We start from the raw sequence: 71750 nt of genomic DNA on the forward strand, positions 1-71750 counted from the left end.
GGGGCTATGCATTAGATTGCATGTGATCAATTAATAAAATGTTGAACCACACAACTGTTATTTTGCTTTAGCATATACTGCATATATAGGACTTACCTTTAGGTCAAAACTGGTTTACACTTTCTCCTCACTACTGACTAGACAGAAACTGAAGTCATGAGAAACTGCTTTGAGTACTGATCAAAAGTTTGGGACTGAAAATCACAAAACAGGTATTCAAAATGATCTTTTAAAAACACATACAGAAATACAGATTACAAAATATAAACAACATAACAAGGACAACAAAATATAGAATTAGTTCAAACGTCATGCATGTCCACACTTAGTAAACCTTTGGTGAAATGACATTTTTCATTGATATATTCTGCAAAATCGAGACTATGTACAGAGAAGAAATGCCTCCCACATTCAGTGTATCTTACAAAGGGGTCACATAAAAGGAGTTTCACATAGAAACAAATAATTACTTTACATCTCAGAATATGATTTACAGGACAATAGTTAAATATGTGATACCCACTTAAAGCTGACCAGGGAATTCCCTATAAGAGAGACTTTCTTTACATTATGAATTGGAAATACTTGCCAAAAGTGGCATTTTGGGTACCCAACTTCAACTGCACGGTACTACAGGAGGAAATGATTTAGATTCATATTAATCCATTTCAAATTATGGGACAGAAAATATAATTATCCCTTTCATTCACCTTTAGTTGAGAGAATGCATGGGGACAGGTACTCTGGCAGTGACAGTAAGCTTAGTGAGAATCAAGATACTGCTCACCAATTCCCACAAGGCTGAATTCCTTTCATGCTCACTTCAGTCAGTGTATTGTAATAATTACTGTCAAAACAGGAGTCCACGTCACCGTTTTTGATTGCCATTTCCCATGCATATGCAGAGCAGGATGGTATATCTATTGACAAATAAATATACATTGAGTGCTATTCCTTTTTTTTTTACATGATTGGAAAACAAGCTGCAATGGAATAAGCCCTTCCTGGTTTTGAATTACAAAATAAGGAATACACTTCCACACCGTTACAGGCTTTAAAAGAAAATATCATATTATTTCGAGGGTACAACAGTCAGCATTGACAGAACAGCCACTGTTCACATTCACAAGGCAGTTGGCCACAAATAAAGTTAAAAAGCAACAGGATAAGAACACATACAACATAAACACGTGTCATAAACCTTACTTAAAATATGTCTTATGCAGTCACAGTAACTGATATCAGTTTAGACTCGATTCGGCAGTCATGATGGCACATGCCTCAATTTAGGTTAGCTAACGAGCCATAGTTCATATTGCTGAAGTCAACAAGATCATGTTGAATCATTTGCAATAAACCAGCATCAACAATAGGGACCACTTATAACATCAGTCATGCCATGCAACTGACAGTGAGCTCTCGGCCGTCAAGTCAAGTTCTACTGCCAATACGGAGTACAGTTGCAGTCAAATATATTGGCACCCTTGCACTTTACAATGGAGCAGAAGGTTCTGTTCTCTTTTAAAAAAAAAACTGGTTGAATGTTACCTCTTTTTTACTCTGAGGCACCTGGAACTTATTACAACCTTCACAAGAATCACTTTCCTCCAAACAAACTCATTTCAATTTTAAATCATTTAGTCAAAGCCATTTTTGACATTTATGTAATAAATCTTAATTTCAGTTTGGATGTTTCGTTTCTTGGTCCCGTGCAGCTTTAAATCAAAAACACTTGTTAACGCCAACAGTTTTCTTCAATTTCAGATGATGAGAATAAATGGAATCGTTCAAGGGTGCCAATAGATTTGACCGCAGCTGTATAAGTGCCATTTTTAAGTAGCTTGTGAAACTGTTATGCCTCTTGCCAGATCATTAAAGTGTCAGTTCACTCCAAAATCAACAGATGTTTCTATATTTCAAAAATGGTCTTACGTCAAAATGAGTCCATGCCCCTGGCCTTATGTTCTGTAGATCCAGATATTCAGGGTACGCTTCAGTCTTAAATGAATGGAAACAATGCGTACTCTCTTATTCCATCATGGTTGCAGTCTTTGGCTCTCAGTTTACACTTGAAGCCCTGTAATTGGGGCTGTCATTTGATGACAGGAAGTGAATCAGTGCATCAAACTAATTACAGCATACATGCTATAATCACATCAACTATTGGGCTTTTATCCACACATATCATGTTGATGTGATCCTTCTGGAGAGCGTGACAAGGATGTGAATTTACAAGTTCAGGATATGAGTTGAGTTACCTGCAAGGAAGCCGGTTAGACTTGGAGGATTTGTTGCCATTGTTTTTTAGATTAGGCTACAACTCTTTCTGGATCAGGAAATTTCGATTCCGACTTTGACGGAAGTTCTCAAACTCATGAGCCCGCTTTAAAAAAAGAAGAAGATTAATCTCAACGTTAGACAACTTTGAGGTCTGAAATCTTCAGACAGAGTCTACAGATCAATTGGCATCTGATGTGTTATGAAAACGGGATTATCAATGGGTTCGCATTATAGGAACAACTGACAATTTGACTCACACATAGTGAGGTGCTACAGTGAAGAACTAGACGCTAAAGCAAGTAACAGCCAATTCAACTGAATAAGAAGTAGATGGTGAAAAAAGGAACTCAATGAAAATGCTTTTGGTTCATGTCAATCAGTGAAACAGACACATTCCAAGACTAACTATGTTACACAAATACATTCTTATTTCAGCAATGAGCTAGCATTATGCAGAAATGGAGGTAACACAGTCCTCTGAAAAGTAAATTGTTTAAGTGAATCATTAGGAACAATTGACATACATCCTTTTTGACTGGACATGTCACTGTTTTACATTGTTGAGCATGATTTAAATCATCCTGCTTAGCAAATTAAGGCCTTTTTCTCTTTCATTTTTGTCATGCAGTCAATTTGTTTCAGCTATAGCCTATGTACAGTACAGGATGTACATTTTTTTTTGTCTTGACAAGGAAAAATGAACAAGCATTTGTTTGCAGATAATCTGAATGGCACTGTAAGTATCATACATGCGTATTGCAGTTTGGCCCAAAGTGAAGTTTTTTGTGTGTGTGAGAGATATATATATATATACACACACACACACCTCACACACACATCTCACACACACACACACACCTATATCTATTTCCTATTCTAATGCAATGGTCAGATGTTTTATTCTGATTTGCATAGGAATCACAAATCTTATTAAAGCCAAACAGTCTGTGATTAATAAACAAGTCAACAGGCAATGAAGAATAAAATGAACATGAACCCTTAAAATCGTGTCTGCAAGAACAATATTTCTTTGAGGTATGAAGTAAACCAACTGTTTCCCTTTTACTTAATTCATTTTTTTGTTATATTTACATTATATTTGGGGCAATATGCCTCTTCCCACATTGGTAAATTAAATTAACATATTTATGTTTTCTGTATACACACACACACACACACACAATACATTGTACAATAGAAACATGATCCCACACAGCTATCAACATTTCAAAGGTGAACTGAAAAATAAGTTTGCTAGTGTTCTTCAAACAAATAAACAGTTGACACGACACCTTGAGTATGAAAACGATCTCAGCCCAGAGCGTCCAATTGAACCAACTTCCAATCTAGTGACTTACTTCCAACCACTATATTAGTTTTCAAAACAAAAATGTTTGAATTTCAATCGGAGGGAAAGATACAGAGTCAAATAAAAAGAAGCATTTCAGCTCTACAAATTGGTGTATGGACAAGATCTCTTCGTCAATTTTAACCACTTTTGTGAAGTTCTACATGTCTTTTGGGACTAATTTCACTGGGTGCATAAAACTGAATGTTCATCTGGTTTTCTACCAGCCCTAATCTGGAGGGAATAACCAAATATAATATATAAGTAATATTGTAATTGTTTCATACAATTTTCTACCAAAATCTGGGTTAAGGAGCACAAAATGATTGTGCATTTTTGTCAGTTTCCCTTTAAAGAAGCAGAAACCCTACCCATATTTGCACTCTCCATCACAAATTTGAATCCAGCGTTTGATTTTCTTTTTACAAAATCATCAAGAATTTGGCTAGAAAGTGTACCAGTAAAAAATACAGTACAGTGATTTGTCAAACTTTACACTACATAACAAATATGGTCACTGACTAGGAGTTAAAAGCCCTCTCAAGTACAAGAAAATCTTACGAGAAGTTAAGAAAATACATTGTCACATTAGTTAAGACTTAAACAGTATAACACTCAATATGTAAGGCAAAATCAGGTGATCTCACAGTGACAAGTTCAATAGGTTTCTGAGGAGTTTGTATCCTTCAGATTTTCAGGAGGCATTCAATCTGGATATCCATTCTCAACACGCAAAGGAAAAATATGGCCATCTTGTTTTGGGAATTTGCCTTTACAGTGTTTTCATTGTCACATTTGCCTCACCTTATCAGCTGCTAAATGCAAGGATCTGTTGTGCATGTTTCCCATTAATTATGACAAACTTAAAAAACAACAGAGTTGGCACAAGACAAAACCCAACCATTTCTGGCCCATGTAAGTGATAAAAAGACCTGCAGACCCTATGCTATATTGTGAGAGGCCGCAGCTAATTCTATCTAGCAAGCGGTCTTAGCAACTGGCACTCGTTAGAGCTTATGAGCAAATATGGGGAGGATTTGTACTCCTTAAGTTAACCGAGTAGCTTAATAAATACAGTATGTAGGTTAAAATGAATAAATTACATCAGTGCAGTATGTACAACATGAACACAACAGAGCAATGTTGGTATCGAACTCAAAACACATTTTGAATATGAAACCATTTTTAAAAAGACATTAAACTAAATGAATAAACATTTCAATAAATACATATTTCAAGATACAACATACATGAACGCAAATATTAACATTCGGTTGTCAATAAAAATAAAGCTTTGAGTGTGAAGTATAAAGCTGTTATAGTGGGTAGGAAAATAATCCATTTCAATAATAGGGTAAAAATAACTTGGATGTTGCACATAATATTGTACACAGTATTCATGAAAGACGCGGTGCACCTCACCTTCCTAGTGGCTTTTTGCTTTTCAAATCACAAAATGTATTTGTAAAAAATAAAAAAATAAAAATGAAAATGTAATAAAATCAGAAGGAGATCAAATCTGTTCAACTGTGACACGGTGGGATATAAGTAATAAGATATGTACAGTTGAAGTGGGAAGTTTACATACACCTTAGCCAAATACATTTAAACTCAGTTTTTCACAATTCCTGACATTTAATGCTAGTAAAAATTCCCTGTTTTAGGTCAGTTAGGATTACCACTTTATTTAAGAATGTGAAATGTCAGAATAATAGTAGAGAGAATGATTGATTTCAGCTTTTATTTCTTTCATCACATTCCCAGTGGGTCAGAAGTTTACATACACTCAATTAGCACTTGGTAGCATTGCCATTAAATTGTTTAACTTGGGTCAAACGTTCAGAGTACCCTTCCACAAGCTTTCCACAATAAGTTGGGTGAATTTTGGCCCATTCCTCCTGACAGAGTTGGTGTAACTGAGTCAGGTTTGTTGCCTTCCTTGCTCGCACACGCTTTTTCAGTTCTGCCCACACATTTTCTATGGGATTGAGGTCAGGGCTTTGTGATGGCCACTCCAAAATCTTGACTTTGTTGTCATAAGTGATTTTGGAAGTATGCATGGGGTCATTGTCCATTTGGAAGACCCATCTGCGACCAAGCTTTAACTTCCTGACTGATGTCTTGAGATGTTGCTTCCATATATCCACATAATTGTCCTCCTCATGTGCCATCTATTTTGTGAAGTGCACCATACCCTCCTGCAGCAAAGCACCGCCACAACATGCCGCTGCCTCCCCATGTGCTTCACGGTTGGGTTTGTGTACTTCGGCTTGCAAGCCTCCCCCTTTTCCCTCCAAACATAACGATGGTCATTATGGCCAAACAGTTCAATTTTTCTTTCATCAGACCAGAGGATATTTCTCCACAAAGTACAATCTCTGTCCCCATGTGCAGTTGCAAACCGTAGTCTGGCTTTTTAATGGCAGTTTGAGCAGTGGCTTCTTCCTTGCTGAGCGGCCTTTCAGGTTATGTGGATATAGGACTCGTTTTACTGTGGATTTAGATACTTTGTACCTGTTTCCTCCAGCATCTTCACAGGGTCCTTTGCTGTTGTTCTGGGATTGATTTGCACTTTTCGCACCAAAGTACGTTCATCTCTAGGAGACAGAATGAGTCTCCTTCCTGAGCAGTATGACAGCTGCGTGGTTCCATTTTGTTTATACTTGCGTACTTTTGTTTGTACAGATGAACGTAGTACCTTCAGGCGCTTGGAAATCGCTCCCAAGGACGAACCAGACATGTGGAGGTCTACAATTTTATTTCTGAGGTCTTGGCTGATTTCTTTTGATTTGCCCATGATGTCAAGCAAAGATGCACTGAGTTTGAAGGTAGGCCTTGAAATACATCCACAGGTACACCTCCAATTGACTCAAATGATGTCGATTAGCCTATCAGAAGCTTCTAAAACCATGACATAATTTTCTGGAATTTTCCAAGCCGTTTAAAGCCACAGTCAAATTAGTGTATGTAAACTTCTGACCCACTGGAATTGTGATACAGTGAATTATTTTAAAAAAATGTGTCATGCACAAAGTAGATGTCCTAACCGACTTGCCAAAACTATAGTTTGTTAACAAGAAATTTGTGGAATGGTTGAAAAACGAGTTTTAATGACTCCAACCCAAGTGTATGTAAACTTCCGACTTCCAACTATATGTGTGTATGTATATATATATATATATATATAAATAAAACGCAGCAGGCTAGCAAAGCTCTGACCAACCAACAATCTCATTGGAAATGACAGCAATGCCCTTCCCAAACCCAACAAGTCATTGCATGTCCTTCTCTACAATGGTTTTTGATGGCATATTATTTTAAAGGACTTGAGGGTGAGATCAGATAGCTGAATGGCCATGAAACTGGGGAGATGATTCACCCCCACCATGCCTCGTTTCCCTTTCTTACCAGGGTTATTTTTTGTTGTTGGCCACAGCCAGTATTCTGCATTACAACCTGTCCATCCTGAACGTGTCCTCAGTGGCAGGGTCAGCCAGAACCATGTCGGGGTCATTGAGCATGTGCAGTCCGTCCAGGGTGAGAGGGTCGATCTTCAGCTCGTCCAATGGGAAGGGAGAGTCCGCATCGAAGCTGACATCTCCAACACCAGCCAGTGAGTTGGTTAACTCCTTAGAGAGGCTGGGTGGAGACTCACCTGTGACTAAAATGCAGCATTTGGGAAAACATTTGACATTTGTAAATGAAATCAGCTGCTAGATATCTACCAATATTATTTAAGTAATAGTCTTCACTCAAAGAATCTATAACAAGAGAAAAACAAAATACAATTCACTTAAACAAAATACTTGTTTTCCTTATACTGGCCAACCTTCATAAAACAATTGACTATAATCAAGCCAGGATGAATTAATCCCTTTATTAGGTGTGTACAGAGCCTAGACTAAGTTAAATTACATGACAGGCTTGCTAATTGGCTCAGCTGCTGCTCAGTACCTGTGAGAATGATGTTAGGGATGTTGCCATGGCTACTGTAGCCCAACTGCTGGGAGTCATGCAGGCTGCTCCCTGTAAGACCCATCATAGCTGCTTGTGTGTAGTTGAGGGTGGAGCACTGGCTGTATAGGCTATTGGAGCTGATGGGGTTTTCAATCATATTGAACTGCTCGAGCTAGGCAAGTGAAAAAATACACATTTAATAAGTAAAGTTGGGTAATAGAATACAGAGATCAGGCACAAATTCTAATATGGATACATTTAGGGGGAAAAGAGTTGCAGTGAAAATAGAGACAGTGAAATTCATGTCCTAGTTTGATGTGGGTTAAGTCACCTGGTGGGAGAGAGCATTGGTCTGCCGAGATGCTAGCTGCGGATCGTAGAACGAATCCCCAAATATACTGCCCACCACCGGAATATGCTGAAAGAGACATTTGACCACTGATTAGAGTAAAAATAAATGGGTTATGGAAACTAATAGGCCTACAAGCTAATCAGTACAGCCTTCTTCTTGGGTATCTGAGGGGTATAAGGGAACAGTAGTCATGAAACATCACAAAAAAGCACAAGCATGAGGCAATCCACAAGCTAGTCAATTCAAGCACCGTTAACAAATGGCTGTTAATGAATGCACAGACACTAGCATCTGACAACACTTTATTATGCCTATTCAGACCATGTTTTAAAAATTAACCATAGAATGCATGATTCATAAGAGCCACATCCACATAAATGTTTCAGCAGTAAGATTTGATACAGCTGAACAATAACATTATACAAATCAGGAGCAATAGGCCTTGTTTAGAAAAGAGAAATATCACAATATAACTGCAGAATGAGCCATCTTGTCATTTTTAGAGGGATGAGCTAGCAAAACAGTGCTGGAGCGGTAGCTATTAGCAAACTGACTGCAAATAAATGCAAGTGACTTTTGCTAGCTAGCTAGGCTAACTTTGGGGTGAAGTTCATTCGTTTCTGCAGCTTCTCTCTGCTAGTAACATGGTTTCATGCCTTTAAAACGGACTGGTGCCAGTAATACTTACATTTGACAAAAGTTATGACGTATCCACTTTTTAAGCATAATTACTTGCTAAAGTTTGGCAATATAACAAAACAAATTTTGGAATTCAGAAAAAAAAGAAAAAAAAACAATAAGTAGAACATACAGTATATAAAGCTACTTTCCCAAGGAAGATCACTTTACTGTAGCCAGCTGTAATATATGTAAAGGTAGGATCTTTCACAGGAGCAGCAGCAAACAGAACAAAAATATAAAACACAATATGCAACAATTAACTATTTACTGAGTGACAGATCATAAGGAAATCAGTCAATTGAAATACATAAATTAGGCACTAATATAATAGATTTCACATGACTGGGCAGGGGCACAGCCATGGGTGAGCCTGGGAGAGCATAGGCCCACCCACTGGGGAGCCAGGCCCAGCCAATAAGGACTTCAAAGGGACTTCATTACAGACAAAACGGAGGATTATTTCTATCAGCTATTTGGGTGGCTGGTCTCAGATAATGCCACAGGTGAAGAAGCCAGATGTGGAGGTCCTGGGCGAGCATGGTTACACGTGGTCTGTAGTTGTGATGCCGGTTGAACGTACTGCCAAATTCTCTAAAACGACATTGGAGGCGGCTTATGGTAGAGAAATTAACATTCCATTCTCTGGCAACAGCTTTGGTGGACATTCCTGCAGTCAGCATGCCAATTGCACACTCCCTCAAAATTTGAGACATCTGTGGCATTGTGTTGTGTGACAAAACTGCACATTTTGGATTGGCCCTTTGTCCCCAACACAAGTTGCACCTGTGAAACGATCATGCTGTTTAATCAGCTTCTTGATATGCCACACCTGTCAGATGGATGGATCATCTTGACAAAGGAGAAATGCACACTAACAGGGATATAAAACAAATTTGTGCACAAAATTTGAGAGAAAAGCTTTTTGTGCCTATGGAACATATCTGGCATCTTATTTCAGTTCATGAAACATGACCAACACTTTACATGTTGCGTTGATATTTTTGTTCAGTATAGAAAGAGTTAAACCCATTTCTCACACCTGAAACAGCCTTGTTAACAGGATATTTCCCCAAAAATGAATCATGTCAACAGGAGACAACCAAAGCTGCTACAAACAGGTTGGACTATCCAAAACTAAAATTAATCATAATTAAGGTTCCAGGTAGGTGCTACATATTCACAAGACATACACTACATGGCTAAAAGTATGTGCACAGCTGTTCGTCGAACATCTCATTCCAAAAATCAATGGGCATTAATATGGAGTTGCCCCCCCCCACCTTGATGCTATAACAGCCTCCACTCTTCTGGGAAGGATTTCCACTAGATGTTGGAACATTGATGCGGGGACTTGCTTCCATTCAGCCGAAAGAGCAGTAGTGAGGTCGGGCACCGATGTTGAGCGATTAGGCCAGGCTCGCAGTCGGCGTTCCAATTCATCCCAAAGGTGTTCGATGGGGTTGAAGTCAGGGCTCTGTGCAAGCCAGTCAAGTTCTTCCACACCGATCTCAACAAACCATTTCTGTATGGACCTCGCTTTGAGCACGGGGGCATTTTCATGCTGAAACATGAAAGGACCTTCCCCAAACTGTTGCCACACATTTTGAAGCACAGAATGTCACTGTTTGCTGTAGCGTTAAGATTTCCCGACACTGGAACTAAGGGGCCTAGCCTGAACAATTAAAAACAGCCACAGACCATTATTCTTCCTCCGCCAAACTTTACAGTTGGAACTATGCATTCGGGGAGGTAGCGTTCTCATGGCATCTGCGAAATGCAGATTTGTCCGTCGGACTGCCAAATGGTAAAGTGTGACAGCTGAGCAGTTGTTGCTCATAGACATTTCCACTTCACAATAAAAGCACTTGCAGTTGACTGGGGCAGCTCTAGCAGGGTAGAATGTTGATGAACTGACTTGTTAGAAAGGTGGGATCCTATGACGGTGCCACGTTGAAAAGTCACTGAGCTCTTCAGTAAGGCCATTTTACCTGCAATGTTTGTCTATGGAGATTGCATGGCGGTGTGCTCAATATTATACACTCGGTAGCAACGAATGTGCCCGAAATAGCCCGAATCGACTAATTTGAAGGGGTGTCCACATACTTTTGGCCATGTTGTGTACATTTGGTTCAAGCAAAAACACAAAAGGATGCTATGCGACAACACTCAAAGACCTGAGCCAATATGATAAGCAGACATCGAGCAGTGGTCTGGAGGAGAGGAAATGGGGGTGGGATTGCTGACAATGGGAGCGAGAGGCTGGGATGAGTAGCAGCTGGACCAATTACAGCCAATTCCAGGCAAAAAACCCTCCCCCAACAAGGCAGCTCGGTGGTTTCGCCCTTACTTGAGGCGAGCCGCCAGGGGAGAAGCCTGGGGAGAAGCCTTGATTGGAGACTGGGGAGGTTGGAGACTGATTGGCCGGAGAGCCTGTCTGATTGCGGTACTGTTGGAGGGAAGAGTGTTAACCGGTGCAGAATTTCTAAACACTAGCAAGAGCACACAGAGAAAGTCCCAAGGACAGTCTGAGGTAGGCTCAGTCTTAAGCAACTACTACTACACCATCTATCCACAGACCAGTTCACTCCCAATGAAAAAAACACAAAAACTAAAAGCAAATCAGCCATTACTGAAGCGAAACAAACTTTGTAGAAGCTAGAATTTCACTGGGTAAGGAAGTTATCAACAGTCAAGGTACTGACAAGCAGGAAACTCAATTCAACAGACTCACCGAGTTGACGTTGATGCTTGCGGGCGTCTGGATCTGGCTGTCCGGGGAGGACTGGGTGGCTGTTGGGGCAGTGGTGGTGGCCAGGGTGATCAGCCTGATGCCCTGGGGCAGGGCCTGCTGCTGCAGGTCATTGAGCACTTGAGCCTGGGCCTGAACTGTCAGCTGGCTAAAGAAAGCATACTGGGATAGCTGTTGCTCCAGAGTCAAGGCCTCCATCGCCACTGCCTGATAAATGATACAGAAAAACAAAAACAACTTTAACAGGCTAAAGAGGCCAAGATTTTGGGGCGGAAAAATTAAAACAAGGTATCTGACAGTGTTAGGACAGGGTTACAGTATCTAGCAAAATAGTGTAGGAGCAGTTGATAAATTAAAATGCAATTCGTTTTAGTAAGCTAGCTAACTAACAGGTGAAACAATTAACTTATTTACAGTTAGTTACCTAACGCACCGCTGTTTGTTAGCAGTGTTTTCCACTAACGGCGGCTATACACACATTTTCAGCCGCATACTTTTTCACACTTAAAAAGGTGCACTAAGCAGAAATCGCTCCCCCATTTCCAGGTTGCAAAAATGCTAATAGTTCACCTTATTTCAGTTTATGTGTGACAACAAAAAAGCGAGTATAGCGCAGAGAATTATTGTACCATCTAAACCGTTGTGAAATATATTTTCCATAACCAAAAATATTATATTTTCAGCTGTTTGACACTGGTGTTAAAAACCGAAAGACGCAAAAACAAAACTTAAAAACGGGATGCACAGAACTAGCGCACATAGAAAATATCTACCACTTCTTAGACTTGCTTTCAATAAGAATGAGAGTTTTATATTTTACACATTTCTATGTGAATTCTATGTGAATTTGGTCAGGTCGCCCAAAAATGTACACACACTTACAATGGAGTAGTCAACTACTGCTTTCTGTGTAGCCAAGTCCATGATTAACACCTGCTTAATTCACTCCTACCTGTATTGCAGATAGCTGAGAAAATGGAAGCATGTGGAAGTCAGCAGACTCTTACAAGATTCTTTAAGAAGAATTGTGGGTCAGTTGTTAAACAAGTATTTTTTTAGAATGAATGACATACTGTAATTCACAAAGAGAGTTGCAAACACTTGCAGAAATTATTTCACGGATGTCGATCTCTCTTCTCTTAACATGTATGGACCCAGAACTTAATTGAGCATCTCTTCTATTTATTTTAGAGATACATTTTGTCAGAGGATCCTGGCTGGCTACTTTTTCTATAGGGGCTACTCCGTGTGCGCTTGTGGAAAACACTGCACTAAAAAAATATATTAGACATTTTTGACAGTCTTCCAAAGTGTATTAGTAAAAACAAACTGGTTTAACATACAAGTGACTGCCAAAAATAAAGGAAACACCAACATAAAGTGTCTTAGGCCATTGGGGCACCACGAGCCAGAACAACTTCAATGCACCATGGCATAGATTCTACAAGTGTCTGGAACTCTATTCGAGGGATGCAACACCATTCTTCCACAAGAAATTCCATCACTTGGTGTTTTGTTGATGGTAGTGGAAAACGCAGTCTCGGGCGTCGCTCCAGAATCTTCCATAAATGTTCAATTGGGTTTAATGCTAATCAAACTATTCAGTGACCACTCGTGCCCTGTGAATGGAGGATTGATCACCATCAATGCCATGGGAGCCAAATATAATAATCTTCCCAGCATTTTTACACATGACCCTAAGTATGATGGGATGTTAATTGCTTAAATAACTCAGGAACCACACCTGTGCAGAAACACCTGCTTTCAATATACTTCCCTCAATTACTCGTGTTTCCATTATTTTGGCAGTTACCTGTACATGACCTACAGTATATCTTCATGCAGTATATAGCACCCAGATGAAGACTTAAAAATAAAGCAAATATGAATCACCTTTTGCTGTGCTTACATTTTCCTCCAATATACACTGAGTGTACAAAACATTAGAGGAAACCGGCTATTTCCATGATATACACAGACCAGGTGAAAGCTATAATCCCTTATTGGATGTCACTTGTCAAATCCAATCAAAATCAGTGTAGATGAAGGGAAGGAGACAGGTTAAAGAAGGGTTTAAGTCTTGGGATAATTGAGACATGGATTGCGCATGTGTGCCATTCAGCAGGTGAATAGGCAAGAAAAATATTTGAAGTGCCTTTGAATGGGTTATGGTAGTAGTTTGTGCCAAGAACTGCAACGCTGCTGGGTTTTTCCACACAACAGTTTCCCGAGTGTATCAAGAATGGTCCACCACCCAAAGGACATCCAGCCGACTTGACAACTGTAGGAAGAATTGTAGTCAACACAGGCCAGCATCCTGTGGAAAGCATTCAACACCTTGTAGAATTGAGGCTGTTCTGAGGGTGGGTGGGGGTGAAACTAGGGCTGTTATGGTGACCGTACTATCGCATCACTGGCGGTCATTAGTCATGACGGCAGTCAAAATCCACATGACCGTTTAGTCACGGTAATTAGGTGACTCCAAGCTCTGATGCTGCTGATGGTCACTAGTAGCCTACCAAACGTGCTAACTGCCTGGTACTCAACACTATTGTCCCTCTAATCACTCTGACATCAATGCAATGTTATTGAAAATCTAATCAAACACTTAATGAGAGCCCGTGAGCTCATGTTGCGCAACATTTCTTTAGGCTATGCAATTGCATGAGAAAACAGTGATGGCCTCTACTAAAAAGAGGATCCCATCAGCTTTCTATAGGCTAAGCCTACTATATATCTTTCTCAACTTCCCCAATATTAAGCACATTGCTTCTCTTTACAACAGGAGTATAGCCTACCAGGCTGGCATGAAAATGGACCACAGGAAAAGCGTCCAATATTTTTTTTTTCTCGCTGCCCGTTTTCAAGACTGTGCATGATAATGGTCCATTCTAAATAAAAATACATTTCAAACACATGCTAAATAATATATGTAAAGGCAAGATTAAATCAAGAATATTGTGATGGTGACAATATTAGCCCATCACTTGTGAATGATGCTCAGTTTAAGGTAAGAAACATGCATGTTTTTTTGGGGGGGGCAAATTTTTCAAATCACACCTCATGTAGCCTAGCCCATAAGCCTATAAGATTTGTATCACATTAAATCACCATTAAATCAAATATGGTCCTTCTGTAGCTCAGTTGGTAGAGCATGGCGCTTGTAACGCCAGGGTAGTGGGTTCGATTCCCGGGACCACCCATACGTAGAATGTATGCACACATGACTGTAAGTCGCTTTGGATAAAAGCGTCTGCTAAATGGCATATATTATTATTATTATATTATTATTACAAATAACCTCTTAAAATGAATCACATTACTCCGCTTTGGAACGGGTGTAGAGCCTAACTGGCATACACACAACATCGCGTGCGTTTCATGTTTGGGGGGAGATCATTTTCACCATAAAAATGTACCTTTATAATAAAAGCACTACATGCATAATGGCATTTGTGGAATAAGTTCTGCCCAGAAATTTGCTATAGGATTGAGGTCAGGGCTTTGTGATGGCCACTCCAATACCTTGACTTTGTTGTCCTTAAGCAATTTTGCCACAACTTTGGAAGTATGCTTGGAGTCATTGTCCATTTGGAAGACCAATTTGCGATCAAGATTAAACTTCCTGACTGATGTCTTGAGATGTTGCTTCAATACATCCACATAATTTTCATTCCTCATGTCACCATCTATTTTGTCAAGTGCACCTCCTGCAGCAAAGCACCCCCACAACATGATGCTGCCACCCAGTGCTTCACGGTTGGGATTGTGTTCTTCGGCTTGCAAGACTCCCACTTTTTCCTCCAAACATAACAATGGTCATAATGGCCAAGCAGTTCCATTTTTCTTTTCATCAGATCAAAGGACATTTTTCCAAAAAGTACAATCTTCATCCCCATGTGCAGTTGCAAACCATAATCTGGCTTTTTTTTGGCAGTTTTGGAGCAGTGGCTTCTTCCTTGCTGAGCGGCCTTTCAGGGTATGTCCAAATAGGACTTGTCTTACTGTGGATATAGATACTTTTGTACCCGTTTCCTCCAGCATCTTCACAAGGTCCTTTGCTGTTGTTCTGGGATTGATTTGCACAAAAGCACCTTCATCTCTAGGTGACAGAAAGCATTTCCTTCCTGAGCAGTATGACGGCTGCGTGGTGCCATGATGTTTATAATTGCGTACTATTGTTTGTACATATGAATGTGGTACCTTCAGGCATTTGGAAATTGCTCCCAAGGATAAACCAGACTGAGGTCTTGGCTGATTTCTTTTGATTTTCCCATGATGTCAAGCAAAGAGGCACTGAGTTTGAAGGTAGGCCTTGAAATACATCCACAGGTACACCTCCAATTGACTCAAATTTTGTCAATTATCCTATCAGAAGCTTCTGAAGCCATGACATAATTTTCTGGAATTTTCCAAGCTGTTTAAAGGCACACTGAACTTAGTGTATGTGAACTTCTGACCCACTGGAATTGTGATACAGTGAATTATAAGTGAAATAATCTGTCTGTAAACAATTGTTGAAAAAATGACTTGTGTCATGCACAGAGTAGATGTCCTAACAGACTTTCCAAATCTATAATTCGTTAACAAGAAAGTTGTGGAGTGGTTGAAAAACTAGTTTTAATGACTCCAACTTAAGTGTATGTAAACGTCCGACTTCCAACTGTAGTAATTTCTTTATTAACCGCTCAACACAGAATAGCCTCATGTTTGCACTCCCTCAAATCGTTTAGAGATAATAATATTTTGTATTTAATTCAACGATGTTTAATTGTATTCTTTACTTTAAAATAATGCCACAGAATTCTAAGCAAATCTTGTCTGCTAATTAAACTAGTGTAGCCCACAGCCATATGGCATAGCCAGATCAGGATCTAACATAAGGACAACTCAGAATATTCGATTCTGTTCTTCTGAAAAAGACTATATTTTCTTCATATCATGCTTCTTTAGACCCGTCAAATTTTTTTTTTTTTTATTTTAATTATTGTGAAGTTGTAGGCTATATTACATGGATTTAATAGACTTTTTAAAATGTACATGTTCCAAAGTCTACACCAGTGGCTAGTAGGCTATGCGTGGAAGCCAGGAGATGCTACATTTGTTTATGTTAATTAAGGGTCAATTATCGTGAGACCGGCAGTTATTTGATTGACAATCACCGGATGACAGAATTTCATGACCGCCACAGCCCTAGGTTCCAAGCAATATCCGGAAGGTGTCCTTAATGTTTTGTACACTCAGTATTACAAGAGTGGCTGAATATCTTGTGAGGATCTAGGTTTTGCCCAGTATGTTGTATAAAGATTTTCTTAGGTCATGGTCAGAACAGGTAACAGTCGAGACTGGATTATTGTTTTCCATTTGAAAGTAGCTCACACTCGGAGCATTGTGATCGAATGCCTACTTTGAGCAATTGAAAGCACCAAATTACTTGAGGGATATTTGCTAGCCGAGTCATTCCAGGAAACAAGGCCAAACTACATCTGCCAGGAAGTGCTTGCTCACCTCCAAATTGGGATTTAGCCATGTAAGAGAAAAATACTTCCACCAGTGCTCCTTTTGAAGTTAAGGTTGAGTTCAAATTTAATTTCTGTCTACATAGTTGTTTAGCCAACTCCATTATAAAATGTGCCCTATATAAAAAAGCCAACCCCACGGACAATCGGTAGAGCAAAGTTAAAATATAATTGTATTCAACAAGGGACGTTTAGGTTTTTGTCCATGTAATAATGCTTAGCCCTGCTGTCCAGGGATTGGAGAGCATGGTAACGTTGGGTCTACTCACCTGGATGTTGAGAGGGGGGCGACAGCGTGGGGGGAGAGCTGCTGCGGGGACTGCTGTGGCTGGGGGTCTGCATTGAGGGTTAGGGGGATCAGGGTGGGCTGCCTACGCTGGGCCGCCACAGTCATGGTAGGCTGAGAGGTGGTAGTGATCCCTGCCAAGACACAACAGGACAGGCACAAGTGACTTCTCTGAACTTCTCTGAAGTACAGCATTGCAGTGCAACATAACATTTCCGCAATGTACATTTCTGCAATGCTACGCAACATTTTTCACAACTACATTGAACAGATTTTCTGACTTTGGCAATCGTCTAATTATGCCAATCACTATGTAATAAAGTACCCACCCATCTAGCGTTCCTAAGCTTGGAAAATGCAGTTTCTGTAACTTGTTGCATAATCATTCTGTGAAATCTTTTCAGTATTGAATGAATGGTTCTTCCTCAAATACACTACATGTAATAATTTATAATATTTTACTGAGTTACACGTGGTCTCTCTCTCCAAATTCTCTTATCTGGAAACAGCTCTGGTGGACATTCCTGCAGTCAGCATGCCAATTGCATGCTCCCTCAAAACTTGAGACATCTGAGGCATTGTGTTGTGTGACAAAACTGCACATTTATTGGTCCCCAGCACAAGGTGCACTTGTGTAATGATCATGCTGTTTAAGCAGCTTCTTGAAATGCTGAACCTGTCACTTAGATGGATTAGCTTGGCAAAAGATAAATACTCCCTTACAAATCAAATCTTATTTGTCACATACAGGTGTAAACCTTACCGTGAAATGCTTACTTACAAGCCCACAAACAACAATGCAGAACAAGAAATAGAGCTAAGAGATGATTTACTAAATAAACTAAAGTGAAAAAAATTAATAAAATAACAATAACGAGGCTATATACAGGGGGTATCGGTACAGAGTCAATGTGCGGGGGTAGAGGTTAGTCGAGGTAATTGGGGGGGGGGGGTCAATGTAAATAGTACGGGTGGCCATTTGATTAATTGTTCAGCAATCTTATAGCTTGGGGGTAGAAGCTGTTAAGGAGCCGTTTGGTCCTAGACTTGGCACTCCGGTACCGCTTGCCGTGTGAACAGTCTATGACTTGGGTGACTGGAGTCTTTGACAGTTTCTTGGGCCCTCCTCCGACACCGCATAGTATGTAGGTTCTGGATGTCAGGAAGCTTGACCCCAGTGATGTACTGGGCCGTATACGGTCAGATGCAATACCAGGTGGTTACAGAACTTGCTTGGTGCTTTTATAAAAATCCGTAGAGTATCCTTGGTTACATTTGTATCTGAATATCATATACACCTTTAAAATCTGCCACATTCATTTCGCCATCGATGACTTACCGTGGCTGGCTGCACTGATGCCGAGGTGGGTGAGGTTGGTGGTCAGGTTGCCTGTGCTGTTGGATGAGCTAAGGGAAGGAAACGCCACAGTGTCGTCTGGATCCAGCGGAGTGGGCAGCGGTGGGGGGAACTGGATGTTGGTCAGATCAGGCAGGGAGCCTCCCGTATTGAGCGTGGCCGGGATCAATGACGTGTTCACTTCCTGATCTGGTGATGGAAATATACTAGAGGGGAGAAAGAAAAAAGGTATACATATTTCCTAAAACAGCACTAGGCAAAAGAAAATCCATTATAAAATTAATTATATTGGTTGGTTTTTATGAATGATGACTTTTCTCATTGTTGTGTGTGTTGAAATAACAGCTGCTAGTCATATGGTGTCATAGGTCCTCTCTCACACTGACCCATGTTCTCTCCATCTTTGGACATAATTCATTCTAATCATGCCCTTTCTCACAAAGCACCTTTCTAAATGGTACGGTCCTGCCGGAGCACCATATTCAGATGAATGATGCAGCAATGACTCACTTGATCCCAGGGACTTCGCAGGACTTGGTTCTTGATGAGTCATTCTAGAGTGAAAGTACACTCAGTAAAAAATAAAATAACGGTGAGCAAGCACTGATACAACTAGGCTACATGTCCGCTCCTTTACCTTTTTGTTATCCCACTGTGTATCCTTGTCTGCATCTGATTCAGACTCCTCAGTCCCAGGCACTGTAAGCAGCAGCACTAAATGGGGAAAAGAGTCAAATAAATGACAATTGAAGGTACGAAGCTCAATTCAAATCAACCCACATTGCAGTATTTTCAGTGTAGCATTCTTCCTGTAGTGAAACGAAACTGCATAATCGTTTTGGGGACAGTAAAAACAACAGGTAGATCTCCATGACAGGTATCTAGATACTTTTCAGAAGACCATATTATAGGTCTATTTTCACGTGTCATCTTGAGGAATTTCAATTGAGACCATTCCCAGAGGAGATAAGTTCCCTTCAAGAAAATGACTTTGTTTAGCACAATATAATTCAAGATACTACAACAATCTTTCTCTCATCAGTAAGCAGTGGTTGGTTGAACACAAATCAAAATTTGATCGCTTCACCGAAAGAGAAGAGCTGCTCCAACATGGACAAAAACTGTTAGTGGAACACAACACCTTCGTGTTATAAATTATCCAGACGATTTCACAGTGGGCTTATCCTTTCATGGACATGTGGATTCAAACATGAATAAATTGAATCAGGCATGAATAAATAGAAGCTGTTCCTTGTCCATGTAACTGAATCCTCCATTACCTCGTTTAGGCTGTAGCTCTTGTGATCCCCCTGCAAACGCATCCTGGGGCACAGGGTTCATGGTGTTCTGGTGTAGTGCTGAGTCAGAGTTTGTCCTGTGGCATTAGAACAAAGGAAGGTCAACAAAATGTCTCTGTGACCCCTATTCCTCAACCTCATATCTGGCATGCTATGTCAGATTCTGGTTAATAAAAATAAAAATAAAAAAAATCAGTTCAATTGAGCATGCCATTTCTATTTGAAAAATTGCAATTTACAAAAGACATTGCATGTACTGTTTTTTCCTGAATGTAGATGAAATTGCAAAAAAAATAAACATTTTTTTAATAGGAGGACATTAATGACATACCTCCTCCAACTGGTATCCGGTGGGGGTGAGAGGTACACGGAGCTATAGGGGCAGCTGTCAATGTGGACCTCAGTTAAGGACGAAAATGGTGGTGCAATATAAAATCAAACCTATATAATTGAATGGTCAAGTTAACGATCAGCATTCATCTACTGAAGTGTAAAGTCTTAACTAAGCATGATCTGACAATGACACATGGCATTTTAAAACAAGTACTAATTAAGTCAAAAAGTTTTGTAAAAGACCATTCTGTTCGAATCCAAAATAAGCTGAGTGCAGACAAAGGATATCTGGCGGCCATGTTTGTCCACAGAGAGGGGCCGGCGATGGGGCGAGGTTATACGGTTCCGATCGCGGTAAACACGGTCCACCAGCCCGTGATGCCTGGTCGACCGACTGGTGTCCAAAGCGGAATTCTGGACAGGATTAGCCAAAATCAACCATACAAAGAAAAATTGGGCATTTGAAAACACACAAAAAAATGTAAATTAAAAATGTCTTGATATAATATGGTGCAAATGTATTCATTTCAAAATGGGTCAAGCTATGGGCCCTCATACTCAAGTTAACAAAAATGTTTAAAATAAATGGAAAGTCATGATATAGAAAGCAATGACAAAGGCTCCTTGTATGTGTTTTTTAGGAATCTTTTTAAACATTTCAAGATGGGGTGAGAGTGTCTGAAGCTCAAATTTAGCTTTCTTCTGAGACTTGGTTTTCCAGACAAATTCAGTGGATCAATACTGATACGGCAGGACGAGTCTTCAAAATTGTAAACTACTAAAGAAGTTCTTTGAATTGGATTCTTGTTAACAATATAGGGTAACGCAAGGGTGAATCTTAGCCTTTCATGGAAGCTCTGAAAGATAAAATTTCCCTCAGGTGAGATTTAATTGTTGTATCACGCAAATTAAAAACAACATTTTACCAACTGATAGAGAAGCTGTGAGCTCACCTGAAAAGGCAGGTCAATGTTGCTATTTCCAATCTGATTGACATTGGGCAGTGAGCCTCCATAGTACTGTCCACGATTCTGCCCTAGTTGCAAATACTGGGTCTTCTGTAACTGCAACTGTGCAACGTAAAATCGTATGAAAGCATGAATGGATGTGTAAACTGATACATGAAGGATTACACACAAAATATTGATAGAAAACGTTCCACAGTGCTAAAGATAGAATAGACCACATCTAAAAGGCCAGATGAGATAAGACATAGGTTAATATGGGCCCATAAACTGTTCATATCTTAATTGATTTGAGGCAGTATCAAGTTTGTGCAATGTCAGCACTGCATGGACAAAGTCCATAGGCCTAAGCCAAATAGCTGGAGGGTGTCAATCTCATAAGGAAAGACATCACTGTGTAATGATGGATACTAGGATTTGTCAAATGGTGTTTCTATTTTTTCAATTAGATTTGTAAAAAATAATAACTAATAATAATAAATAGCCATGTTGTAAAACCACAACATAAATCCATTCTGTACTCCTAAACCATTCCTTTATGATATTCATCATGAGTAGGTTCACCACCAAACACCTGTCAATAACTACTAAATGTTTAAGATCACCAATTGCTTTAATGAATTGCATGAATGATGGATTAAACAAAGGCCTGATTTTATGGGGATGAATAAACAGACTAACATGGACATTGGCTTTTTTTTATTTTATCAGGCAGACAATAATGATTTCCAGCAACCAACCAAAACGAGTCAATTATTTGCATTGCACGTATTACTAAAAGGTCTACAAGAGGATAGTTGATCCCATGTTATCAGTATCTGCCATCAAAGTTCAAACCTTGCAAATCTGTCAAAACTCAGCGCGCACGCACGCACACACACACACACACACACACACACACACACACACACACACACACACACACACACACACACACACACACACTAGGTGCTGGGGAGGGGGGTTTCTTAGGTGCTGTCAAAGCAGCTATTAAAAATACAGCAGAGTCCTACTGTTATTACTGTTCCAGATGGCTGATAGGAGTTATTAGGTAGGTAAAGTTAAGCATAGCAGAGAATTTGACCAAATTCCAGACTTGGAAGACAATGTGTCTTCTAAACTTCCACGTCTAGTTGCAGGGGATTCGTTTGAATTTAGAAAATGCTCAGTTAATTTTTTTTTTACAAATGTTTTACTACATGAAGTAACCTGAAAATGTGTATGCCGCCATCTTGTCCATTTCAAATCTTCTCTCACTGATCGAGACGAGTATCATCATGATATGAAGCACTATTTTAATTTAACCTTTAACTAGGCAAGTCAGTTAAGAACAAATTCTTATTTTACACTGGCCTACCCCGGCCAAAACCTCCCCTAACCAGGACGATGCTGGGCCAATTGTGCGCCGTCCTATGAGTCTCCCGATCACGGCCAGTTGCGATACACCCCGGGATCGAACCAGGGTCTGTAATGACACTTCTAGCACTGAGATGCAGTGCCTTAGACCGCTGTGTGCAAAGTTGTCATCAAGGCAAAGGGTGGCTACTTGGAAGAATCTCAAATATGTCTTGATTTGTTTAATCATTTTTTTGGTTACTACGTGATTCCATAGTTTTGATGTCTTCACTATTATTCTACACTACAGAAAATAGTAAAAATAAAGAAAAACACATGAATGAGTAGGTGTGTCCAAACTTTTGACTGATACTGTATGCATGTATATATACAGGACCAGTCAAAAGTTCACACCTTCTCATTCAAGGGTTTTTCTTTATAATTTTCTACATTGTTGAATAATAGGGCAGACATCAAAACTATGGAATCACGTAGTAACCAAAAAAGGATGAAATAAGTCAAAATATATACAGTGGGGCAAAAAAGTATTTAGTCAGCCACCAATTGTGCAAGTTCTCCCACTTAAAAAGATGATGAAAATTACAGGCCTCTCTCATAGGTATACTTCAACTTTGACAGACAAAATGAGAAGGAAAAAAATCCAGAAAATCACATTGTAGGATTTTTAATGAATTTATTTGCAAATTATGGTGGAAAATAAGTATTTGGTCAATAACAAAAGTTTCACAATACTTTGTTATATATCCTTTGTTGGCAATGCCAGAGGTCAAACGTTTTCTGTAAGTCTTCACAAGGTTTTCACACACTGTTGCTGGTATTTTGGCCCATTCCTCCATGCAGATCTCCTCTAGAGCAGTGATGTTTTAGGGCTGTTGCTGGGCAACATGGACTTTCAACTCCAAGCCAAGTCAACAAACAGGTCACTGACCATCTCGAATCCCACCGTACCTTCTCCGCTGTGCAATCTGGTTTCCGAGCCGGTCACGGGTGCACCTCAGCCACACTCAAGGTACTAAACGATATCATAACCACCATCGATAAAAGACAGTACTGTGCAGCCGTCTTCATCGACCTCGCCAAGGCTTTCGACTCTGTCAATCACCATATTCTTATCGGCAGACTCAACAGGTTTTTCGGATGACTGCCTTGCCTGGTTCACCAATTACTTTGCAGACAGAGTTCAGTGTGTCAAATCGGAGGGCATGCTGTCCGGTCCTCTGGCAGTCTCTATGGGGGTGCCACAGGGTTCAATTCTCGGGCCGACTCTTTTCTCTGTGTATATCAATGATGTTGCTCTTGCTGCGAGCGATTCCCTGATCCACCTCTACGCAGACGACACCATTCTATATACTTTCGGCCCGTCATTGGACACTGTGCTATCTAACCTCCAAACGAGCTTCAATGCCATACAGCACTCCTGCCGTGGCCTCCAACTGCTCTTAAACGCGAGTAAAACCAAATGCATGCTTTTCAACCGATCGCTGCCTGCACCCGCATGCCCGACTAGCATCACCACCCTGGATGGTTCCGACCTTGAATATGTGGACATCTATAAGTACCTAGGTGTCTGGCTAGACTGCAAACTCTCCTTCCAGACCCACATCAAACATCTCCAATCGAAAATCAAATCAAGAGTCGGCTTTCTATTCCGCAACAAAGCCTCCTTCACTCACGCTGCCAAGCTTACCCTAGTAAAACTGACTATCCTACCGATCCTCGACTTCGGCGATGTCATCTACAAAATGGCTTCCAACAGTCTACTCAGCAAACTGGATGCAGTCTATCACAGTGCCATCCGTTTTGTCACTAAAGCACCTTATACCACCCACCACTGTGACTTGTATGCTCTAGTCGGCTGGCCCTCACTACATATTCGTCGCCAGACCCACTGGCTCCAGGTCATCTACAAGTCCATGCTAGGTAAAGCTCCGCCTTATCTCAGTTCACTGGTCACGATGGCAACACCCATCCGTAGCACGCGCTCCAGCAGGTGTATCTCACTGATCATCCCTAAAGCCAACACATCATTTGGCCGCCTTTCGTTCCAGTACTCTGCTGCCTGTGACTGGAACGAATTGCAAAAATCGCTGAAGTTGGAGACTTTTATCTCCCTCACCAACTTCAAACATCAGCTATCCGAGCGCTGCAGCTGTACATAGTCTATAGGAAAATAGCCCACCCATTTTCACCTACCTCATTCCCATACTGTTTTTTATACTGTTTTTGTTTATTTATTTTTCTGCTCTTTTGCACACCAATATCTCTACCTGTACATGACCATCTGATCATTTATCACTCCAGTATTAATCTGCAAAACTGTATTATTCGCCTACCTCCTCATGCCTTTTGCACACATTGTATATAGACTGCCCATTTTTTTCTACTGTGTTATTGACTTGTTAATTGTTTATTCCATGTGTAACTCTGTTTTGTCTGTTCACACTGCTATGCTTTATCTTGGCCAGGTCGCAGTTGCAAATGAGAACTTGTTCTCAACTAGCCTACCTGGTTAAATAAAGGTGAAATAAAAAAAATAAAAAAATAAAAAAACTCCCTCCAAAGATTTTCTATGGGGTTGAGATCTGGAGACTGGCTAGGCCACTCCAGGACCTTGAAATGCTTCTTAAGAAGCCACTCCTTCGTTGCCATTGTCATGCTGAAAGACCCAGCTACGTTTCATCTTCAATGCCCTTGCTGATGGAAGGAGGTTTTCACTCAAAATCTCACGATACATGGCCCCATTCATTCTTTCCTTTACACGGATCAGTCGTCCTGGTCCCTTTGCAGAAAAACAGCCCCAAAGCATGATGTTTCCACCCCCATGCTTCACAGTAGGTATGGTGTTCTTTGGATGCAACTCAGCATTCTTTGTCCTCCAAACACGACGAGTTGAGTGTTTACCAAAAAGTTATATTTTGGTTTCATCTGACCATATGACATTCTCCCAATCTTCTTCTGGATCATCCAAATGTTCTCTAGCAAACTTCAGATGGGCCTGGACATGTACTGGCCTAAGCAGGGGGACACGTCTGGCACTGCAGGATGAGTCCCTGGCGGCGTAGTGTGTTACTGATGGTAGGCTTTGTTACTTTGGCCCCAGCTCTCTGCAGGTCATTCACTAGGTCCCCCCATGTGGTTCTTGTGATCATTTTGACCCCACAGGGTGAGATATTGTGTGGAGCCCCAGATCGAGGGAGATTATCAGTGGTCTTGTATGTCTTCTATTTCCTAATAATTGCTCCCACAGTTGATTTCTTCAACCAAGCTGCTTACCTATTGCAGACTCAGTCTTCCCAGCCTGGTGCAGGTCTACAATTTTGTTTCTGGTGTCCTTTGACAGCTCTTTGGTCTTGGCCATAGTGGAGTGTGACTGTTTGAGGTTGAGGACAGGTGTATTTTATACTGATAACAAGTTCAAACAGGTGCCATTAATACAGGTAACGAGTGGAGGACAGAGGAGCCTCTTAAAGAAGAAGTTACAGGTCTGGGAGAGCCAGAAATCGTGCTTGTTTGTAGGTGACCAAATACTTATTTTCCATCATAATTTGCAAATAAATTAATTAAAAATCCTACAATGTGATTTTCTGGATTTTTTTTCTCATTTTGTCTGTCATACTTGAAGTGTACCTATGATAAAAAGATGAGGCCTGTAATTTAAGTGGGAGAACTTGCACAATTGGTGGCTGACTAAACACTTTTTTGCCCCACTGTAATATTTGAGATTCTTCAAAGAAGCCACCCTTTGCCTTGACTGCTTTGCACTCTAAACCAGCTTCATGAGGTATTCATTCATGAACAGGTGTGCCTTGTTAAAAGTTAATTTGTGGAATTTCTGTCCTTCTTAATGTGTTTGAGCCAATCAGTTGTGTTGTGACAAGGGAGGGGAGGCAGGGTAGGCAGGGTAATCCCTGCACTGACAAGGTAAAAATCTTACGTTCTGCTCCTGAACAGGCATTTAACCCACTAGGCCGTCATAGAAATTTGTTCTTAACTGTTTTGCCTAGTAAAATAAAAATACAGAAGATAGCCCTATTTGGTAAAAGACCAAGTCCATATTATGGCAAGAACGAGAGTCCGTCATTACTTAAACATTTCAAGAACTTTGAAGGTTTCTTCAAGTGCAGTCACAAAAACCATCAAGCGCTATGATGAAGCTGGCTCTCATGAGGATCGCCACAGTAAAGGAAGCTGCTGCAGAGGATAAGTTAATTAGAGTTACCAGCCTCAGATTACAGCCCTCAAATATTTAACAGACATCTCAACATCAACTATTCAGAGGAGACTGCGTGAATCAGGCCTTCATGGTCGAATTGCTGCAAAGAAACGACTACTAAAAAGGCCACCATAAGAAGAAGAGACTTGCTTGGGCCAAGAAACACGAGCAATGAACAATCGGTGGAAATCTGTCCTTTGGTCTGATGAATTCAAATTTTTGGTTCCTGCTGTGTCTTTGTGAGATGCAGAGTAGGTGAACGGATGATCTCAGCATGTGTGGTTCCCACTGTGAAGCATGGAGGAGAAGGTGTGATGGTGCTTTGCTGGTAACACTGTCAGTAATTCATTTAGAATTCAAGGCATACTTAACCAGCATGGCAACCACAGCATTCTGCAACATCCCATCTGGTCTGGGCTTAGTGGGACTATCATTTTTCAACAGGACAATGACCCAACACATCTCCAGGCTGTGCAAGGGATATTCGACCAAGAAGGAGAGTGCTGCATCAGATGAACTGGTCTCCACAATCACCCGACCACAACCCAATTGAGATGGTTTGGGATGAGTTGTGCCACAGAGTGAAGGAAAGTGCTCAGCATGTGGGAACTCCTTCAAGACTGTTGGAAAAGTATTCCAGGTGAAGCTGGTGGAGAGAATGCCAAGAGTGTGCAAAGTTGTCATTAAGGCAAATATATTTAGATTTGTTGAACACTTCTTGGTACGACATTTTCCCATATGTTTTATTTCATAGTTGATGTCTTCACTATTATTCTACAATGTAGATAATAGTAGAAATAAAGAAACCCTTGAATGAGTAGGTGTGTCCAAACTTTTGACTGGTACTGTATATATTTATACATGAACTGTGTACAAAACATTATGAACACCTGCTTTTTTCATGACAGCTGTGACCCGTTATTTATGTCACTTGTTAAATCCACTTCAATCCGTATAGAATAAGGGGAGGAGACCAGTTAAATAATGATTTTTAAGCCTTGAGTGCATGTACTGACATGTACAGTCGTGGCCAAAAGTGTTGAAAATGACACAAATATTATGGCAAGGTGCGCCATCATGCTGGAAAAGGCATTGTTCATCATCAAACTGTTCCTGGATGGCTGGGAGAAGTTGATCTCGGAGGATGTGTTGGTACCATTCTTTATTTATGGCTGTGTTCTTAGGCAAAATTGTGAGTGAGCCCACTCCCTTGGCTGAGAAGCAACCCCACACATGAATGGTCTCAGGATGCTTTACTGTTGGCATGACACAGGACTGATGGTAGCGCTCACATTGTCTTCTCCGGACAAGCTTTTTTCCGGATGCCCCAAACAATCGGAAAGGGGATTCATTAGAGAAAATGACTTTACCCCAGTCCCCAGCAGTCCAATCCCTGTACCGTTTGTAGAATATCAGTCTGTCCCTGATGTTTTTCCTGGAGAGAAATGGCTTCTTTGCTGCCCTTCGACACCAGGCCATCCTCCAAAAGTCTTTGCCTCACTGTGCATGCAGATGCATTCACAACTGCCTGCTGCCATTCCTGAGCAAGCTCTGAACTGGTGTTGCCCCGATCCCGCAGCTGAATCAACTTTAGGAGATGGTCCTGGCGCTTGCTGGACTTTCTTGGGCGCCCTGAAGCCTTCTTCACTACAATTGAACCGCTCTCCATGAAGTTCTTGATGATCCAATAAATGGTTGATTTAGGTGAAATCTTACTTACTGTTGTTACTTTTGTGAACACTCAGTCTGTGTGTGTAATATACACACACACACAGCAAAAAAAAAATAAACATCCTCATGGTCAACTGCGTTTATTTTCAGCAAACTTAACATGTATAAATATTTGTATGAACATAACATGGTGTGGCCACCAGCTGCATTAAGTACTGCAGTGCATCTCCTCCTCATGGACTGCACCAGATTTGCCAGTTCTTGCTGTGAGATGTTACCCCACTCTTCCACCAAGGCACCTGCAAGTTCCCAGACATTTCTGGGGGGATGGCCCAAGCCCTCACCCTCCAATCCAACAGGTCCCAGACATGCTCAGTGGGATTGAGATCCGGGCTTTTCGCTGACCATGGCAGAACACTGACATTCCGGTCTTTCGGGAAATCACACACAGAATGAGCAGTATGGCTGGTGGCATTGTCATGCTGGAGGGTCATGTCAGGATGAGCCTGCAGGAAGGGTACCACATGAGGGAGGATGTCTTCCCTGTAACGCACAGCGTTGAGATTGCCTGCAATGACAACAAGCTCAGTCCGATGATGCTGTGGCACACCGCCCCAGACCATGACGGACCCTCCACCTCCAAATCCATCCCGTTCCGGGGTACAGGCCTTGGTGTAACGCTCATTCCTTTGATGATAAACGTGAATCCGACCATCACCCCTGGTGAAACAAATCCGCGACTCGTCCGTGAAGAGCACTCTTTGCCAGTCCTGTCTAGTCCAGCGATGGTGGGTTTGTGCCCATAGGCGACATTGTTGCTAGTGATGACTGGTGAGGACCTGCATTACTCCAGGCCTACAAGCCCTCAGTCCAGCCTCTCTAAGTCTATTGCGGATAGTCTGAGCACTGATGGAGGGATTATGCGTTCCTGGTGTAACTCGAGCAGTTGTTGTTGCCATCCTGTACCTGTCCCGCAGGTGTGATGTTCGGCTGTACCGATCCTGTGCAGGTGTTGTTACACGTGGTCTGCCACCGCGAGGACGATCAGTTGTCCGTCCTGTCTCCCTGTAGTGATGTCTTAGGCATCTCACAGTACAGACATTGCAATTTATTGCCCTGGCCACATCTGCAGTCCTCATGCCTCCTCCTTGCAGCATGCCTAAGGCACGGTTATGCAGATGAGCAGGGACCCTGGGCATCTTTCTTTTAGTGTTTTTCAGAGTCAGTAGAAAGGCCTCTAGTGTCCTAAGTTGTCATAACTGTAAACAGGAGGTGATGGCACGACATTGGGCCTCAGGATCTCATCCCGGTCTCTCTTTGCATTCAAATTGCCATCGTTAAAATGCATGTCTGTTCATTGTCCGTAGCTTATGCCTGTCCAAACCATAACACAACTGGACAATGAACACAATTACATTTTATCGATGGCAATTTGAATGCACACAGAGCCCGTGATGAAATCCTGAGGCACATTGTTGAGGTGATTGCACTTTTCAGCATGATAATACATGGCCCCATGTCACAAGGATCTGTACACAGTTCCTGGAAGCTGAAAAAGTCCCAGTTCTTCCATGGCCTGCATAGTCACCAGACATGTCACCCATTGAGAATGTCTGGGATGGTCTGGATCAACGTGTACGACAGTGTTCCAGTTCCTGCCAATATCCAGCGACTTGAAGAGTGGGACAACATTCCACAATTAACAGCCAGATCAACTCTATGCAAAGGAGATGTGTCATGCTGCATGAGGCAAATGGTGGTCACACCAGATACTGACTGGTTTTGTTTTTTAAGATATGCATCTGTAGGTCACAGACATCTGTATTCCCAGTCATGCAAAATCCATAGATTAGTGCCTAATGAATTTATTTCAATTGACCGATTTCCTCATATGTTCTGTAACTCAGTAAAATCTTTTACAATTGTTGTTTGTTGCGTTTATATTTTTTGTTTAGTGTATTCTAAAGATCAGTCCTTTCAGCAGCCCAGATGATTTATTTATAAATACAATCATTGGACGGTTTGGCAGTAGGGTTTAGGCCATAGGCCAGCATATTGAAAATATAGAAAAAGATATTTGCCTGGTAATGTGTATATGTCTTAGCATTTTCTAAATTCAAACGAACCCCCTGGAACTAGACATGGAAGTTTAGAAGACACGTTTTCCAAGTCGGGAATTGAGGGATTATCCCAGTTAACGGTTGGTAGAAAATTATCTGTGCTACACTTAACATTCCCTACCTACAATAACGCCTACCAGCCAGCTGGAACAGTAATAATGCTACTTTTTTATAGCTACTGTCAAAGCAGGGTTGGTACTTTGCAAACATGCAAACCCATTGCCTGACAAGCATGGGGAAACAATTGACTGGGGAATTATGTCAAAATGGCTTGTGGTGATCTAGCTATGGTGGATGTAACTCCATTGCGTTGTCAACATTGGAGTTAGCGAGATGTATCCTCCTAGCTACTGCGGTGTTCTGTCAGTGTCAAATACACACCAGTTTGACTGAGTCAGTCGAACTGTGCTAGCGAAGCATGTTCAGTTTTCATTGCAAATTGTAGATGGTAACGAGCTAGCTAGCTAGATAGTATCGATATCTAGCTTGATACTCTGAACCTTTTGATGTTCATGATGCATGGCAATTTGACTATGTATGAGCAGGTGCTTGCTAACTATAGAGCCTAGTTAGCTAGCCTACCTGGCTGCTCACCATACCTAGCAAACGTCAACAAAGACAGCTCACTACACTAGCTGGCGAGCTAAGTTAAAACGTTTGCAAAATAACGCCCCAATATATAATGGTTATCAGAATATAGCTATTTAACTGCAAATGCAGTAAATCGGCTACTTTTGCTTGCCACTGCCAGCTGGCTAAAAACAACTCGTCATAAAAACGTGCTAACATTACTGGCTAACTAGCCAAGCTGCATACAGTAATTAATCAACAAAACAAGGCACTTACCCGTGCAGCTCTAGTGATGTTTAGGTCTTTCATCACTTCTTCGAAAGCCGCAGTCTCCTCCGCCTGTTTCTGATTATGTAAAGCGATTTTCTCGCTAAATTTACGTGGATTGTTTGAGCTCGCCATCTTCTGCTGTTCTTCTCAATGGGACATTACGCACAACGCTTGGATACGATGGTTACGATGGTTTGTCGTCATTACGCGCGTACTGTAAATGATGCTATGAAGCTACATAAACATATCGCATACTACATGCCATTTTCTATTTTCTGGAAATCTAATAATGAGTATTATCACATCATTAAATCAGGACTTACCGTGTGTATTTGATTAGTTTGTTGGGTTCTGTGGGCTTTCACAGCAAATTAGTTTGGAGCGGTTCGGTTCGTTTGGACTGGTCTGAACACCAACCGCACTCGAGCGCACCGTGGTTGGTCTCAGTCAGATTCCGTTCGTACCTTGGTGCGGTTCACTGCAGATGAGAACGCAGTCCGGACCAAATACCAGAAAATAACCAGAGGCGTGCAGTATTGATTGTTTGACTGCAAGCATTTGATGACATGCAAACAGTACCATAACTTGATATCTGTTGAACATTATGTGGGTAGCAGCGAATTTATGGATGTAAATTGTGGGGAGACAAGGCTATACCAGGATAGGCAATGTGAAACCACCTGGACCAAATTAAGAAAATAAATTAAGAAAACACATTTAACAAATAATCGAACTATAGCTCAGAACTACGCGTGGGAACGCACTAAAATATGTCACAGGACATTTATGTTTAAAAGGATAGTTCACTTAAAACTATATTTTAGTATATTGTTCATTAGTACAATCCAAAAAAACAAAACATGTAATGTCAGCAGTCAAGTTTTCAAGAAGATAGAGCACTTTCAGTAAGCAAAAACTGTGACGACGATGATGATGCTTTGCATCATATGACGATTTATAGGAATGGTTAGGTTGACAAATTTTTTTAAAACTGGAAAACAATCTATTTCTTGAAGTTTTATTAAAAGCCACTCAATATCCGAACTACAAAAACCGAGTGAACAAGTTATCACCAGAGGGGGACCCCACACATGTTCTGTCAAAACCATGGATGGCAAATTCACAGACACACAATACGATGACAAATTCGCCACAGTATCCTTTGAAGTAGATTACAGAAAGTATGAAGGACACGTGGCAGATTTGTGCATGCTACTTTTTCGAATATTTACTAATCATACATTTTTTTTGGTACAAATAAAGATATTGCTCTACCAAAGTTGAAATACCAGTAATGGATCAATCAAATCCTTGGAATTGTATCAGGGTCATGATGAACAGAGATAAACTGTAATGGCCTTTACCAAATTGATCAGTTGTCCAGATACAGTAGGCCTATAATTGACTGACAGGAAATATTGGGATTCATGTCTTTGTGACATTTACAGTGATGTTGGAGTTTAAATGCAGAGTATTTAGCTAAATACAGGGTATGGTCAAGTATAGAAAGGCAAAAATAGCACCTCATATAAACCATACATTAATTATGAATAATCTCATAAGTGCATGTTGTCCTCTGACACACATTTAAAGCATGAATCTCTGGAGCAAGGGCATTTCTCAACATCTTATTCAATAAGATTTTCTGTAAAAAACACTTACACAAATGACAAAAGGATTAGTATGCTGATCACAAAAAAAATTGTACAATCTACATATCACATCTGTATTACAGTACTGTATAAGAAAGAGGAAGAGCTCATAAGATTAAACACATTCTGGTACGGTCTTGTATTTCACAGTTTCACTGACGGGTCAAGTAGAATTTTCTACGATTGGGAATAAGGTTTCACTTGTCTTCAATTTACATTAAACTGCCATCCCACAAAGATTTTTGTTGTTCTTTGAAAAATGATACATTCATTTACAACACCTGAATGCTGTTTTCAGTTCATGTAACACCTTTAATTAAAGCTGGAATCCATAGCGGTGAAATTGAACACATCAGTTTGCGATATTACAACAGACATTACTTCAAACAACAGACACTGATAACAAATGCATCTAGGGGCGGCTGCTTCGCCTATCGTGGATCTCAGCTTTAAGGTTTTTTTTTTTTTAAAGGGGGCTTAGGTGGTGTAGAGGCCTTTTTAAACCAATTTCTCCACAGAGAAATGTATCTCTGCGATTCTACATATTATGCCATGGAGGGAGTGACAATTTAGCCATTTTAATGCACATTTCCTGCAATTCTATGCATTTTGCCATGGATAATGCTGTGTTCTTTTGCACAAACATATTAACAAAATCAATACGGATAGATGAATTGTTTTTAGAATTTCCAATTATCCCTGACTGTCTAGGTTTTATTTTGGTGATTGTTAGTTTTCAAATATGATATTATTGAAAAATATATAGGTCCATTATCTTTCTACATAACTTATCTGGTTTTAATCGTTTAAGTTTAGACTGAAAGCTTTTTTCCATTCTGAAAATAAATGTTTTAAAAAATAGATAAAATGCTTTTTTTTTATACCCCGTTTAATTTTTTCATTTTTTTACTTAGGAGTCCCGGAAAAAACACTTAGGTGGCCCACCCAAGGATTTTAATGGCAGAAGAACAGTGGACTCCACTTAGTTAGCTTTTAAGTGCTTTATATGTGCTTTTGAGTTGGACATACAAAACATCAGAACAGGTGAGGCAAACAGGTGACATTTTCAAAACCAAAACATATTTCAATGAGGGCCACATTGTGCTTCCAAATAAGATGTTGCATTATAAGCTTGTCTCATCACTGTCAACATAGTCTAAAGGAGTAAAATACATTAACAAACAGTTGTGCATACAATACTGAAAGTCTCACAAATAGGCTACTCACATTAAACTAACGTTTTACCATATGCACTATACTAAAGGGAGAAATACACAGGACAATAATCACATATCCTCACTGCTTGTGTGCTGTGCTTGTTCTTTCCATCAGGAGGTCCCCCTTACATGAATTTCAGCCCCTTGCCTTTAGCTCTTTGGGCTTCACAGTTCTGGCAGGACTGCATAGGTGAAAGCAGTTGGCATATGTCTATTTGAAGATAAGTGAAGGCATCACCCTATTTCTCACACCATAGGAGTCCTTTTGTGTAGGAGCTAGAAGGGGGTGACACCAATGTAACTTGGCCTTCGAATCTGGCCACTTGACCAGAACCCTCCCACCCCCACTTGTTCATCACAACCAAACACTGCAAGAGTTGGACGAGACAAAATCACTTCATTCTGATCTACAGTATTAATTATACACAGTATAACATTTTAGAGAAAATGCAAGAAGCCTACAGAATTCCTACATAAGGAGCACTAACCACGGATGTTCTCATGCACTTTCACAGGACTTCAAAAACGACTGAGTTGCCATAAGATAGAGTTTGGAATACGTGTTTCATAAGATAGCTTGGACTAGACCCACACCTGCTCCATTGACTCCAGACATTGTCAGTGGTATAGGCTGATTGTTGGTGGTGCTCGTGCTTCCTCACGCCTCGATCACACCGACAGTGTCATTGCATTTTGGTACACAAGAAGTACAGTACCAGTCAAAAGTTTGGAGACACCTACTCATTCCAGTTATTTTTTTATTATATATTTTGTTTTACTATTTTCTACATTGTAGAATAAGTGAAGACATCAAAACTATGAAATAACACATATGGAATCATGTAGTAACCAAATAAGTGTTCAACAAATCAAAATATGTGTGATTTTTCAAAGTAGCCACCATTTGCCTTGATGACAACTTTGCACAATCTTGACATTCTCTCAACCAGCTTCATCACCTGGAATGAATTTCAATTAACAAGTGTGCCATGTTAAAAGTTCATTTGTGGATTTTCTTTCCTTCTTAATGTGTCTGAGCCAATCAGTTGTGTTGTGACAAGGTAGGGGTGATATATAGAAGATAGCCATATTTGGTAAAAGACCAAGTCCATATTATGGCAAGAACATCTCAAATAAGCAAAGAGAAACGACAGTCCATCGTTACTTTAAGACATGAAGGTCAGTCAATTCGGAACATTTAAAGAACTTTTAAAGTTTATTCAAGTGCAGTTGCAAAAACCATCAAGCTCTATGATGAAACTGGCACTCATGAGGATCGCCACAGGAAAGGAAGACCCAGAGTTACCTCTACTGCAGAGGATAAGTTCATTACAGTTACCAGCCTCAGAAATTGTAGCCCAAATAAATGTTCCCCGAAGTTTAAGTAACAGACACATCTCAACATCAACTGTTCGGGGGAGACTGCGTGAATCAGGCCTTCAGGCTTTAATTGCTGCAAAGAAACCACTACTAAAGGACACCTATAACAAGAAGAGACTTGCTTGGACCAAGAAACACAAGCAATGGACATTAGACCAGTGGAAATCTGTCCTTTGGTCTGATGGTTCCAACCACTGTGTCTTTGTGAGACATGGAGGAGCTTTGCTGGTGACACTCTCGGTGACTTATTTAGAATTCAAGGAACACAATTCAAGGAACACTTAACTAGCATGGCTACCACAGCATTGTGCAGTGATACACAATCCCATCTGGTTTACGCTTAGTCTGACTATCATTTGTTTTTCAACAGGACATTGACCCAACACACCTCCAGGCTGTGTAAGGGCTATTTGACCAAGAAGGAGAGTGACGGAGTGCTGCATCAGATGACCTGGCCTCCACAATCACCCGACCTCAACCCAATGGAGATGGTTTGGGATGAGTTGGACCGCAGAGTGAAGCAAAAGCAGCCAACAAGTGCTCAGCATATGTAGGAACTCCTTCAAGACAGTTGGAAAAGCATTCCAGGTAAAGCTGGTTGAGGGAATACCAAGAGTGTGCAAAGCTGCCATCAAGGCAAAGGGCGGCTACTTTGTAGAATCTAAAATCTAAAATATATTTTGATTTGTTTAACACTTTTTTGGTTACTACACGATTCCATATGTGTTTTTTCCTAGTTTTGATTTCTTCACTATTATTCCACAATGTAGAAAATAGTAAAAATAAAGAAAAACCCTTGAATGAGTAGGTGTGTCCAAACATTTGATCAGTACTGTACATTCATTTCCAATGGAACGCTGCGTTTGCCTTGCAGCATTGCGTTGCAGAAGCAGTTGCAGTGCATTCTGTGTGGTGGACACTTTGGATTTATCAAACGTAATGCATCAAATTGTATGCGTAGACGGCTAGACAGAAATGGTATCAGATCGTAGCATCAGAAGTTATGTAGCAAGCTAAGGTGACAACAATGCCTCCCATGGACGTTTCCCAGTTGATTTGAATGTTCAACATCATAGTGTAAGAACACTTTTTAAGCCTCAAAGGTTAAGACAAGTAGTTTGAAAAAAAGTCATTTTTGGCTAGCCACAGCAGTCAAATAGCTAGCTAGGTATCTGTTTAGCTTTCTAGCACATTCACTAATTTGTTTGTAAACAATTAACAAGCTAGTTAGATACCACATGTTATTGTCAAACTGTCAACAGAGTAGCTAGCAAGCAACAATATATGCCAAATAACTGTCTAAAAACCACACAAGGGCAAATCAGATTTGACGGTTCAGACAAGACGCGTGGCCAGGAATAAGATTTGTATCTGACTTCAAAAGAACTACAAAGGTGGTTTGAAATGTGTCTTGAAATACCAAATTTCATGTGCTTTTTGGCTGTTCAGACTGCAGGAAAAAGAACAGATTCTAATCCGCTATATGCAATAAAATTGAATTTGAGTAACTTCAATGTGAACAATTCTTACGGGTACCATGCAGTCTAATCTGTCATCAAATCTGTTGTAATTTTAGTTTTGTTTTAAGTTAAACACTGCAAATGGACTATTTCAATGTATTTACCCAACCAATTAATAGAAACATGCTTCCTTGATGCAGGGCACAAATGTAGAAATGTTATCCTGCAAATCTGTTAATAGGTTTTTGATTGTGGGTATTGCTTTAAGTATTTTTTTTAAACACCCCTAACTACATTGAAATGTCAATAATGTATCTATCTATTTAAAAGCAAGTCTGTCCTTAGAGCTAACACGTATTTTCCATTAAAAGGCCACTAATACATTTACACTAGCTCTGGCCTTCACATCATTTCAACCACAGTTCATTATAAGGCAGCACATGGACCTCAACCATAGGATGGAAGCTGAAGTAATACACTGTAGCCTATATTATAGCAACATCTTAACAGATCTTAACAGATTAAACATTATGGAGTCTTAAAGGAGGCATAGTCAAGGCGAAAATGTGACAAATATTCCAACTTCAATTCATTATTTCTCAATTATGCGTTAAGATACAAATGTCAAATACAGAAACAGAAACTATTCATACCCCTTGACTTATTCCACATTTTGTTGTGTTACTGCCTGAATTTTAAAATGTATTACATTTGTTTTTAAACTCTCACCCATCTACACACAATAACCCATAATGACAAATTGAAAACATATTTTGGGATTTTTTTTGGCACATTTATTGAAAATGAAATATCAAATATACTTAAGTATTCACACCCCTGACTCAATACATGTTAGAATCACCTTTGGTAGTGATTACAGCTGTGAGTCTTTCTGGGTAAGTCTCTAAGAGGTTTGCACACCTGGATTGTAAGAACATTTGAACATGATTATTTTTCTTCCTCTAGCTGTCAAGTTGGTTGTTGACCATTGTTAGACAGCTATTTTCAACTCTTGCCATATATTTTCAAGTCAATTTAAGTCAAAACTGTATCTAGGCTACTCAGGAACATTCAATATTGTCTTGTATTCAAGACATAAAGTTAATTTATTTGCCAATTGTTTAGGGCAGTTTTACTTTAGTGCCTTATTGCAAACAGGATCTATGTTTTGGAATATTTTTAGTCTGTGCAGACTTCCTTCTTCTCACTCTGTCATTTAGGTTAGTATTATGGAGTAACTACAATGCTGTTGATCCATCCTCAGTTTTCTCCATTAAACTCTGTAAGTGTTTTAAAGTCACCATTCACCATCATGGTGAAAACCCTTCCTCTCCAGCAACTGAGTTACGAAGGACCCCTGTATCTTTGTAGTGACTGGGTGTATTAATACACCATCCAAAATGTAATTAATAACTCGACCATGTTCAAAGGGATATTCAATGTCTGCTTTAAAAAAAATCAATCTACCAATAGGTGCCCTTCTTTGCAAGGCATTGGAAAACCTCCCTGGTATTTGTGGTTGAATCTCTGTTTGAAATTCACTGCTCAACTGAAGAACCTTATGGATAATTGTATGTGTGGGGTACAGAGATGAAGTAGTCATTCGAAAATCATGATAAACACTGTTATCGCACACATAAGTACATGCAACTTATTATGTGACTTGTTAAGCAAATTTACTACTGAAATTATTTAGGCTTGTCATAGCAAAGGGGTTGAATACTTATTGACTCAAGACATTTCAGGTTTTGTTCATTTGTAAAAATGAAAAAAAAAAAACACAATTCCACTTTAACATTATAGGGTATTGTGTGTAGGCCAGTGACACAAAATCCAAATGTAATCCATTTTAAATTCAGGCTGTAACACAACAAGTTGTGGAAAAAGTCAAGGGGTGTGAATACTTTCTGAAGGCACTGTATGTGTCATCCATCCTTCTTCCAAAGGACCCTTCTGTGGATTAAATTGCCTGAAAATCCCCCAAATCATGGTATTTATTTTGTTTTCAGTTTTGTGAGGAATCGCCCATGGAATCAAATTGTCACAGTCACTTTGGGCGGAGGGATTACCGTTGCGTGGTGGTTTGTGGAAGTATGATCGGCGTACACGCAATTCCTGCAAAAGACTCAGGGAAGTGCAAGTCCCTCTCCCACTCATCAGCCTCTGTGTTGTACACTTGCACGATGCTTGTGACATTGTTTAGATGCCAATTGTACCCGCCAACGATATAGATCTTTTTGTCCAACAAGCAGCAGCCTGCCTCAGATTGCCCTGTTCGCATGGGGCTAACAGTGGTCCACTGGTCATTCTCTGGAATATAATACTCTACCACCAGGACGTCAAAGCAGCGGTCCACGTGGTCCATGCGACCGCCCAGGCAGTAAACACGGTCTTTGGCGCTGATCATAGCATGAAGCACTCTGGGCTCGTTCATGGGCGATTTGAAGTCCCATTGGTCAGATGTGGGATCATAACAGTGCAGGGCTTTCTTATCGTCCACCGAGACACCGTAACCCCCTGAGATGTAGAGCTTGTCACCACAGGGAGTTCCTGCATGGCCCCAGATTCTGCGTTTCAGTGGTTCCACGTAGGTCCACTCATTTTTCTTGGGACAGTAGCACTCTACGGACGACAGACTTCCAGATCGGTTGCGCCCCCCAGTGGCGTAGAGTTGTCCTTGAAGAACGTTGAGCTGGAACTGAATGCGCACCTCCTGCATCTGCTGGATGCGCAGCCATTGGCTCAGGTGCGGGTCATAGCGGAAGCAGACGTTTACCGCCCCTTCACCGCTGCGGTACTGCAGGTGCTGCCCGCCTACTACATAAACAAAGTTGTCCAGCACCGATACACAGGCGTGGCTGGAACCTGTCTCCGCCTCCGTTAGTTCCTTGAACTGACGTGCGGCAATGTCTGGAAGATAGAACACCTTACTGCTCACAGTGCGATCATTGTCAGTGTAGGGTGTCCCACCAAAGGTAATGAGCGAAACTACTTCGGAGCGGATCACGGTCCGAGGGGACTGCATCTCGTGCTGACGAAAGGGAAGGATCTGGAAGTTGAAGGCCTCCAGGAGGTACTGCCTGCACAGCACGTCCTCTACCATGATGTCCACCGTCTGCACGCTGTCCACCAGCTCCGAGGAGCGCATGAGGGGGAATCGTACGTGGCAGAGCACTTTGTCTGCTCCGGCCCGGCGAGCGTCGTCGTGCTGCAGCCAGCGGATGGCAGCATGGAACAGGTCGATCTCGCTGCAGTTCTTCAGCTTATTGCTCTGCAGGAAGAAGACCAGGCGCTCCATGGGAATGTGCAGGAAGTCCTCCTCCTCAGCGATTAGCAGGAAGTTGCGGAAGGTAAAGGTGTCCACAGACTCCTTGAGGGAGGACAGGTTGAAGGTGGTGGCCATCTGGCCAATGTTCAGGCAGGTCTCTACGCTCATGGCTGACTTGAGGAACTCCTCGCAGAGCTCCACGACTGGGACCATCTGGAGAAAGACAGCTGCTCCCAGTACATCCTGAATGCAGTCCAGGTCAAGTGTGACGTCTGCGCTGTAAGCAAAGTCAATTATATGTTTCAGGCCGCGGGCGGACAAGCCTTTCAGCTCAATGGTATCCTTGTTTGACTCCCTCATGCCTCCGGTGAACATGGCTCTGCAAGGTAAGTGAGAAAGCCATTTAAATAACTGTCTTTATGTTAAACTTGTTTTATTGATTTCCCCCCATTCTAAACAACATATTAATCTGAGGTAAAGTAAACATGGAACCACTCCCCTACTTGCCATGCAACATCAGGACAAGAACATCAGATTATTCATTTAAATATATTCACATTGCACATTGTACACCTGTAATGCTATTATATCCCTCCTATCAGTCCCACATATTGTACCAATTCCTCTTCCTTTCTCTATACTACGCCTCTCATCTGACTCAGCTCTTGATGCATCATCATTTCACACCAAAGCCAAATTCACCAACACAATCACACTCTTCCCCTCACCTCTACATCTGTATCATGATTTGATTTGTATGTCTCTTTACCCGGGTCTCTCTTTTACCAGTCAGTGTATCACTATAGTCAGAGAATACATCCAGTGTCCAGTTCTCTCAAATCAGTGCAGATGAAAGGAAAGGAGACGAGTAGCAGAAGCCATTTTGGAGACACAGCGTCAGTCTCACCTGAAGTAGTCACTGCAGGAGGCCAGCACTGCCTTGTGAACCTGGAAGCGCTCCTCATTGATGGCCAGCACCACATCCAGGAGCTGCCCCTGGACTCGCAGGACCGACAAGCCCTGCAGGAGAGTGGCGCTATGGCTTGGGGCTGAGAACGTGCAACGCAGGGTGCTATTCTGGTTAGCCATACTGGAAGAGAAAAGGCCTATCACTGTCAGTTTATCGGAATAGGGTATTTTAAAAAGTATTTCCACGTATCTTCTGCCAATTAAGCTTCTAGGATACTTGTCAGAGTTGACTGATCCTGTTGTAGCATCAGTGACAGTGCTGAGCTCTTGCTCTCCTGCACTTTGTCCATCCGTTTTCCCAGCAGCTGCATCATCACCCTCATCTCAACTCCCTTTTCTTTTGAATTATTCAGCTGCTTCCTTTGAAGAAATGCCTTCTTTTGTATTCAGAGAACAAAGCCTGTGTTAATGGGTGATATATTTATCCATTAAACACTAGAGAATATCTTGAATTGTTCACCACTTTCAGGACAATTTAATCTCACTAGATATTGAGTGAGGATATGACCGTCTCAATGTATAATAGTACTATAGGCTGCCCATCTATGATACCTGGGGGGAAATTATAACTGTCACTCACAATTTATGTTGAAACATTATATTTTGTTAAATAGTATGAAGTTGCCTACATATTTATCCAATATATAGCCTACATGCGGGAAGTGGTGTGTCAATTATTGTGGTGACTTACAGTATGACTGACTGTGCCTCTGGTAACTGGCAGAAGGCTAGTCAGTTTCATGTTTCAAGCTTATCAATTAAAACTAATGAAATCAAATAATTATGACTGCTTGGCTGTTTTGAGACAAATTCTTGATTGGGTTTGGTTGACAAAACACAACTTAAAAGTTCTATATTTTTATTTTAATTTTGTTTTGTTTTTAAAGTCAAACTAAAAACAAGCTATAGGCTACATTATCATCAATAAGTGGCGGATTCAATTCAGTAGGCCATAACATTTTTCATTTGATGCTGAAGAAATAGGGACTTTGCAATGTGTTGCGGTGCTGCACCTGCTAGAGGAAATTTGCTTATCCAGATGCATGAGGGGGCTAAAGTGGGGGCTAAAGTAGTTGTATGTCCCTATATAAAAATAGCTAAAAAGTTCAGATGATTGAGTGACAGGTTGGCACATAAAAAAAATGGGTATCTCCGCTGCGTCAGCACAATGGGCAGAGTACACTGCGGAGTGTGTAGGGGGGCTATGGAAAGCCACGGGGGCAGTTAGGTGTGAATCCTTTGGGTTTCTATAGAAAGTGGGAAAAACACTTCTCATCTTTGTGATACACTAAGTGAATAACGTAATAACTGTAACATTTGATTTACAAGGGCGGGGTTAAGGTTACCAGTCAGGCCCTGTTGAGGATGCAGTGTTGGAGGCCTGTCTCTCTCCTTCCTGCTCCTCTGCTGTTCCTATGGGGGGCGCTCTGCAGGAGTGTCTGCCCTGTGATGGGGTGTATGAGGTTTTCATCCGGACATTGACTGACACTGATTATGACTGAGCTCTCTCCGCAACCTGGAGAGGAGAGGGTGTGCTCTGACCCTTTCCCCGGGCTTGGAGAGAAAATGACCACACCGCAAAATGTTCCTGGGTGTGACATGGACGTCTGGAGACAACCCCAGTGGGAGGTCTGGTGTATCGTTCTGGAGAGAATTCTCCCTTACCTGCATCAAAAAAAGGTCAATGCGGAGAAGTTTGTGCCCCCGCATCGCCAAAATGTTTGTGGACAGCTGAACGTTCGATTTCATTGTTTGTCAATGTTTATCAATGCCCCATGAAATATATATTCATCAGTGAAGTTACTGTTAATCACAACATAGTCCCCCATTAATTTAGAATGTGTGGTTACAGAAATGTGTGTAATTCATTAAATATTGCCTAATACCATTCTCATTCTCCAAGTGGAAAAGTTGTTTGGAGAGCACACAAACTGCGCAACACTTGTGATTTATTTCATTGCGTGTACCAGTTAACTGTCAATTTCTTAATTGTCTTTGTTTGGAGAGCATGTGTCCGTTTTCTCCGTCATGTTTAATGGTGTGAATGCGCGCACTTTAGCGTGCATAGATATACCTGGCCTGCGCGCCAAGAATAGTTCACTTTTGGGTACCTCAAGCGTAGCCTGTATCCAAACCTGTGCTTTACTGGTTAAGGCAGGTTTTGCCTGATGAGAGGCTTTTTATTTTGCATGCTGACATTTTTATATATTTGTAAATATCACCGTCACCTTTGAAACACCAGCGCTGTGTCAATAAACCCAACACGAATTTGCACCTCTACCTGCCTCCTGCTGAATATTCGTCTTTACGACTGCTAGAAGGCCAATATTTTATGCTGATACGCGCAGCGGATATAGGTTACAGATTTTGCGCCAACCTGTCACTTTAAAAGCACTCAATGATCTCAGAGTCTCTGCATTTGAACTGTGTTTATTGTGGTGTAACGTAATATAAGCAGAATGCAACATAATTCCAATACAAGAACCGCCCCAAAAAAATAGCCCTTCGCCGATTTCAACTGCCCCCTTAAATCCCTTTATCCTGGAGCGGTGTCTGTAACTATGAACGTAACAATGTTACGACAGAATTCCAAACAGGTAGCCTAACATTCTTTCTTACTCATACCTTATCACTGGCAATATTTAGCCTGATGTAGCCTACCATGGATACAATGTACAATAAATGAATCAATCTGCAAAGATATGACAATTCATGCAAAAACAAAAAAGGCCAGTATCCTCGGGAATTTCTTGAAAATCCACCCGAATGTCCTCTCGCCAAATGTTTCACATTTATAATTTTTTTAATTCCTTACCCGGTAAGTTCTCCTGGGTGTCACGTAGGCCTATCACATGCCCATTTATCTCTGGCTGACTTTTGGTCTACATACAGTTTTCCCATATTGATTTCACCACGAGTGTCATCCTCACCTGTTCTGCGGACGATTCGAGGCGAAATCCCCACCATCCGACTCCGCCATTTTCTAACGTAGCAGTAGGTCAAAGGCATAACAAAATAAACGCATCAAGCCTATCGATAAGCCAATTATCTTACTTTCCCCTGTGCTAAAATATGGTGATCTCTGCACCAGATGTAAATGTCCTGTTGTGGTGGGAGTTTTTTCGGGTTTGTACTGAGCGCGCGCGCAACTTTACTTTTGTGAATGCAAGGACGTCTAGGTCTGGGAAAACCACTGCACAGATATAACAAGGAGCAGAAGTGTAATCAGCTAGCTAGACGGATTCCACAGCGATTTGCATTTGCCTGTGCATTTCATAATATATATATATATATATATTTATATATATATATATTTAAACAGGCGTATATGTAGTTTTGGACTTCTGTTTAAGGCATTTGTTAAGATTACACTCGGCTGTTATTGCTGATGTAGTAGTCGGGCTAGCTAGTATGCTAGATAACCATCATAATGGTTTGGTTAGCTAGCCAATTTAGCTAGCTAGTGTCGTCAACCATATTGGCATCTGAATTCGAATTATTTAAAGTGTAATGCAGTTGATTGATAACAATGGTATGACTGAACATATATTCAGCATTAGATGAGCATTATAACATGATTACTACCCAAAATAAATGTGGAATGGCATGTACAGTGAACACCTAAAGTGTTGATCCCATGTTTCATGATCTGAAATAAAAGATCCCAGAAATGTACGATATGCACCAAAAGCTTATTTCTCTCAAATGGTAGTGAGCATATCTGGTATGACAAGATAATCCATCCACCGGACAGGTGTGGCATATCAAGAAGCTGATTAAACAGCATGAACATTACACAGGTGAACCTTGTGCTGGGGACAATAAAAGGCCACTCTATAATGTGCAGCTTTGTCACACAATGCCACAGATGTCTTAACTTTTGAAGGAGTGTGCAATTGGCATGCTGACTGCAGGAATGTCCACTAGCGCTGTTGCCAGAGAATTGAATGTTAATTTCTCTACCATATGCCGCCCCCAATGTCATTTAAGAGAATTTGGCTGTATGTTCAACCGGCCTCACAGTTTGCGGATGCCAACTTTGTGAACAGACTGCCCCATGGTGGCGTTGGGGTTATGGTATGGGCAGGCATAAGCTACGGACAATGAACACAATAACATTTTATTGATGGTAATTTGAATGCACAGAGATACCGTGATGAGATCCTGAGGCCCATTGTCATGCCACTCATACACCTCCATCACCTCAAGTTTCAGCATGATAATGCAATACCCCATGTTGCAAGGATCTATACACAATTCCTGGAAGCTGGAAATGTCCCAGTTCTTTCATGGCCTGCGTATTCACCAGACCAGAAATGTCACCCATTGAGCATTTTTGGGATGATCGACGTGTACGACAGCATGCTCCAGTTCCCGCCAATATCCAGCAACTTCAGACAGCCATTGAAGTGGAATGAGACAACATTTCACAGGCCACAATCAACAGCCTGATCAACTCTAGGTGACGGAGATGTGTCACGCTGCATTAGGCAAATGGTGGTCGCACCAGATACTGACTGGTTTTCTGATCCACTCCCCTACCTTTTTTAAGGTATCTGTGACCAACAGATGCATATCTTAATTCCCAGTCATGTAAAATCCATAGATTAGGGTCTAATTCATTTATTTCAATTGACTGATTTCCTTATATGAACTGTATTTTACATGACTGTATTTTTTTATAACCTTTATTTAACTAGGAAAGTCAGTTAAGAACAAATTATTATTTACAATGACGACCTACCAAAAGGCAAAAGGACCAAACACACATCACGACAAAAGAGACACCACACCATTGCATAAAGAGAGACCGAAGACAACAATATAGCATGGCAGCAGCACATGACAACACAGCATGGTAGCAACACACATGACAACAACATGGTGGCAGCACAAACCATGGTGCAAACATTATTGGGCACAGACAACAGTGCAAAGGGCAAAGAAGGTAGAGACAACAGATTGTTCCAGTCTCTAGCTGCAGCGAACTGAAAAGAGGAGGGACCCAGGGATGTGTGTGCTTTGGGGACCTTTAACAGAATGGGACTGGCAGAACAGGTGTTGTATGTGGAGGATGAGGACTCCAATAGGTATCTCAGATAGGGGGGAGTGATGCCTAAGAGGGTTTTATAAATAAGCATCAACAAGTGGGTCTTGCAACGGGTATACAGAGATGACCAGTTTACAGAGTACAGAGTGCAATGATGTGTCGCTCTGGATAAGAGCGTCTGCTAAATGACTTAAATGTAAATGTAATGTAAATGTGTCCTATAATGAGCATTGGTAGCAAATCTGGTGGCCGAATGGTAAAGAACATCTATCTGCTCGAGAGCACCCTTACCTGCAGATCTATGAATTACGTCTCCATAATCTAGCATGGGTAGGATGTCATTGTCGGTGATCAGACCTACCACTGTTGTGTCATCTGTAAACTTAATGATGGCGTCGTGTCTGGCCATGCAGTCGTTGGTGAACAGGGAGTGCAGGAGGAGACTGAGCACGCACCCCTGGGGGGCTCCAGTGTTGAGGATCAGCGTGGCAGATGTGTTGCTACCTACCCTCACCACCTGGGAGCGGCCCGTCAGGAAGTCCAGGATCCAGTTGCAGAGGGAGATGTTTGGTCCCAGGATCCTTAGCTTAGTGATGAGCTTTGAGGGTACTATGGTGTTGAACACTGAGCTTTAGTCAATTAATAGCATTCTCACATAGGTGTTCCTTTTGTCCAGGTGGGAAAGGGCAGTGTGGAGTGCAATAGAGATTGCATCATCTGTGGACCTGTTTTGGCGGTATGCAAATTGGAGTGGGTCTTGGGTTTCTGGGATAATGGTGTTGATGTGAGCCATTACCAGCCTTTCAAAGCACTTCATGGCTACGGACATGAGTGCTACGGGTCTGTAGTCATTTAGGCAGGTTGCCTTCGTGTTCTTGGGCAGAGGGACTATGGTGGTCCGCTTGAAACATGTTGGCATTACAGACTCAATCAGGGACATGTTGAAAATGTCAGTGAAAACACCTGCCAGTTGGTCAGTACAGGGACTAATCTAAAGCACCACTAGGTGGCAGTAGTAACACATGAACGGCTAGGGCATTGCTACCTAACTGAATTGTGGAATCTCACTGAATCCCGGTCACTCTTTGGCAAGAAAGGAGAGTTCACGTCAAGTAAAGGTAAGGATGGCTCACCTAGGGAGCTCTACACTCACAATTCCACTTAGTTCAGGAACTGTAACTCTAAGCCAGATGCCGGATGTAACTATGAGCCGGATGCTGGATGTAATGCTGTGGTGGATGCTGGATGTAACTCTGAGCCGGATGCTGGATGTAACTCTAAGCCAGATGCCGGATGTAACTATGAGCCGGATGCTGGATGTAACTATGAGCCGGATGCCGGATGTAACTCTGTGCCAGATGCTGGATGTAACTCTAAGCCAGATGCCAGATGTAACTATGAGCCGGATGCTGGATGTAACTCTGTGCCAGATGCCGGATGTAACTATGAGCCGGATGCTGGATGTAACTATGAGCCGGATGCCGGATGTAACTCTGTGCCAGATGCTGGATGTAACTCTAAGCCAGATGCCAGATGTAACTATGAGCCGGATGCTGGATGTAACTCTGTGCCAGATGCTGGATGTAACTCTAAGCCAGATGCCGAATGTAACTATGAGCCGGATTCTGGATGTAATGCTGTGCCGGATGCTGGATGTAACTCTGTGCCAGATGCTGGATGTAACTCTAAGCCAGATGCCGGATGTAACTATGAGCCGGATGCTGGATGTAACTATGAGCCGGATGCCGGATGTAACTATGAGCCGGATGCTGGATGTAACTATGAGCCGGATGCTGGATGTAACTCTGAGCCGGATGCTGGATGTAACTCTGAGCCGGATGCTGGATGTAACTCTGAGCCGGATGCTGGATGTAACTCTAAGCCGGATGCCGGATGTAAGGCTGTGGTGGATGCTGGATGTAACTCTGAGGCAGATACTTGATGCTGGATGTAAGTCTGAGCCGGATTCTGGACGTAACTCTGAGCCGGATGCTGGATGTAACTCTGAGCCGGATGCTGGATGTAATTCTGAGCCGGATGCTGGATATAACTCTGTGCAGGATGCAACTCTGTGCAGGATGCTGGATGTAACTCTGAGCCAGATGCTGATCCAGCATCTAGCTCAGAGTTACAGCCCCTACTGTTAATAGGCTCACCAGACTTGTAGAAACTTACACAATATATACAAAAGTATGTTGACACACTTTCTCTCAAATTAGTGGATTTGGCTATTTCAACCTCACCCTTTGCAGACATGTGTATAAAATCGAGCACACAGCCATGCAATCTCCATAGACAAACATTGGCCTTAGAATGGCCTTACGGAAGAGTTCAGTGACTTTCAACGTGGCACCGTCATAGGATACCACCTTTCTAATAGGTCAGTTAGTCAAATTTCTGCCTTGCTAGAGCTGCTCCGTACAACTGTAAGGGCTGTTATTGTGAAGTGGAAACGCCAAGGAGCAACAACGACTCAGCCGCGAAGTGGCAGGCCACACAAGCTCACAGAACGGGACCGGCGAGCGCTAAAGAATGTAGCGCATAACATTTGTCTGTACTGCCTCCCGAGCGGGACAGTGATCTAAGGCACTGCATCGCAGTGCTAGAGGCGTCAATACAGACCTGGGTTCGATCCCAGGCTGTATCACAACTGGCTGTGATTGGGAATCACATAGGGTGGCACACGCGGTATTGTTCATCAGGAGCTTCATAAAATGTGTTTCCATGGCCAAGCAGCAGCACACAAGTCTAAGATCACCAAGTGCAATGCCAAGCATTGGCTGGAGTGGTGTAAAGCTCACTGGTATTGGAGTTTTTTTATTTTATTTTTTATTTCACCTTTATTTAACCAGGTAGGCATTTGCAACTGCGACCTGGCCAAGATAAAGCAAAGCAGTGTGACACAGACAACAACACAGAGTTACACATGGAGTGAACAATAAACAAGTCAATGACACAGTAGAAAAAAAGAAAGTCTATATACAGTGTGTGCAAAAGGCATGAGGAGGTAGGCAATAAATAGGCCATAGGAGCGAATAATAACAATTTAGCAGGTTAACACTGGAGTGATAAATGAGTAGATGATGATGTGCAAGTAGAGATACTGGTGTACAAAAGAGCAGAAAAGTAAATAAAATAAAAACAGTATGGGGATGAGGTAGGTAAATTGGGTGGGCTATTTACCGATGGACTATGTACAGCTGCAGCGATCGGTTAGCTGCTCAGATATTTGATGTTTAAAGTTGGTGAGGGAGATAAAAGTCTCCAACTTCAGCGATTTTTGCAATTCGTTCCAGTCACTGGCAGCAGAGAACTGGAAGGAAAGGCGGCCGAATGAGGTGTTGGCTTTGGGGATGATAAGTGAGATATATCTGCTGGAACATGTGCTATGAGTGGGTGCTGTTATCGTGACCAGTGAACTGAGATAAGGCGGAGCTTTACCTAGCATAGACTTATAGATGACCTGGAGCCAGTGGGTCTGGCGACGAATATGTAGCGAGGGCCAGCCGACTAGAGCATACAGGTCGCAGTGGTGGGTGGCATAAGGTGATTTGGTAACAAAACGGATGGCACTGTGATAGACTACATCCAGTTTGCTGATTAGAGTGTTGGAAGCTATTTTGACATCGCCAAAGTCGAGGATCGGTAGGATAGTCTGTTTTACTAGGGTAAGTTTGGCGGCGTGAGTGAAGGAGGCTTTGCTGCTAAATAGAAAGCCGATTCTAGATTTGATTTTGGATTGGAGATGTTTAATATGTTTAATATGAGTCTGGAAGGAGAGTTTACAGTCTAGCCAGACACCTAGGTATTTATAGTTGTCCACATATTCTAGATCGGAACCGTCCAGGTTGGTAATGCTATTCGGGCGGGCGGGTGCGGGCAGCGAACGGTTGAAAAGCATGCATTTGGTTTTACTAGCGTTTAAGAGCAGTTGGAGGCCACAGACGGAGTGTTGTATGGCATTGAAGCTCGTTTGGAGGTTAGTTAGCACAGTGTCCAAGGAAGAGCCAGAAGTATACAGAAGTATACAGGAGTGATGAAGCACGCATCTGTTATGCTGGTGAATGAGGACCCAAAAGCGACTTAGCGAAAACAGAGTCTTTATTCCAGTAAATGGCAAAAGTAATAATCCTGGAACACTAAAGAAGAAAACAAAACAGGAAAAAACTTAAATCCACTCGTAGTAACGAGGACAGACTGGAGACTCGACCATTGACTGCAGGTTGCTTCGGGAAGGCACCGACCGTAGCAGACTAAGACACCTGCTCACACGCAGCATCTGAAGGAGACAAGACACGACAGGGCGAGACAAGGACACAGCACAGCGAACATCATACAAGGATCCGACAAGGACAGAAGCGGAAAACAAGGGGAGAAATAGGGACTCTAATCAGAGGCAAAATAGGGGACAGGTGTGAAAAGACTAAATGAGTGAGTTAGGAGAATGAGGAACAGCTGGGAGCAGGAACGGGACGATAGAGAGAAGAGAGAGAGGGAGGGGGAGAGAGAGGGATAGAAAAAGGGAACGAACCTAATAAGACCAGCAGGGGGAAACGAACAGAAGGGAAAGCACCAGGACAAGACAATATAAGACAAAACATGACAGCATCACTGTCTGGCAGTTCGACAGATTAATTGAGGTTTGGCTGATGCCAGGAGAACGCTACCTGCCAGTGAGGGGAAATCTTAATGCTACAGCATACAATGACATTCTAGACGATTCTGTGCTTCCAACTTTGGGGAAGGCCTTTTCCTGTTTCAGCATGACAATGCCCCCATGCACAAGGCGAGGTCCATACAGAAATGTTTTTTAATTGTAATATTTGTATTTAACCTTTATTTAACTAGGCAAGTCAGTTAAGAACAAATTCTTATTTACAATGATGGCCTACACCAGCCAAACCCGGACAACGCTGGGCCAATTGTGCGCCGCACTATGGGACTCCCAATCACGGCCGGTTGTGATACAGCCTGGATACAAAAAAGGGTATGTATGTTTTAATGGAAGAGAAGGAAATTTGTAAGTGACCCCAAACTTTTGAATGGTAGTGTATATAATTTATGTGAGAGACAAGATTCACAAATTCTACAGCACAACAGCAGAGTCATGTCTTCAGTGTAAAACTAACAATAACTCAATAATTTATGCTTTCTGGGAGTGCTATAAAGTCCAGAAATTATGGGCAGAGTTAGAAAGCTGGCTGACAGAAGTTTTACAATGTAAAAGTATTTTAACCAGTCTATGTGCATATTTCAAGACACGGCATATTGGGTGTGCAGTGAGATACCCAATGGGCTAGACAATATTATTTTTGGCAATTATATTGAAGAAGTTAGGGACGCAACTTTGGTTTTAGAAGTGGGGTGGGGGACATAACCTGGCAGGGGGTCCTCCCTCATAATTATTTCTGGCATCTAAACTAATTTCCTGCCTTTCTACTTGGGCTGTCTCCGACCAAAAACATCTTGGTCCACCAAGAGTAGTCTTTTCTTTCGACCAATCGATTGGTTGTGTATAGACACACCCTATGTGTTTTAATAAAATCAACAAGGCTATATGTCCTGAACTCATCTGATGCTTTAAGCTTGCTGTTTGATTCAATAATGAAGACACAAAAATGATTCAAGAGGTAGCCAGAGATGAAGATATCCTAACCAGAAGAAAAATAAACTGTTCTCGGCCCTCCTTATGCTCCTGAAGTTGCCGGTAATAGGCTACACCAGTGGTCGGCAACCTTTTTCATTTGGAGTGACAATTTATCTTACCATTTCTATCAATCTGTGTGCCAGCGGTAGGCTATTTGTGTAAGCGATAAGAAGTAATAAGGCATTTTATGACATTTCCACTGGATTAGAGTATTACATTTTTCCCTTTCATGCTGAGTGGTTATCGAAAGGGAGAGAACGGCTAATATTGTTCAAATACTTTGAGGAACTGATTTTGATTTTAAAAACAAAAGACAAGTGTAGCATAGGTTGAGTTCTGTAAAACACATGTCCACTCCAACAACGAGAAAGGTAAATGACTAATAATAATATATTGAATGCATTAACAGAAATTACCATAACCAAACAAACATTGACGGTAAATGTAGGCTACTACTAGTGATGTATGTAATGGGGAAATAATAGGCACAGCAAACAATGCACACAATTAAGTTATTATGAAAAAATGAATAACCCCAAAATGGCGGGAGTGTAACGATTTTCGTGGGGTGAAAGAGGAGGACCAAAGTGCAGCGTGGTATGTATCCATAATACTTTAAATTCAGAATGAATACACGAACAAAAACAACAAAACGATAACCGAACAGTTCTGACAGGTGCAACAAACACTATCCAAAAAAATAATCACCCACAACTCAAAATGGGAAAACAGGCTACCTAAATATGGCTCTCAATCAGAGACAACGATAGACAGCTGCCTCTGATTGAGAACCATACCAGGCCAAACACATAGAAAAAGAAAACCTAGAGCATACAACATAGAATACCCACCCACATCACACCCTGACCAAACTAAAAATAGAAACATACAAAGTAATCTATGGTCAGGGTGAGACAGTACCCCCCCCCCAAAAGGTGTGGACCCCGGCCGCAAAACCTAAACCCATAGGGAGGATCTGGGTGGGCATCTGTCCACGGTGGCGGCTCTGGCGCGGGACCCCGCTCCACAATAGTCTTGGTCCACTTACGTGGCGCCTTTGGAGCGGCGGGCCCCAAATAGACGGGAGACTCCGCCAGCGCCGGACTCTGGCAGCCCCTGACAGACGGGCGGCTCTGGCAGCTACTGACTGACGGGAGGCTCTGGCAGCTCCTGACAGACGGGCGGCTCTGGCAGCTCCGGACAGACGGGAGAACCTGGAGAGAGGAGACGGAGAGACAGCCTGGTGCGTGGGGCTGCCACAGGGCTCACCAGGCTGGGGAGACCTACAGGATGCCTGATGCGTGGAGGAGGCACCGGATAGACCGGGCTGTGGGGGAGCACTGGGGCTCTGGTGCGCAGCCTTGGCACCACTCCTCCAGGCTGGATGACCCCTTTAGCCCGGACCCTCCAGAGTGCAAGCACAGGTTGAACCGGGCTGTGGGTGAGCACTGAAGATCTGGTGCATACTACTCGCACCTCTCCCTTAGGCTCAATACCCACATTCACCCGGCACGGGCGGAGTGCAGGCATATGTTCCCATCTGTGTTTTTAAAATTTTTAAATAAAGATAAATCTTTTCTTCCCAATTTTGTGGTATACAATTGTTAGTAATTACTATCTTGTCTCATTGCTACAACTCCCGTATGGGCTCGGGAGAGACGAAGGTCGAAAGCCATGCGTCCCCCAAAACACAACCCAACCAGGCCGCACTGCTTCTTAACATGTATCCAACCCGGAAGCCAGCCGCGCCAATGTGTCGGAGGAGCGTGCACTGTGCCCGGCCTGCCACAGGAGTCACTGGTGCATGATGAGACAAGGATATCCCTACTGGCCAAACCCTCCCTAACCCGGACGACGCTAGGCCAATTGTGCGTCGCCCCATGGACTGCTGGCTGCGACGGAGCCTGGGCGCAAACCCAGGGTCTCTGGTGGCACAGCTAGTGCAGCGATGCAGTGCCCTAGACCACTGCGCCACCCGGGAGGCCCCCCTTCTGTATTTTACACCTCCAGCAGAGGAAATACATTTCTGAGTGCATGTTATTCAGTTTCACTGGCATATAGTACGATCTATGGATGGTCTTAAACTGCAGTAATTTACGTCTGAGATTATATGAACATAATCAATAACGTTACATTGCTATACTGACTCTAATAAAAACTCACATTGCGCTGTCAAGAAACGTTTGGCCGCTAGTTTCATCATTTAATTCAGGTCTAGTGTGAGTGAGGCAAAAATAATACCTACAGTTAGTGAGCTAGCTAGCTAATGTTAGCCAAACAGCCTACCCGACCACATGACCGCATGGTCATAAAGCACACCGATGACCCTTTTTTTCTATCACAGTGCAATGATAATGTCACGCCCTGACCATAGAGAGCCCTTGGTTCTCTATGGTGTTGTAGGTCAGGGCGTGACTAGGGGGGTGTTGGTACTTGGTATGGTTCCCAATTAGAGGCAGCTGATGATCGTTGTCTCTAATTGGGGATCCTACTTGGGGATCCTCCATTGTTCCCACCTGGGTTGTGGGATATTGTTTATGTTTGTGCTGGTTGCACCACGTAAGTCACATTTTGTTGCTTGTTTATTGGTTTTGTTTGAAAGTTTCACTTAAATAAAAGATGTGGATCTCCGAACACACACTGCTGCGCCTTGGTCTGCCTATTATCAGCACGGTGACAGGTAAAACTGGGGGGAGGGCAACATTGCAATTTTAGAATGTGGGGGGTCATATCCCACCGTCCCCAGTCAAATGATACTCCATCTTTAAGAGAATGGAATAATCAAATGCTTTATTATTTAAATATGGGGAAAAAATCTGTCTACAGACAGAAACAACATAACACAATTTGAAGTCACATGGGGCAGAGCATTAGAAGGCACTAAAGCCAAAACGTCTGATGCAGTGAAAATAATGACAAACATTGAATAATGAAGTACTGTACGCTTTATGCGACATCTTTTTGAGTGCCAACCCATTACACCTCTTTGTTTGTGTGGGAACATGTGGGTCTGGGCAAGTGTGATGCCACTAATGTTTGTGGAAATGTATGTAAATCAAGTTGTCTGTTTTTGCCCATGTTTTTGCTTATTGTCAAGAAAATTAGTTTAATCAAATATTTTAAAGAAATACATCAATGCAAACTTTTTCAGTATTATTTATATCCACAGTGTTTAAACATATTTTAATGTCCACAATAATATAATAATTACCTGTTAATGAACTAGCCTGAATATTTGAACAGACAAAGTGCTAAACGGCCCAGCCAGGCCACTGTCACCACTCTCTCGCAGTGTTGCCTAACACTTTACTTAAAGGATGCAGATGCGCTTTATAACTTGTTAGAAACAAGAATAAGCCTTTATAATGTATTATTATAAGGCTTATAATATGTCAATTCTCTCAACTGACTCAAGATGGCTGTTATTTAGTCAGGACCAATAGAAAGTGACAATACACCATAATAAGGGGGTCATATATTATAATTACAGGCTTCGAGCGAGTGCTACAGCAGTGATGTCTAAAGTGGGATCCCGACATCCTCGGTGGAGTATGCTTTCATATCAAAGACCAGACCGTTCCTGTACATCAACATGGTGACCAAACAGTCAATCTCTCCTTAGCTTGAATCAGGGGTTTCTAGACATAGCACCTGGGCCCTGTAATCAGGGCTCCGCGGGTCACTAACTGGTGTGCTGGAGTCTCCCAGGCACTTCTCGTCCGTGTCTTCACACTCGTATGTCTCAGACACTTCCAGGACTGTGGCTTCCTCGGGGTTGGGGCCTTGGCTGCAGTTGTCATATAGCTGCAGCTCATGCACCTCCTCCTTCTCATGCATACTCTGTTGAGACAAAGGGATACCCATTCAGGATCAAATCATGCCAATGTCTCAATGATGTTAGCATCAACACATGACTTGGACAAATGTTCAAGTTAAGCACACACATAAAGTTGTGCACCAGATATTTTTGCTTTGCACCTATAACACATCAGTTTCACATGTTTTGTAAAAGGTTGAGTTGATAAACCAGCTATTTAATAAGTTTGGCGTGCATTATTGTTTGTGGAATGTATGGAAGGTTTGTGGCTACTGAGTGCCAAGGGAAGATTCTTCTCACCATGTTTGTGCTTTCCTTGCTCAGCAGGTGCTTTCCTCCCACCAGTGTATTCATATAGACCTGAGCACCTCTGTAGACACAATAACTAACCCTACCTTTTATGATGGCAGCCTGACAGGGCTCAATCATGACTATGGTACTTTTATAATTTGTGATTTAGTGTAAAAGATCAAATCATGTCACATGATGTCTACTTTCAATTTTGTTTCAGTTCAATCATGTGCTGCGTGCATTCTGACTTACAAAGCAGGACATTTAGGGAAAATGCAGAGTTCTGCACAGTAAAGTCTGAACACAATCCTAAATATGTCAATTGTTAAAAGGATTTTACCTGATTCCTCGCTCGATAATTCACCGACTCTACGACCACAGGACGTGGTATTGGTGGGAAGATTTTTTTTTTTATGTCTTAGAATTAGAACAAAAGTTATAGATGCTGTTTAGAATGATGTGTGAAATGTTTTTGAAGTCATTGAAAAATGAACAATATTCATCCCTGAAAGACTAGGCTTTCTTGTTAATCCTGAAGATCGGATGTTATTAAAAAGTATATATTTTCAGCTTACCTCTTGATGATGAACAAGCATACTGTTATTAATATTGCAATTATGCCAGCTATGATCCAACCTTATTGGAAAAGATAAAGGAGATAATTGTCATGTTTGTCATTTATTATCTTGTCTTGTCCCTGTGCTTCCCATTCTATTCGTTTCCCTCTGCTGGTCTTATTTGGTTCTTTCCCTCCTTCTAGCCCTCTCTCTCCCCCTCCCTCTCTCACTCTCTCGCTCTCTCTTCTCTCTGTCGTTCCGTTCCTGCTCCCAGCTGTTCCTATTCCCCTAATCATCATTTAGTCTTCCCACACCTGTTCCCGATCCTTTCCCCTGATTAGACTCCCTATTTATTCCTTTGTGATCCGTTCCTGTTCCGTCGGTTCCTTGTTTTGTATTCCATGCTGTGATTGCGTTTCGCCCTGTCCTGTCGTGTTTTTTGCCGTGATTGTGTATCACCCTGTCCTGTCGTGTTTTGTGCCTTCTTCAGACGCTGCGTGTGAGCAGGTGTCTCAGTTGACTACGGCCTGCGCCTACCCGAAAAGCGACCTGCAGTCTGTGGCCGCTTCTCCAGTTGTTTTTCCCCTCTACTAATCTAGAGGATTTCAGTTATTCGGTTTTGAACATTAATAAACTCTGTTTCTGTTAAGTCGCGTTTGGGTCCTCCTTCACCTGCATGACAGAAGGAACCGACCAAGGAATGGACCCAGCGACTTCAGACGCTCGTTACACTGCCGTCGAGATCCAAGGAGCCATGCTCAGCAGACACGAGCAGGAATTATCCGCTGCTCGCCAGGCCGTGGAAAACCTGGCTGCTCAGGTTTCCGACCTCTCTGGACAGTTCCAGAGTCTACGTCTCGTGCCACCTGTTACTTCCTGGCCTGCCGAGCCTCCAGAACCTAGGGTTAATAACCCACCTTGCTACTCCGGGCAGCCCACTGAGTGCCGCTCCTTTCTCACGCAGTGTGAGATTGTGTTCTCTCTCCAACCCAACACATACTCTAGAGAGAGAGCTCGGGTTGCTTACGTCATTTCACTCCTTACTGGCCGGGCTCGAGAATGGGGCACAGCTATCTGGGAGGCAAGGGCTGTTTGCTCTAACGATTTCCAGAACTTTAAAGAGGAGATGATTCGGGTTTTTGACCGTTCAGTTTTTGGTGGGGAGGCTTCTAGGGCCCTGGCTTCCTTATGCCAAGGTGAACGGTCCATAACGGATTATTCCATTGAGTTTCGCACTCTTGCTGCCTCTAGTGAGTGGAACGAGCCGGCGCTGCTCGCTCGTTTTCTGGAGGGACTCCACGCTGTGGTTAAGGATGAGATTCTCTCCCGGGAGGTTCCTTCAGATGTGGACTCTTTGATTGCTCTCGCCATCCGCATAGAACGACGGGTAGATCTTCGTCACCGGGCTCGTGGAAGAGAGCTCGCATCAACGGTGTTTCCCTGCTCCGCATCGCAACCATCTCCCCCCTCTGGCTTTGAGACTGAGCCCATGCAGCTGGGAGGGATTCGCATCTCGAATAAGGAGAGGGAACGGAGGATCACCAACCGCCTGTGCCTCTATTGTGGAGTTGCTGGACATTTCGTTAATTCATGTCCAGTAAGAGGCCAGAGCCCATCAGTAAGCGGAGGGCTACTGGTGAGCGCTACTACTCAGGTCCCTTCATCTAGATCTTGTACTACTATGTCGGTCCATCTACGCTGGACCGGTTCGGGTGCTACATGCAGTGCCTTGATTGACTCTGGGGCTGAGGGTTGTTTCATGGACGAAGCATGGGTTCGGAAACATAACATTCCTTTCAGACCGTTAGACAAGCCTACGCCCATGTTTGCCTTAGATGGTAGTCATCTTCCCAGTATCAAATTTGAGACACTACCTTTAACTCTCACAGTATCTGGTAACCACAGTGAGACTATTTCTTTTTGATTTTCCGTTCACCGTTTACACCTGTTGTTTTGGGTCATCCCTGGCTAGTATGTCATAATCCTTCTATTAATTGGTCTAGTAATTCTATCCTATCCTGGAACGTTTCTTGTCATGTGAAGTGTTTAATGTCTGCCATCCCTCCCGTTTCTTCTCTCCCTACTTCTCAGGAGGAACCTGGCGATTTGACAGAAGTGCCGGAGGAATATCATGATCTGCGCACGGTCTTCAGTCGGTCCCGAGCCAACTCCCTTCCTCCTCACCGGTCGTATGATTGTAGTATTGTTCTCCTTCCAGGGACCACGCCTCCTCGAGGTAGACTATACTCTCTGTCGGCTCCCGAACGTAAGGCTCTCGAGGATTATTTGTCTGTGTCTCTTGACGCCGGTACCATAGTGCCTTCTTCTTCTCCGGCCGGGGCGGGGTTCTTTTTGTTAAGAAGAAGGACGGTACTCTGCGCCCTGCGTGGATTATCGAGGGCTGAATGACATAACGGTTAAGAATCGTTATCCGCTTCCCCTTATGTCATCAGCCTTCGAGATTCTGCAGGGAGCCAGGTGCTTTACTAAGTTGGACCTTCGTAACGCTTACCATCTCGTGCGCATCAGAGAGGGGGACGAGTGGAAAACGGCGTTTAACACTCCGTTAGGGCATTTTGAGTACCGGGTTCTGCCGTTCGGTCTCGCCAATGCGCCAGCTGTTTTTCAGGCATTAGTTAATGATGTTCTGAGAGACATGCTGAACAGTTTTGTTTTTGTCTATCTTGACGATATCCTGATTTTTTCTCCGTCACTCGAGATTCATGTTCAGCACGTTCGACGTGTTCTACAGCGCCTTTTAGAGAATTGTCTCTACGTAAAGGCTGAGAAGTGCTCTTTTCATGTCTCCTCCGTTACTTTTCTCGGTTCCGTTATTTCCGCTGAAGGCATTCAGATGGATTCCGCTAAGGTCCAAGCTGTCAGTGATTGGCCCGTTCCAAGGTCACGTGTCGAGTTGCAGCGCTTTTTAGGTTTCGCTAATTTCTATCGGCGTTTCATTCGTAATTTCGGTCAAGTTGCTGCCCCTCTCACAGCTCTTACTTCTGTCAAGACGTGTTTTAAGTGGTCCGGTTCCGCCCAGGGAGCTTTTGATCTTCTAAAAGAACGTTTTACGTCCGCTCCTATCCTCGTTACTCCTGACGTCACTAGACAATTCATTGTCGAGGTTGACGCTTCAGAGGTAGGCGTGGGAGCCATTCTATCCCAGCGCTTCCAGTCTGACGATAAGGTTCATCCGTGCGCTTATTTTTCTCATCGCCTGTCGCCATCTGAGCGCAACTATGATGTGGGTAACCGTGAACTGCTCGCCATCCGCTTAGCCCTAGGCGAATGGCGACAGTGGTTGGAGGGGGCGACCGTTCCTTTTGTCGTTTGGACAGACCATAAGAACCTTGAGTACATCCGTTCTGCCAAACGACTTAATGCCCGTCAAGCTCGTTGGGCGTTGTTTTTCGCTCGTTTCGAGTTTGTGATTTCTTACCGTCCGGGTAGCAAGAACACCAAGCCTGATGCCTTATCCCGTCTGTTTAGTTCTTCTGTGGCTTCTACTGATCCCGAGGGGATTCTTCCTTATGGGCGTGTTGTCGGGTTGACAGTCTGGGGAATTGAAAGACAGGTTAAGCAAGCACTCACGCACACTGCGTCGCCGCGCGCTTGTCCTAGTAACCTCCTTTTCGTTCCTGTTTCCACTCGTCTGGCTGTTCTTCAGTGGGCTCACTCTGCCAAGTTAGCTGGTCATCCCGGTGTTCGAGGCACTCTTGCGTCTATTCGCCAGCGCTTTTGGTGGCCGACTCAGGAGCGTGACACGCGCCGTTTCGTGGCTGCGTGTTCAGACTGCGCGCAGAAGAAGTCTGGTAATTTTTTTTCTGCTTCTGCTCCTGGTCTTGCTGGGTCTCGGTCTGTTCCCTGCCATCGCATCTCTCCTGTTCTTGTCCCTGCCCTTGCTGTGTCTCAGTCTGTCCCTAGTTCTCATTTTTTTTTTAGAGTAGTACCCTAGTTTCCCTTTTTATCGTTTTTCGTTACGGTCCTGAGGAGAGGAGTTGGGTTCTTTCTCGGGACGTGCTGGACCGTTTGATCTATGATTTCCTCCGTTGCCGCCAGTGTTCCTCCTCGAGAGCGCCAGGAGGCGCTCGGTGAGTGGGGGGGGTACTGTCATGTTTGTCATTTATTATCTTGTCTTGTCCCTGTGCTTCCCATTCTATTCGTTTCCCTCTGCTGGTCTTATTTGGTTCTTTCCCTCCTTCTAGCCCTCTCTCTCCCCCTCCCTCTCTCACTCTCTCGCTCTCTCTTCTCTCTGTCGTTCCGTTCCTGCTCCCAGCTGTTCCTATTCCCCTAATCATCATTTAGTCTTCCCACACCTGTTCCCGATCCTTTCCCCTGATTAGACTCCCTATTTATTCCTTTGTGATCCGTTCCTGTTCCGTCGGTTCCTTGTTTTGTATTCCATGCTGTGATTGCGTTTCGCCCTGTCCTGTCGTGTTTTTTGCCGTGATTGTGTATCACCCTGTCCTGTCGTGTTTTGTGCCTTCTTCAGACGCTGCGTGTGAGCAGGTGTCTCAGTTGACTACGGCCTGCGCCTACCCGAAGCGACCTGCAGTCTGTGGCCGCTTCTCCAGTTGTTTTTCCCCCTCTACTAATCTAGAGGATTTCAGTTATTCGGTTTTGAACATTAATAAACTCTGTTTCTGTTAAGTCGCGTTTGGGTCCTCCTTCACCTGCATGACAATAATAATGTCATTTTATGTTGTTGAGTTCGATGAGCATCTTGAGTCTGTAGGGGGAAATAATGCAGGCAACATCCACATATCACTAATTTGAAAATTGAAAATCACAAGTGATAAAGTCAATTATACCATGAATGTGGACTCTCATAATTTCAAAATTGTTTAACATTTTTGCTGATTCTCTGGTCTAGTCTGTGCCATAAAAATAATATTTTCCTAATTCCTACCAATAACGGACTGGGGTACGGGCTTTGTCGTGATTTCGATAGTTGTCGTTGGTCCTGAACCTGCAGCTGTTGCTCCAGCGAGATGGATGTTGTAGATGGACCCAGGTGTCAGGTTTTGAACAAGATACTCTGTTTTTGATGCAAAGCTCTTGAGACACTCTGATAAGAGACAAAAATGTGATATTCATCTATATACATTAATTACACAATTACATAAATTACACGTTTATCACAGGGCATCGACTCATTAAGTTTGGAGGAGGACTTTACCAGATTCAATTTGTGACTCATTGTTTTGGCTTCTCCTTGTGTAGCAGATTTCATAGTGTGTAAGGAAACCTCGCTGGTCTGGCACAGGAATAGGTTTCCAATGCAGCATTGCAGAATTGGTTGTAACATTAAGAATAGGAGCAGTGAAATGATCAGGTGCCTTACTGGGTGCTGAAAACATGACATCCGTGTTAGATGATGTATACATTATTATGTAGGAAAGAACTTCATACAAGCATTGCTGTGACAGTCAGATTTTTTTTATATGAGTTTATCTTACCACCCTCCTTTTTATACATGAGACACGTCTCTGTTGATTGTGGCTTTCCATCAGTTTGTTTGTGAACGAGGTAATAGTAACGTACATAGTCGTCCATCTCTGGAACAAAACCAGACGTGTTTATTATCTCAGTTTGCGATATCTTGATTTTTCACACTTGATAAAGCACAGTAAAACGAATAGAGACATTTCCTATTCTCCCCCCCCAAAAAAAATGTTTTTGGGTGAAATTCCCCCTTACTTTTTCTGACAAGTTTTAGTTTTTTCTTCACGGTTCCATTTAGTTTTGATCTATTCACTTTTTCTGGTCGCGTTTCTCCGTCTGTTGACTTGTACCACTCCAGGCAGGATTTCATAAAGCCATGCGCATACTTGAGGGGGATGAGTCTGTCATTAGGCCAAGCTAATTGGAAATTAAATAACAACATTTTGATTTCAGGAATTAACATCATTGTGTAGAGGTAAATGAAGTATAAGCCAGACACACAAAAAACACACACACATATATACTTACACTTGCAGGGAAATGAAATATGTTTTGCTGGGACAAGGATATGTGTCGGGGATGACTTTCCCACTTTATTAAAGGCAATAATGTCACCACTGACAGCAGAGTAAGTCACGTAAACATTGAACTCAGTGGTAGTGACAATGGTGAAGTTCTTTCGCTTTAGTAGGCATGGCCAAATATGGAGAGAGAGGTTGTAATTCACCTGCATAGAGACTGGATAAGGTGGTGTCTGGAAGACACAGGGGTACACAAATGGATGTAAGTGATGCAACTCTTTGAAATACAATTTGAGCCTAATTGTAACCAGCAGAGTCTATAATGTTACTTAATTTTCAATGTTTTGTAGCACTTTGTAACTTACACCCCAAGTCAGCTTGAGTAGTCGAGTACCATTGTTAAAATCCTCCTCTACTGTCCAGTTAACTTCTGGGGGATTTGGGATTTCTGCAGCAAAATGACAGTTACAACCAGAAATGGTACATCCTCTGCAATTCTAGAAGGGCAAAGCCAGGAACATGTCTTCATCTCGGGACATAGAGTCAAATAAAAAAATTCTGACAATACAGAAGATTGAAATTCAATTCATGAATTTAAAAACTTGCCACTGTTTCCAATCACCATGTGAACAGAATTGACTGATTTTGAATAGAATTGCCATCAACCCTGGTGAGTTTCACTGTAGGCTGTCGCACAGACTATTTAAATATCCATTGCTCACCAGTGGGAACGTCCAGGATTGGAGTCCAGTCGCTCCACAGGGGATGTTTGACATGCTTGGACATTTGTCTGACCTGTAGTTGGTACACAGATTCGTTCTGGAGATTCTCCAGAGTGACCATGGCTGTACAGACAAACACAGGTTTACTGCAAGTCTCACTCTACATTTACATTTACATTTAAGTCATTTAGCAGACGCTCTTATCCAGAGCGACTTTCTAGTAGTGATAGCTTTGCACCTTTCAAATACTCCATTTTATTGAGACCCACACTGCAGTAAAATAATGAAATAAACATTACAATAATGTGGCTGCTTATATTTCAAAAGATCTTCAAATGAAACTGAAAGGAGCTCACCTTGTTTGACTTCTTTCTTAAATGTCTTCTAGACCAACAGAGACAAGGTCAAATTAATTGAGGCAAAAATACTAAACTCATCAGAAAAGAATGAATGAGCGCATTGCTGCAAGGAAAAGAAGAGGTCTCACCCATGTCCCTGAGGTTTCCTCTAGTCTTCTGAACTTCACCTTTATGACAGCATCTTCAGGCACGTGCACATATGAGAAATTGCTTTTTCAGATTGGTTGTGTTTACAAACCCCCCCCCCCAATTTTTTTTAACGTAAGTCTCGTTACTTGTGACACATAAAACGAGCTAATCTCTCATAACCTCTTGAATCTTGGAAGAAAACTGTTGAGCACCTGCCCTCCCAAAGGACTGTGCAAGGCCCTGAGCACCTTAACTACCTTTCGTGTTATCCCAGCTGAGGGTAAGATTGCTCGAGGATCTTGCCATAGACATACGTTGGGGAGCTTCATACTTAACTGTAGGGAGAAAGCAAAATCACGTTACACGCAAAAAAAAAAAAACAAAGATTACAATAGGAATCTTGGGATTCAAATCGTACCGTGGTCAGTTGTGTAAAGTACTTAGTGGATTCTTAGCCTGCATTTTACACCGAATAACATTTCAAATAAATAATAATGATTTACCTCTTTCAGAAAGTGTAACAGTTGTATTAAGTGACTGGCAGCTCTCGTTGCCCATGTACGCGACCACCCATATATCCACCAACACTTTGTTGAGCACTGTATTGTCTTGCACACAGATACAGCTCTTCCTACTACTGCCCAATGATGTTCTACTTGCAGCGGAATTGGAGCGGCTGAAAACATTAAGGATGAGAGCAACATTTGGTTCGCACACTGAACAGATTGTATGATCAATGTTTTATTACCTGGGGATCTACTAAGGTTGATAGTTCATTCTCAAGCACAAGGCAATACTGTCTTCCTACTGTCAAACCCTCCGTCTTGCTTTATCTGCCGGTGACCGTAACGTGCACACGCTCACATGTCACAACACTATTTTTCTTTTTGTCTGCTATAATACAATTGTTACAATGTGTATACAGGTAGCTCTTAAATGAGGAGTTCTTCATTTGCTCATGCATCGTTTAGCCACTACACACCCAGCACCTGCCGGTTTTCCGGTGTCATAATACAACTTCTCTGTCTGTGTAACTTGTGGAAAGTTCCCAAGCATGCATAGCTAGTTCACGTACCTGTAAAAAGCTCATAAGTTGCATTCTTCATAGATTCAGATGTCTCCCATTCACATGTATAGATGGTGTCACTTTCAGTTTTCTTGTAGCACAGAGGACTAGAAGGACAGTTAATAGTTGCCCCTTTATAAAGGAAATTTAAAGTGTTTAAATGTTTAAAAAAAATATATATACAAAATTCAGTGAGTTGCTGTCCGCTTCATTGGTATGTATACATGGGGTCTGAAATTATTGACACCTTTGTTAAAGATGAGCAATAATGTCTGTGTAAAATAAATTATTAAAACACTGAGGTATATTTTTGTATGTAAAACATTTGGGAAATTGTATTATTTCATACCAATACAATTGTTCAGAGAAATACATTTTGTTTAACAAGTAATTATTGTAAAAAATAAAATACAAATTGACACCCCTAATAGATTTTTATAATAAAGTAGTCAAAAGTTTAGTATTTGGTCCCATATTCCTAGCACGCAATGACTAAATAAAGCTTGTGACTCTACAAACTGGTTGGCTGCATGTACAGTTTGTTTCGGTTGTGTTTCAGATGATTTTGTGCCCAATAGAAATGAATGGTAAATAATGTATTGTGTCATTTTGGAGTATAATCATTTCAGACCCCACGTACAACTTCTTTGCTTTCACCAGAGAGGGTCAAGTTAATTTAATATATATTATGAATAGAATATATTCTAGAAATTATTATATTAGATGAAACATTATCCCCAAATTACAAATGGATATTACAAAAGTTGGATTGAAATACTACTAATACTACTGTAACTATCAGTGTGCAATAAATAATATGCATATCTTTCATCTGTATTTCTGCACAGTTCATTTACAGTAGCAGCCCTGTCACAAACTCTTGTTTGTGAAAACCATGCTGCCCTGATAAGCTAACCATAATCTTCAGCCTCATGTCAAACTTCAATCACAGTAAATGCTTCTTATTTGTCTTTTATGGTTTTGGTAGTATGATAATTGTATCACTACGGAGATAAGCTGAACAAAATTGACGCTGGGCCAAGAGCCGCTTGAAAGCCCCTGAGACTAACTGAGTAGAGAAAAAGATTCATACCTTGAGCTATTACCATAGCAAGAAGCAGGAATCCATGCAAGAACCAGTGTTCCTTTGTCTCCATCACCTCGACAACCCCTTGACGGAGTTAGTGTGTAAAGTCTCCAAACAGGTGACAATCCAGGGTTGATCAGCCTGCGTTTGACCAAAGAGACTTGGGTTTGCTAACTGCTAACTGTTAACACAGTTCCATGCAGCCGTCGACAGCTCCTCAAACCTGTTTCAGTTACGCTTCTCGTAAATGAAACTGTTGGGGGCGAAAAATGTCTGCATGCTCTTGTTCTTTCTCAGATAAAAGGGCAGAACATGTCTCTACACCACAAACCACAATGTTGGGGAGGGAAGTGTGCTGACTGTTGGCAGGTTAAAAAAGAAACGTTGACTTAATGTTTCAGAGAGGATGTTGGCCACTGCAATCTTCTGCAGTGACACAAAATGACCTACTTTACCTTTTCTACGTTCAGAAGCATAATCTATTTTCACATCACTCTCAAGCTAACCCCTGCCATGCAGCTTAGGCTTTGATGGACTCTTTCATATTAAAAGCATCACTCATCACTGAGGTTTAGAAAACTGGCTTTGCAACGGTTTGCTTGACCAATCTGAATGAAGACACTTTGGTAGGACTTTTCAGGCAATCAGCTGAAGGCGTGGGCAATTCTGAGCAATTTCTCATCTCTTACATCCTCAAATTGGATTTCCATTTTCTATGAAATGACTACATTTCTTAAACATTGCTTAGTCACTTTATACCTCTCTTTGTACCTATTCCACATTAAAGGTGCATTCCGTTAGATTTCTGTGTGCAAATTCCACTGCGCACACCACGTCATTTCAACGTGGATAACTGGGTAATGTTTGGTTGAGACGTTGATCAATGACATTACAACCTACAGTATATTCAACCACTCAAAGAGACAGTCAAAAGTTTGTTGAAAGTATAGAGATAACACATTGGAAATTCAACAATGTCCACTGAACAAAAATAAAAATGGAACATGTAAAGTGTTGGTCCCATGTTTCATGAGCTGAAATAAAAGATCCCAGAAATGTTCCATACGCACAAAAAGCTTCTTTCTCTCAAATTTTGGAAACAAATTTGTTAACATTCCTGTTAATGAACATTTCTCTTTGGCCAAGATAATCCATCCACCTGACAGGTGTGGCATATCAAGAAGCTGATTAAACAGCATGATCATTACACAGGTGCACCATCTGCTGGGGACAAAAGGCCACTCTAAAATGTGCAGTTTTATCCCTCAAGTTTTGCGGGAGCATGCAATTGGCATGCTGACTGTAGGAATGTCCACCAGAGCTGTTGCCAGAGAATAATGGGAATTAATTTCTCTACCAAAAGCCGCCTCCCTCATTGTTTTAGAGCATTTGGCAGTACATTCAAACAGCCTCACAACCGCAGACCACATGTATGGCATCGTGTGAGTGAGCAGTGTGCTGATACCAACGTTGGGAACAGTGTCCCATGGTTGCGGTGGGTTTATGGTATGGGCAGGCATAAACTATGGACAACAAACACAATTGCATTTTATCGATGGCAATTTGAATGCACAGAGATACCGTGATGAGATCCTGAGGCCCATTGTCGTGCCATTCATCCACCGCCATCACCTCATGTTTCAGAATCATAATGCACTGCCCCATGGCGCAAGGATCTGTACACAATTCCTGGAAGCTGAAAATGTCCCAGTCCTTCCATGGCCTGCATACTCACCAGCCATGTTACCCATTGAGCATGTTTGCGATACACTGGATCAACATGTACGACAGCATGTTCCATTTTCTGCCAATATCCAGCAACTTCGCATAGCCACAATCAGCAGCCTGAAGGAGATGTGTCGCGCTGCATGAGGCAAGTGGTCACACAAGAAACTGACTGATATTCGGATACAGGCCTTTACCTTTTTTTAAGGTATCTGTGACCAACAGATGCAAATATCAGTTCCCAGTCATATGAAATCTATAGTTTTGGACCTAATGAATTTATTTAAATTACTGATTTTTGGTTTAGATCTCACCCAAATTGTTACGGTTTTCTTCCGATGAAGGAGAGGAGGACCAAAATGCAGCATGGTAATTTTGATACATGTTTAATAAACAAATAAACACGAACAACACAAAACAAGAACCGTAACGTGAAAACCTAAACAACCTATCTGGTGCGAACAAACACAGAGACAGGAACAATCACCCACGAAACACTCAAAGAATATGGCTGCCTAAATATGGTTCCCAATCAGAGACAACGATAAACACCTGCCTCTGATTGAGAACCACTCCAGACAGCCATAGACTATTCTAGATAAACCTACTATATCACAATCCCGATACCTACAAAAAAAACAAGACAAAACACACCACATAATAAACCCATGTCACACCCTGGCCTAACTAAAATAATAAAGAAAACACAAAATACTAAGACCAGGGCGTGGCAGAACCCCCCTCCCTAGGTGCGAAATCCCGGCTGCACACCTAAACCCATAGGGGAGGGTCCGGGTGTGCGTCTGTCCACGGTGGCGGCTCCGGCGCGGGACTTAGACCCCACTCCAACAAAGTCTTAGTCCACTTGCATCGCGTCCTTTGATTGGCGACCCTCGCCGCCGACCTTGGCCTAGTAACCCTCACCAAGGGCCCCACTGGACTGAGGGGCAGCTCGGGACTGAGGGGCAGCTCGGGACTGAGGGGTAGCTCGGGACTGAGGGGAAGCTCAGGACTGAGGGGAAGCTCGGGACTGAGGGGAAGCTCAGGCAGGTAGTTGGCTCTGGCAGATCCTGGCTGTCTGGTGGTTCTGGCAGATCCTGGCTGACTGGTGGATCCTGGCTGACTGGCGGATCCTGGCTGAATGGCGGATCCTGGCTGACTGGCGGATCTGGAAAATCCTGGCAGACTGGCGGATCCTGGCAGACTGGCGGCTCTGGCTGCTCCATGCAGACTGGCGGCTCTGGCTGCTCCATGCAGACTGGCGGCTCTGGCTGCTCCATGCACACTGGCGGCTCTGGCTGCTCCATGCAGTCTGGTGGCGCTGGCTGCTCCATGCAGACTGGCGGCTCAGGCTGCTCCAGGCAGACTGGCAGCTCTGGCTGCTCCATGCAGACTGGCAGCTCCTTGCAGACTGGCAGCTCATTGCAGACTGGCAGCTCATTGGAGACTGGCAGCTCTGGCAGCGCTGAACAGGCGGGAGACTCCGGCAGCGCAGTAGAGGAGGAAGGCTCTGGCAGCGCTAAACAAGCGGGAGACTCCGGCAGCGCTAAACAAGCGGGAGACTCCGGCAGCGCTGTAGAAGAGGAAGGCTCTGACTGCGCTGGACAGGCGGGAGGCTCTGGCAGCGCTGTAGAGGAGGAAGGCTCTGGCAGCGCTAGACAGGCGAGGCGCACTGTAGGCCTGATGCGTGGTGCTGGCACTGGTGGTACTGGGCCGAGAACACGCACAGGAAGCCTGGTGCGGGGAGCTGCCACCGGAGGGCTGGTGCGTGGAGGTGGTACTGGATAGACCGGACCGTGCAGGCGCACTGGAGCTCTTGAGCACCGAGCCTGCCCAACCTTACCTGGCTCGATGCCCACTTTAGCCCGGCGCGGGACTTAGACCCCACTCCAACAAAGTCTTAGTCCACTTGCATCGCGTCCTTTGATTGGCGACCCTCGCCGCCGACCTTGGCCTAGTAACCCTCACCAAGGGCCCCACTGGACTGCGGGGCAGCTCGGGACTGAGGGGCAGCTCGGGACTGAGGGGTAGCTCGGGACTGAGGGGAAGCTCAGGACTGAGGGGAAGCTCGGGACTGAGGGGAAGCTCAGGCAGGTAGTTGGCTCTGGCAGATCCTGGCTGTCTGGTGGTTCTGGCAGATCCTGGCTGACTGGTGGATCCTGGCTGACTGGCGGATCCTGGCTGAATGGCGGATCCTGGCTGACTGGCGGATCTGGAAAATCCTGGCAGACTGGCGGATCCTGGCAGACTGGCGGCTCTGGCTGCTCCATGCAGACTGGCGGCTCTGGCTGCTCCATGCAGACTGGCGGCTCTGGCTGCTCCATGCAGACTGGCGGCTCTGGCTGCTCCATGCAGTCTGGTGGCGCTGGCTGCTCCATGCAGACTGGCGGCTCAGGCTGCTCCAGGCAGACTGGCAGCTCTGGCTGCTCCATGCAGACTGGCAGCTCCTTGCAGACTGGCAGCTCATTGCAGACTGGCAGCTCATTGGAGACTGGCAGCTCTGGCAGCGCTGAACAGGCGGGAGACTCCGGCAGCGCAGTAGAGGAGGAAGGCTCTGGCAGCGCTAAACAAGCGGGAGACTCCGGCAGCGCTAAACAAGCGGGAGACTCCGGCAGCGCTGTAGAAGAGGAAGGCTCTGACTGCGCTGGACAGGCGGGAGGCTCTGGCAGCGCTGTAGAGGAGGAAGGCTCTGGCAGCGCTAGACAGGCGAGGCGCACTGTAGGCCTGATGCGTGGTGCTGGCACTGGTGGTACTGGGCCGAGAACACGCACAGGAAGCCTGGTGCGGGGAGCTGCCACCGGAGGGCTGGTGCGTGGAGGTGGTACTGGATAGACCGGACCGTGCAGGCGCACTGGAGCTCTTGAGCACCGAGCCTGCCCAACCTTACCTGGCTCGATGCCCACTTTAGCCCGGTCGATACGAGGAGCTGGTATGTACCGCACCGGGCTATGCACCTGCACTGGAGACACCGTGCGCACCACAGCATGACACGGTGCCTGCCCGGTCTCTCTAGCCCCCCGGTAAGCACAGGAAGATTGCGCAGGTCTCCTACCTGACGTAGCCATACTCCCCGTGAGCCCCCCCCAATACATTTTTGGGGCTGACTCTCGGGCTTCCATCCACGTCGCCGTGCTGCCTCCTCATACCAGCGCCTCTCCGTTTTCACCGCCTCCAGCTCTTCTTTGGGGCGGCGATATTCTCCAGGCTGTGCCCAGGGTCCTTTTCCGTCCAATATCTCCTCCCATGTCCAGAAATCCGGATTTCGCTGCTCCTGTTGCCGCTGCCTGTCACCACACCGCTTGGTCCTGTTGTGGTGGGTGATTCTGTTACGGTTTTCATCCGATGAAGGAGAGCGAGGACCAAAATGCAGCGTGGTAATTTTGATACATGTTTAATAAATGAATAAACACGAACAATACAAAACAATCTGGTGCGAACAAACACAGAGTCACAAAATACTAAGACCAGGGAATGACACAAATGTCTATCACTGCGCTTTCAACCATTTAAAAGCACAGCAAAGTTCAAATTGGAATACAATGTCAGATATTTTATTTATTTATTCACGAGATGAATGTGTTATACCTCTGCTTCATCTAATAGCATCACCAAATGTCCTGGATTGCAATTGAGATTACATTGAAAGTACATGGTGCAAGAGATCAATGCCGTTCGAGATTCTGCTCATGTTATTGCAGCAATTGTAAAGATCTCCACAGACCTGCGGCGACCTGGGCATGCTATCTTGAACAATAATAATCTTCAGAAATGGCTTTGTCAAAGGAACAAAATAACTTTACAATGATGGTGACAACTTGGAGAAATGTTGGGGTTAAGTGGGTTAAAATATTCCTGGAAGTCACAGAGGGATTTATTTAATTTCCCATGTGGTTTATATTAAAGGGCACTTTATTGAATATAAGTCTTTCAAAACTCAATATTGGTGCACAATTTCTACTTAAAATAAGAGACACAAAAGGCACTCATTTCGTGGAATGACACACATGTAACACTGCCTCAGATAACATGGTCCCACTCCACACAGTGTAAAATTAACTCTTCA

At 42.8% G+C, this 71750-nt stretch overlaps 3 protein-coding genes across 8 annotated transcripts; all 3 read right to left on the reverse strand.

Annotated features, from left to right (window-relative positions):
• Positions 1-6787: 6787 nt before the first annotated feature.
• On the reverse strand, positions 6788-31509 carry LOC123997255 (CREB-regulated transcription coactivator 1-like). The gene is made up of 15 exons (XM_046301417.1): positions 31332-31509; positions 21114-21230; positions 20449-20574; positions 20159-20220; positions 19810-19904; positions 19167-19243; positions 19040-19083; positions 18512-18735; positions 17156-17306; positions 14166-14169; positions 11350-11574; positions 10966-11064; positions 7917-8003; positions 7583-7757; positions 6788-7289 (listed from the first exon to the last, which is right to left on the reverse strand). Exons 1-15 carry the CDS (start codon positions 31455-31457, stop codon positions 7078-7080), a joined length of 1824 nt encoding a protein of 607 aa, XP_046157373.1. The 5' UTR covers positions 31458-31509; the 3' UTR covers positions 6788-7077.
• Positions 31510-38842: 7333 nt separating this feature from the next.
• LOC123997634 (kelch-like protein 26) lies at positions 38843-44496 on the reverse strand. 2 transcript variants are annotated; one of them, XM_046302066.1, is made up of 3 exons: positions 44202-44496; positions 41210-41392; positions 38843-40681 (listed from the first exon to the last, which is right to left on the reverse strand). In XM_046302066.1, exons 1-3 carry the CDS (start codon positions 44249-44251, stop codon positions 39100-39102), a joined length of 1815 nt encoding a protein of 604 aa, XP_046158022.1. In that variant the 5' UTR covers positions 44252-44496; the 3' UTR covers positions 38843-39099. The 2 variants fall into 2 exon arrangements, with proteins under 2 accessions (XP_046158022.1, XP_046158023.1); XM_046302067.1 differs by lacking the exon at positions 41210-41392 and having other exon boundaries at positions 44087-44225.
• A 9717-nt stretch (positions 44497-54213) lies between these two features.
• Positions 54214-66242, reverse strand: LOC123996373 (interleukin-6 receptor subunit beta-like). 5 transcript variants are annotated; one of them, XM_046299749.1, is made up of 16 exons: positions 65969-66242; positions 64885-64982; positions 64313-64485; positions 64067-64144; positions 63809-63861; positions 63678-63705; positions 63322-63444; positions 62965-63047; positions 62607-62832; positions 62334-62495; positions 62093-62191; positions 61813-61983; positions 61543-61701; positions 56652-56712; positions 56417-56493; positions 54223-55808 (listed from the first exon to the last, which is right to left on the reverse strand). In XM_046299749.1, the coding sequence occupies exons 3-16, from the start codon at positions 64365-64367 to the stop codon at positions 55798-55800; spliced, it is 1386 nt and encodes a 461-aa protein (XP_046155705.1). In that variant the 5' UTR covers positions 64368-64485; positions 64885-64982; positions 65969-66242; the 3' UTR covers positions 54223-55797. The 5 variants fall into 5 exon arrangements, with proteins under 5 accessions (XP_046155704.1, XP_046155701.1, XP_046155702.1 ...); XM_046299748.1 differs by having other exon boundaries at positions 54214-56493; positions 63678-63702; XM_046299745.1 differs by having other exon boundaries at positions 54215-56493.
• Between the last annotated feature and the right edge of the window lie 5508 nt (positions 66243-71750).

This window comes from Oncorhynchus gorbuscha, linkage group LG15, assembly GCF_021184085.1.
Source record: "Oncorhynchus gorbuscha isolate QuinsamMale2020 ecotype Even-year linkage group LG15, OgorEven_v1.0, whole genome shotgun sequence".
Classification (NCBI taxonomy): Eukaryota; Metazoa; Chordata; class Actinopteri; order Salmoniformes; family Salmonidae; genus Oncorhynchus; species Oncorhynchus gorbuscha.

What these genes read in the sequence shown, in the direction of transcription:
- LOC123997255 (XM_046301417.1), bottom strand. Translation starts at nt 31,457, where the DNA reads ATGGCGAGCTCAAACAATCCACGTAAATTTAGCGAGAAAATCGCTTTA. An exon ending in CACAGTGGGATAACAAAAAG is followed by an intron (nt 19,084 to 19,166) that starts GTAAAGGAGCGG and finishes CTTTCACTCTAG; the next exon opens with AATGACTCATCAAGAACCAA. An exon ending in CCCTAACATCATTCTCACAG is followed by an intron (nt 7,290 to 7,582) that starts GTACTGAGCAGC and finishes GCTGCATTTTAG; the next exon opens with TCACAGGTGAGTCTCCACCC.
- LOC123997634 (XM_046302066.1), bottom strand. Translation starts at nt 44,251, where the DNA reads ATGGCGGAGTCGGATGGTGGGGATTTCGCCTCGAATCGTCCGCAGAAC. An exon ending in TCGAATCGTCCGCAGAACAG is followed by an intron (nt 41,393 to 44,201) that starts GTGAGGATGACA and finishes TTTCTCTTCCAG; the next exon opens with TATGGCTAACCAGAATAGCA. An exon ending in TCCTGCAGTGACTACTTCAG is followed by an intron (nt 40,682 to 41,209) that starts GTGAGACTGACG and finishes CTTACCTTGCAG; the next exon opens with AGCCATGTTCACCGGAGGCA.
- LOC123996373 (XM_046299745.1), bottom strand. Translation starts at nt 64,367, where the DNA reads ATGGGCAACGAGAGCTGCCAGTCACTTAATACAACTGTTACACTTTCT. An exon ending in TGTTACACTTTCTGAAAGAG is followed by an intron (nt 64,145 to 64,312) that starts GTAAATCATTAT and finishes TTCTCCCTACAG; the next exon opens with TTAAGTATGAAGCTCCCCAA. An exon ending in CGTACCCCAGTCCGTTATTG is followed by an intron (nt 56,713 to 61,542) that starts GTAGGAATTAGG and finishes TTTTCCAATAAG; the next exon opens with GTTGGATCATAGCTGGCATA.